Genomic DNA, 72,089 nt, shown 5'->3' on the forward strand with positions numbered 1-72,089 from the left:
CAGTCTTTGGGAGTGGTTTCTTTGCCATTATTCATGTCTTTTATGTGATATCTTTAAATTGAGTAAAAAAAAATATATGGAAGGGTAAGTGACATAGTCCTAGGATTTGAATGTGATGTTTGAACAAAAGCTATCACATTCACAAAACGCAATGGAGCGTGTGTCTACTTATCTGGCTGTGCAAACTTATGAGCCTGATAACAATGGCAATGAGGCTTTTTTTTTGCATGAGTCACTCTGCAGGGCCTCTTCTTGCAGCTGTGTTATCAGGCTTGCACTTGGAGATTCGAATCAAACTGTGTACTTGTATTTCTCTACTGGCCTGAAACTTGACACAAAACCTTCTGGGCATCATTTTGTGCTGGGTTCTGACTATACATTGTTTTGTATCCTTAAAGCCCACAGCTAGGCCTCACCCCATTCACCTGTGCATGATCATATATATTGAACCATTCATCCATCCAATTGATGGCTTTCTGAATGATAAAATATAGTTAACATATCCCCCCTTAATTGAACATTCAATCCCTTAATGCATATTGTCACTTTCTTGCTTCTATTCTTTCTGATGCTTGTTCAGGTGTTCTTTTTTTCATAACATTTCTCCATTTTAATATAGATTTAGGTATATTGTGAGTAAAAGGTTCTCCAATAGTCCTCAGTCAGGCATGCAAAACTAATGTCCAGGGAAGTTGTATATACCTCTTATATGACTCAATGATCCAGGCAGAAAAGCACACCTCTACCTATCGACTCTCTTGTGAGTCTTTGTTTGAACTTCCACTTTTGACAGAAATCTGCTTTTACTCAAACACTGAACTTTTTTTTTTTTTTTTACGATTCAACCCAGCGTAAGGTTTCCTCACTCATTTGCCTGCCTCTACATCCTAGGCATGCTGTATGTTTTTCTCTAACTGGCCTTGGGAGACACTGGCTCATCCAATAAAGCTTCTGGGCTCCGCCAAGTGTCTCCTGCATCAGGGACTGTATTTCCCTTTGTTTTCTCAGGAATATTCAACACAATGCTGAGACCAAGAAGGACAGAAATATGTTTGCAGAATTGAAAAGGTCTGCTCTGTTTTCATTGTGTTGTTGTTATCCTGAACCAAATACAGTGGTATGGTCTCAATCTCTGTCTGTTGTCTTTATTTGGTGGCATCATCTCCCTGGTTTACATAAAAGGAAGTGCAGGGTACATGTTAAAGTGATGGGCTCAGGATGTGCTGCCTAAGTGTACATATGGCTCCGCCTCTCCTTTCTTAAGTAACTTTGGGCTAGTTATTTCACACACACAAATTTTACACATTCCTGACCTACAGAGTGCAGGCAATCCAATCTAACAATTATTGTTCTCTATGTTACAAAATCTTTAGTTACTGAAGTGAAAATAATTATATGGAAGCCTTATACACACAAATACACATATGTATATTTATATTAATGTCTCTTTTGTATTGAAACCTAAATGTTGATATTTTTCCATCTGGCAATGGAAAGCATTTTTAGGAGGAAATTCTATTTATTTCTAAACTCAAAGCATCATGATTTAAATATTTCTAAAAACAGCTACCACTATGATGGGTATCGGTGGCTCATACCCATTATCCTAGCTACTCAGGAGATTGACCTCTGAGGATTGTGGTTCAAAGCCGCACTGGCAGAAAAGTCCATGAGACTTTGAATCTCCAATTTACCAGCAAAAATCTAGAAATAGAGCTGTGGCTCAAGTGTTACAATGCCAGCTGTGAGTGAAAAAGAGCTATAGAATAATGCTCTGGCCCTGAATTCAAGCCCCAGTACTGACACACATATGCACCTACTTGCACTTTCCCTGCCTCCTACACACAAATAAATAAATAAATAAGAAGTTTAGCTTTATTTCTTTTAGAGGGTTTGTAACAAGACTCCTGTCCCTAACCTCCCAAGTCTTTCTGCCTATGTCTTTCACTGTGCTCATCTTCTGCCTTAATAGCATATTTTTTTGTTTGAATTTACTTGTAGTTGCCATCTTAGGAATCATTCCTGGTCCTCACATGTATGAAGTAAGTATTCTACTACAGAGCTACACCCCTAGTTCCAGACCTTTACTGACTAAAAAGATCATAGTAAAATTGAAGAGCTTTAGATTCCATGCTGGAGTCAACCAAAGCATAAAAGGAAAGCAGAGATATTACAAGGTTTAACTCAGGCAAGGATCAATGGTGCTACTCTAGGCAGAAAGACAGAGAGGGAGAACACAGTTCAGGAGCACAGAAGGATCCCTCAAGCCACTCTCATACTTGTCTAAATTCTGTCCACGTTCTTTTTGCTGTACTAGATTTCAAGAGCTGTCATTTTGTCATCTTTCAGTATCTCTTATATGTATCACATCAGAGGAGAGAAACATGTTTTTAATTTGAAAGTACATTGTATATACGGTAATATGATAGGAAGAACCATGACAAATACAAATGTTATCATTTATTTTAAGGTGATCAGAGATAACTACTTCATGTTTCATGTTACTAATCTGCAAAATAGAGAAGACAATATCAGGACTTCCCTTGTTCACTAGAACAGATGAACTCTATAAAGCATTTTAAAAAGTGCTTGTATAGTATGCATTGTTTAGGGCTAATTACCTCATGAGCTCACAGGTCTAGTAAGATAAGGCATGAGAAAGTGAGTAAATATCTTTCCTGTCCTTCAAAATTTAGTTTCAAATGTGACTTCCTTCCTTTAGAATTAAGTTAGAGTCTCACACGAATCTGTCTTGAAGTCTGTCTTTCACATTAATTACATGTCTACTTGATTTTTCTCAATTAAATTTTCTGATTCCCATTCAGGTACCTCTTGACCTTTACTCACTGAGCTATCCATTCAAATGGGAGATAATTAAGCCTGGTTACTCTTGTACACCTACCTCCTTACCTTTCCTCCTAGATCAAGCTATGCTTAGGAAGGCAAGTGGATGCAAATTACAACTGACAAGGAGTACCAAAATGGATGTGCATTGACTCCCAGGAACCATCACACGCATACAGATCATGATCCTTTGAAGCCTACCAGCACAGATGGCCACTTCTTATAGGCGAGCCGATGGGAAGAGGGATTTGGCTTGATGGGAAGGTTTTCCTCTGAAATGTTGTGCTTTCTTGTTCTTCCACACTGCTCATCTTGCACCCATGATGACATTTCTATTATTCTGTGTTAGGCCAATTATGAGGAACCAAGGTTTATTTTCTTACACTTCTGGAGGCTAGGAAGGTTAAGATCAAACTGATGCTATGTTTGGAATTCTGGTGAGGGCCTGGTGTCTACTTTCAAGATGGAGCCGATGGCATTCAAAGAGGGAAGGAATACAGTGTCCTCACATGGTTCAAGATGGAAAAGCAAGAAAAGTCATATGCTGTGTGAAATTTCTTTCATGGAGCCTTGATCTTATTCAAGAGAGAAAAACTCATAGCCCCCTTAACTCTAAAAGCTTTACCTTTGTTTGCCATTGCAGGGGTCAATAGGCTTCAAACACCTACATCTTGGAGAAAATACTGTCAAACAATATCAACACGTGTCAGTTTTTCTAATATAGTTGTAGGTCGACACATTGGTTCAATACATTAAGCAGTGTCCAGCAATTATGTCAGTGTTGAGAATTAACTGATAAATAGGTCCAAAAAGATAGAGTTTGAGTAAGGAGCACAGAATACTACAGGTAGTTTAAGAAAGGTGGGCTGACGACCCAGCTATGATTGATTACCTTAGATTCTAGTTCCTGTCAAGTATAATGGTAAATTTACCCATAGTTAGAAGGAAGGAGGCAAAGACATGGAGGTAGTTCATTCCCTTTCATTTCCCTTCATTTCCTATTTCATCTTTGCGTTCTACAAGTGATTTTCACCACACACATTTTTTTTTACACATTTTAACTTAGGAATAAAACAAGTCAACTTTTCCAACAATGGATCCCATGAGGGTTTTTCTTTTAAATGGATTTGAGTTATTTCTTAATATTCTGTCTTTCAGAACATTCGATCACACCCATGTGTGTGATCGAATGTTATTATAACGGAGTCCCATACTGTGGTTAAAGCTGGCCAGGCTTCTGCTGGGATTGCCTCCTCTCAGACTCGTCACAAGATTTTACATCACCTCTGTGCATGCTAGAATAAAGAACTGAGGGTGATATTGTCCAAAAAGCAATGTACTTATTACCTGACTTATGTGACTGTAACCACTCTGTATATTACCTTTATAAAAACAGTAAACAATTTTTTAAAAAGAAAAAACAAAGAGTTGATATAGTCCTGCACTTGGGCATGCCTGACTTGACAAGAAGGGTACAGTCTTGCTATTAACTTTTTCAGCTATAAGCTTCTGGACACATGGTTCAGCCCATACAAACGAAGTAGACTCTGAGCACTTGGCATTATGCCTCTTGATGTCCTTTTTCCCCAGCACAATGGGAGACAAAATACCTGCTTTAGCACCCTGTATCACTCTGAGTGCAACACACTCCTCTCTCCAGATGGAGAACACTGATCTAGGGAGTGTGAACATGCCTCCATGCTGGGTGACCTGTGTGTAGGAGAGTTGCTTCCATGACGCTGCTCCTAGCAATCTTTAGGTCATTCATCCTTATGGCTGTGCTCCTAACAATCTTTAGCTTGCTGGTATTTACTGGTAAAAAATTTCGTCGAATTGAAAACCCCTCAATACAAAACAAAGTAAACCCTGCATAGTCATTTCTGCCCCAATTTTCAAACATTTCTGCTCTTTATTCTCCTCCATCGCTGGAACTTACCTTTGATTTCTATTGAACAGGTAGGTTGTCTTTACCTCTGTGTCCTTTCAGGTTGATTGTTTCCTGAGCTCAGTGACTTCTTTGGCCAGTAGTTTATACTGTGTTAGATGGAGCCTTATTTCCAAGATTTGCCCCTGTCTTACATAGCAACTGTTATGTGGAATAATAGCTTGAACTAATATTTTGTAACCTATTGTTTGATGGTACCAGGGTTTGAGCTCATAATTCCTCAATTGCAAAGCAAACACCCTACCAATTGATCTATACTTCCCCCTTTGTGTTAATTTTTCTTATCAGTAAAAGAAAATGGGGCAGTGGAAGAATCCAAAGAGATTAGCAATGTGAAAATATCACAAAGCAGAATGAAAACTAAAGACACAATACCAGAAGGGTTAATTTAGCCAGGAGTTGAAGTAGAACAATTTACTCATCCATTTCTCTGTCATTTCTACACGCAGTTTGGACATCTGTTAAGTAGTGAAGAAATATATCATTTTCAACTGTCTGAATCCATACACAGTTGATTTCAAAGCTTAATTGGGTTTGAATGAGGAATCAATACATTATAACTGCATTCACATTACTGTGCTGAAAAAAATCTGTGCCTGTTTTTTATGCTTTCATAATATATTTCAATTTTCCCATTATTTTTGCATTATTATCTCATATTTTTGAAAGGATTCTTTGAGCATTGCAAAGTGGCACAAATCCCAAATGAATGGTAATGATTATTTGTTTCGATCCCAAGCTACATTTGTTAGAGTGTGCCACAGTGACTACTGGTTCCAGGCTATTTCTGTCTCAGAGACAACAAGCAGTTGCTCCCAAAACATCATTTTATTGTGTTCTTTCTGGAGAATGAATTTTCCCCACTCTCCTGCCTTGTATTAACTAGTGACATACATAGGTCTTCAAGATTTGGCTACAATCCATATTGGCCTCTCTGTTTTGGAGTCCATCCTCTTGTGCAAAAAGAGTCTTTCCAGCTGCATCTTTGACCACTTTGACCCTTATCTCTCTTTAGCTACAGCCTATTTTCCAACATGAGATCTGATCAAGGCCTCTAGCATTTCTTCGGCTCTAGTGATCTTCCTGTCTTGACAAACCGTAGTACTTGGAGCTTCTTGCCTTCTAGGATCCTGCTACCTTTAGCAGTTCATGTGGATGACCAGGCCAGTGCAGAGTTCTCCCTCTTTCAACCAGAGAAGGAAAGATACCAATTCTTCATGTGCTGTCTAGTTTTCCTGCACTGTGAAAAGCATCAAGATGGTCAATAAAATGTTGAGGTGGGAGCTGATAACTTGAATGGACTCAAGAACAAGAGAAAAATCAGTACAGTTAAAACAGAGGGCTTTGTGAGGAAAACAGGAAACAACCAATTGCACTATTATGACTCTATGTTGACCAGACTTCTTTTTTTTTGAGGGGGAGAAGATGAAGTTATAAATTTAAAGTCTAATTATATGTACTCTTTATGTTTTCCTGTATTTTATATAACTACATTTTAATAAGAAACTTTAGCTTTAATTAGAACGTATAACCTAGATAAGAGCTCAGAGTAAAAGTTTTGTTCAACTTGGATCTGCTTTCTCCTAGTAATGTCAGAATGTGTTTTGTGTATGTTGAAGATCAAACCCAGGACTATGTACATGCTTGACAAATCTTCTACTACTGAGCTGGATCTCCTGCCGAATGTCAGCTTGGAGATGAGGTAGGTGGGTGAGTCCCCTTTGTTACACATTTGATATGAATGCCTACCCAGCACCATTTCCTTCTAGAAAGTAATCCCTATTGTGTTTGCTCAGTGGTTCATCCTGATTCTATTCATGTTGTCAATAAAATAACTCAAATCCTATCTGCAATAGTGGCCATATGATCCATTTTGATCACTCAGTAGATTCCTGTGTTCAAAATTTAAGGTAAGGAATTGTTCACAGTGGTCCAAAAAAAATTCAACATCAGGAAATGCACTTAAACATCTTAAAGAGAGCCGTTCCACCTTGGCTCAGCTGGCATCTCACCTGAATAAGTCAGTTGGATATCTTCTGTAGGTCTACTGTCTATGAACTGACCATTGTTTATATAAACAAGTGGTATGTCAGCACCATTCTGGGGCTAAGCTCTAACTTACCTATGAAAGAAAGGCAAAGGTGCAAGTGGGTTGGTTAATAACATAACCTTCCTACATCTTGGATCCAGCCATGGTGTTTGAATGACTCCTGATTTAAGAAGTTGTTCGTCTGTTCCACCTACTTGTGGCTATTTGTCTAGGAAAAGGAATGCTCAGAAGAAGAACCAAGACTGCAATTCCTGTGCACACGAGCTCAAGTTCTCGCCCCTCATCAAGGGACCTGCTGATTCTATCTTGTCTCAGGTACCACACAGTTCGACTAAGTTGGACTTGGAAAATTTTGAAGGAAAGACTGTGCATGGTGGTGCACATCTATCACCTCAGCGATTCCAGAAGCAGAAAGATGAGGATCTCAATTTGAGGCCAGCCTAAGCAGAAAGTTAGCAAAACCTCTCTCTTAAACAAGCTGGGTGGAGTAGTACACATCCATAACCCCAACTCCATGGGAGGCTTAAGTAGAAGGATCATTGGCCAAGGTCAGCCCTCTGCAAAAAGCGTGAAACTCTGTAAGAAAAGCAAAGTAAAAAAGGACTGGGCAGGCAGAGAGCACCTGTTCAGTAAGTTTGAATGAAGCCCTGAATTCAAACTCCAGTACTGAAAAGAGAAACAAACCAAAAACCAAGAATGAGTGAAATTTTGAAGGAGAGCTCCAGAGCATCCAGTAAGGGCTTTCCCACATATTACTTTGATGTCTCCATTGTCATTGCTAATGATGGCCAGAGCTAGGCCATATTTGTTTTGCTCTTAATTTTTTTCTATGTTCTGGAATAGTATTTCCATATATGCGAATTGTACAGTTTTGAAAAGCAATCTTCATCTCACATCACCACCTCAACACATGAAACACAGGCACCATGCACATACTCTCTCTCTCATACACACACACACACACACACAGAGTCAAATAGTATTCTTGTTAGTATGACTAAGCTCAGAGAGAGTCAAGAGGATTAAGTATAATGCTCATCCTATATTCTCCTCTTACTGTAATTGATATAACATCAGTGAGCTTTTCCTGGCAAAATTGACTCAAAGCAAACCAGAAAAACTTAGCTTCAAGAACTGGAAATGAACTAAAAGATTGTAAGCAAAGAATAATACTATGTGACAATGTCTTCAAATTATTTGTACTTTAAACTTTATATAATTTGAGGTTGCAAGAATTGTGTTTAACAAGGGTGGATTTAAAAAAAGTGATGTCTTTATTAATGATCAAGAGGCAGTTCTGAAAGCACAATAATACCATTTTTGACAATATTAAATTAGAAGGCGTTGAAAACATTTGGGAAGAAATATAAATAATACAAATATCACTATAGAGGTTATAAATATGGATGGAAGGAAGAACAAAGATATTTTAAAAAATCTACAGACCAGTTCTCTCTGTTGGACAACCTGATTGAAAACAAAACACCCAGGGAAGGAAGGTACTGGTCACTGAAGATCCTCCTTAAACTTGACCCACTATATGCTTGGAGTTGGGTATCCTACAGTATTCCAAATGAATTGTCTGGAACAGTTATGCTAGCATCAAGCAATTAGTAAAATTATACTTATAATTTTTTTCTATTTTCGTAATGTGTCTGTGTGCTAATCTTTATGAAATAAATCTTTCTCATTAGGTTAATATTTTAAGACTGCCACATTTTGCCAACTCCTGGGGCTCCATTCACATAATCCCATCATTGTCTATGCAAATGGTGCCCCCTGGAGATAGGCGGTGACACCCTGCACAACTTTACACCAATGCCTCGATTTAAAATAAAATGGACACATTTTTATTCCAGAAGGCTCCCCAGTGTCCGGTGATATTTGCATAATATTACAATATTTAGAATGTAAAAAGTGTCCATTGGGTTATGTCAAACAATCATTTACTCTGAAGGATATAAATATTCAAATACTTGCCATTAGGCCGACCATAATCTGAACGACTTAATGATTTACTGACTACTTTTCTGGAAGAATTGAGCAGTATGGCTATCTCCTCCCTTACTCTCTGCAGGTTTTATTGGCTTGTAGATTTTTATAAAGTGATTTCTGTCTATATATTTAATTAGGTTTCACATTGTTGTTGGCTTCCAATCAATTTACAGGATAAAATACATCTGCTGAGTCCATGCTTGGAAGGAGGGGGCCTCGTTATAAATTGCATCAAATTAGGGTCTCCCACACGAGTGTCAAAGATGGGTGAAGTCTCTCCTCATGGGGTCTCTGGAGCTTCAAGCTTTGACAAAAGCCCATTTTAAGCAAATGTAAAATATTTATCTCTTGCTCTAAGAATACTTTTATTGGTTGTATGCTTTCACATTGTTTTTAATATGGATCTTCCATTATCATGTCAATGAAAATTCTTGTTTTGCCTGTATTAAGGAAGCATGGATCAAGAAGATGTGGTTTCTATACACAATGGAATTCTACTTGTCCATCAGAAGGAATGAGGTGGTGCTACGCATAAGGAAACGGAAAGACATGTGAAAAATTCTGTTAACCAAAGTAAGCCAGAGCCAAAGAAATACAGATTGCATGTTTTCCCTCATTTATGGTAACTAGAATGTCCCTATAAATCTATGAGGAAGCACACTGAATGATTTAAATAAATATACACGTGCACGCACGCATGCACACACATATACATGCACACACTGGGACATGATAAATTATATAGGACTCTAGACATGCACACACTCAGGCCAAAGGAGGATACTCATGGGAGTGGTTGACAAAGACTCAACAGCATGTGCATATGCTCATCTGAAACAATATGCTATGAAATGAACTCCAAGAACAGGAAACAAGAGATATTTTTAGTTGCCATTGTTGCTGTTTCATATTGTGTGTTAGTTTGTATTTGAGAGGGTAAGGGAAGGCACAGAAAAGGTGGAACTGAGGTGAACAAGCACAACAGCGGTACTCACTAGATGCTGTGTGGAAAATGAACTGAGCGAGGGAAGGGGAGACGTGCTTCAGAAAGAATTGTACTCATTACCTGATTCATGTAACTGTAACCCCTCTACCGTCAACTCTACAATGACAATAAAAATGAATAATAAAATAGAACAGCTATAGAAAAGAAAAGTATTAATTAAACATACATTATTTTTCTAGATACTTTATTTCTCCTTTTGGATAGAGTTCCTGAGTGAGTTGACCATAAATTAGAATTTGGAAAGCCGTTGTGGAGACTTCAATTAGAAAACTCATAATTTGTAGGGTGTTAATTTGAGAGGCAGTGTTATGTCTAGAAGGAGCTGTGTGAACTGACAAGGGCAGACCTGCATGAAGTTTGGAGAATTGATGAAAGGGTCTGGAATTCTTTGCATCACCCTCTCATTATTCCAAGGAGAAGCCATCTACATGATTGTCTAGTTCCAGACAGTTGTATACAAACTCCCAGTGGAGAAGATCCATTATGTATTCATAGGTCAATGCCATTGTCATTGAAATGAAGCTACTTGCTTCTCTTGCCACAGTCGGAGCCTTTCCTGATTTCTCATGTTCTTATTTAGAACAGTAAATATTTATACACAGAGAGGACAATGAGAGCATCCTGACTTGCTTAGCAGTTTTCTGTCTCATTAATTAATGATACACTGTCAGTATTCTAAATCAGTTTATAATGAATTGGAGTCATCTTTAAATCCTAGGATGAAATCAAGTATCAGGATCAAAAGTTGCGGATCAGCTACTGGACTCCAGTACTCTGACAGCTCAATATGTGCTCCACATTTTCCTGGATTGGCCCTCCTCCTTCTTGGAAATGCAGGGCTCTCTCTCAGTTTGGCTTGCTACTGGAAAGGGAGACATGTTGGGGTGGGGGGTGGGGAAGGGTGAGGAGCGGTTGCAGGAAAGAAAGATAATATCTCCCACCGAATTTTCAATCTATTTGAAGTAGGATAGTGTTTGTTATTAAAAACATTATTATTAAAAGTATTTTTTTTCTTTTTGCAGCAAACTTTGTTCCAACATGTTTGTATCTAGGAACTTATTTAACATCTGATCCCAAAATATTTCCATAGCTGTTTAATAAAAAAGGTCTTACTGCACCGGCTGCAACTCCAGACTTCAAAACACTCTCGATGTGATTTTGGAATTACTTTAATTATGAGCTCTTTCAAACCTGATGGATTGCATGTTCCAGAGGAATGACACATGGTATTGGGGAATTATTCTTCTTTTACAGTCACTATATTTATAAAGCCAGGTTCAATACAGTGAAATCTCTTAATATATTCCCTACTCTGTCATCTACACAGATACATGCATAGAAGTATAAACTTTTATTGGAAAAAGGGATACTCGAGGAAGAATGCACCAATAATTCTTACAACTGAGAGAATTTTCATAAAAGAGTACACTCAAGTCACCACTCTCCACATCAGAGAATGAAAATTGGCAATAATCCAGCAGCTATCCTTCTTTCTGCTGCACCCAGTAAACATCCTCTTCAAAGCTGGCCATTCTCCTACCTTGAATGGTCTTTAGGTCACTTCTGACACTCAGAGATATATAGACACCTACTTGCTATCAAGATCACATTTAAATTTTTTTCCATAATAAATACTGCAGTTGTTCATTCTCATTGACTTCATTTCACTGGTACAGATCTATCATGATTCATTTACACATTCTACTGCATAGGAAAATGTGGTCTATTTTCTGCATTTAACTAATAGAGAGAATGCTACTATCTTCTGGCTCCAGTATACCAATGCCCAACTATAGGCATGTTCTTTGATGTATACATCTTGGAATGGAATAGCTGTATAATAAGGAAAATTTATGCTTAGCTTTAGTAAATGTTATGAAATATTTTCCAGTTTGTAAATTCAGTTTCCTACTAGCATTGAATGCATTTCCATATACATGTTAGAATTAGCTTATAAATTTCTCCTATAAACTAAAAATGAAAATTGCTTTAGGAAGATTTTGATTGGCATGGTGTAGAATCAATAGTTGAAACTGAGTAGTATTTCCATCTTGACAATTTTGAGTCTTCTAAGCTGTCAACATGTGATATCTTTTCATTGCTTTATGTATTCTGTAATTAGCTCTGATCAAATTCTTGCCTCCCTTTTCAGATTTGATAATGGCCTTTAGATGAATTACTCTATTGTGTACAATTTTATCATTCCATTAACATATATATTCATGTATAGGATTCAAACTCAGGGCCTCATGCGTGCAAGTTGAATGCTCTACCACCTGAGCCATGTCTCCAGTACTATTTTTGGTTGCTTATTTGGAATGTGTGGAGTCCACAGAGCCTCTCTCCCAAGTATGACCTAAATCCATTGTTTTAACTTAGACCCCTGAGTATCTAGGATTATAGACATGAGTGATTTGCATCAGGCTCTACTTATCGTGTGTGTGTGTGTGTGTGTGTGTGTGTGTGTCTATAAAATCTATATAATTTGTCTTTTCTTTTACTTCATAAGATGAATTGTTGCAATAATGGGTTTTCTCCTTTCTACTTTTCCGATGTATGTACATAAAATGGTAAAATGTCTTTTAGGCTAGTGTTCAGTTGTATTGTCTCTATTCTAAGCCCTGTTTTTTTTTGTTTGTTTGTTTTGTTTTTTGAGAAGTCTTCCCTAAACACCATGTAAGTCTTTCTCCTCTTTGTGAATTTTCTGTACAGAAACTGTTGATTTTCAATATAATGATGCATGCAAATTCACTGTCAGGCCCACCATGCAGTAGAGTTTCCATGTGCTGGGCTATTTTATTTAATATATATATATATTTATTTAATTTCCCTTTTAATTTTTCTTTGGTCCAAACTTCATTTTGAACTGAATTGCTTAATTTCTAAACAGTCCTCATTTCATTATAGATTTTATCTTTAAAACATTGTATTAGAGAGCTGATTTTAAGCCTTTAGAATTTGTTGAAACTATTTTATGTCCTTCATAGGACACTAATATTGGCAAATGCTTCAAGTGTTCTAAATAAGATATATATTCTGAGGTAGTTTCTCTTTCTCTTGAATTGTAGATATTGATTAAGTTACATTGGGAGTGATGTTTAGGTCATTAAGACTTTACTGACTCTTGCTTTACTTTTTAAGCTTCTAAAAGAAGTGATTCATATTCTCCACTATGGCAAGGAACTTTTCTATTTGTCTTCTTAGTTTTGTCCAACTTTTGCTTTTTATATCTGAAGCTAAGTTAAAAATCCGATACTCAGAATTCTTACCCTTTCTTGGTGAATGAATTTTTTAAATTATTAAAACCATTCCATTTTATCCTTGGTGATAGATCTTGCCTTACAGACTACCATAGCAGACATTAGTAGAGATAACCCACTTTTTGTTTATGTCTTTGTGATCCATTCACTTTCAATGTTTATATTTTCTATCTAAGTTTTTATTTATGTAAACATTGCTTAGTTGGGGCTGCTTCATCAACCCATCCCAATAACCTTTGTTTTTTGATTGAACATTTACATAATGAGTTTTCTCATGTTGGTGCAACATGTTTTGATTTTTACCTTCCAAGTATTAAATTCTATTTTGATACAAATGTCATACCATTTGTTTTTCTTCCTTGACTTTCTGATTTTTTTTCTGTGTTAATCAAACTAAATTATTTATATCAACATTTCTCCTATGACCTCAGAAATAGCGTGCCCTTTTATTATTTTTTATATATTTGCATTGCATTTCATCACATATATGCTCTTTCCTTTATTATTATTGCCAAAGGATGTCCATTTGGAAAATAAATGTATTCTTGACTCATTATGATACAGTATGGTAGTACTCTAATTACCATTTAGATAAATTAGTACAAACTTTTTCCCTTGCAAAATTTTCAGAATGATTATAGCAACTATACATGAATAGACATAGTAAAAATCAAAAACTAAAAAAGAATTTATTCAATTTCTTTTCTGAAAAGATTTCTGAGCACCTAGACTACATTATCCATTGTGCTGGTAAAATCAAATGAAGTAATTATCAAGTTAGTTTTGTTCTTTCATGGAATTATCTTGTGGCACTGAGGAGGTAAAGATAAGAAAATAAATAGATGTGTCGCTTCCTTGCACGTAAGATCAGGTCTTCACTGAGAAATAGAAGTAAAACTACATAACTACAGCATGCTATATAAATTCCCTAATAGTACTAAATAATACGAATAATTGTATTCAAATTATGTTTACTGAGATGTATGAACCGAACACTTTAATGAGCACTTTCTATTTATCCATGTGTATAATAACCAAGGAGGGCTCCATTTTACCAATAAGGATACTTAACAGGAAGGAACCACGCATAAAATTAAGTAAGTCTTTGTCCCAGAGTCACATAGCTGAGAAATGGCATAGAAAAAACGTCCAGGGAATGCAAGGGAGGTAAACATGGAGTTACATCTGAAAGTCTTCATGAAGAAGGAGAGATCAACAACAGTTGGCCACTTTGGTTCTTGTGGAATTCAGAGAATGTTTCCTGTGGAATGTGATCTTGCCTGTCCGTGTGTGAGAGTGAGATTGGGGAGGGACATATTTTAGAAGACAAAGGAGTACGAGCCTAATTTACCTGGCCCATAGGGTCTCAACGCAATTTGTAGGAAAAGAACATTTTTGAAAAGGAAACTTGGTAGAATCTGACCTAGCCTCATCAGTGTTTTGTAATCTGTCTTGCTTTTCGAGAAAGAATACGTGGTATTTGGCCTACTATCTCTCCAGTGGTACAGTAAGCACTTATGTATGTTAGTTTCTTTGCATCTCAGCGAAATCCTGTAGGTATATATTAGAAAGGAAAAAGGAAGGAAGCAACATCCCAGGTCCAGAGCAGTTGAGCTGCCCAATAAGGACAAGTTTGCAATGGGTGAAGGGATTTTGACCTGAAGAATGGAAATGGAAATGTCTCAGGAGATCAACGTGAACACCCAACAGGCAGAGACTCATCTCTCTTGTAACTCCATCTTTTCATGGTAATTACAAAGCTAGACCATTATCTAGTTGATAGATGTGGAATACAAATCTGTGTGTGTGTGTGTGTGCGCACGTATGTGCTTCCACCAAGAGTCTTTTTTCACTTACCTAAGTTTTTCAGTAAAAGACAGACCTGCCCTATACCTACTCTGTTTTTTCCAATTCACGTGATCTTTCCGATACTTCAATTCCACCTGTATGGATTATGCAAATAGGAATATTGTTTCTATAAAGTCTAAATGTTTATACTTATCCCTCAGGAAAATTTTCACTTTTTCCATCTGCAATCATTTCAAGTTTATTGTTTTTTAATCAACTACATTTAATGACTTTGTTTCTAGTATCTCTATTTGATCATATGCACATTTGCATGATAATACAATTGAAATATTCCCTTTGTTTTAAGTTAATTGGGGGGGGGGGTCTTGCCAAATAAAGACAATTGCCAAGTAAGTGTTCAGGGTAACTTTTCTCTCTTCCTTTCTCTATTGCCACTTCTGTTCTTCCACACACAGAACTACTGCTCTACCTCCCACAATTTTGTCATAGTCTCTCCACAATCAGACAGAATTCTGAGGATTTACTCTTTGGAGAAGTTAGATCAAAATAAAAGATTGAAGCACCAGACAAATGTGAAGGCTGAATGCCAGAAAGAAAATGAGTTAATTAAGAAAAAAACCTACCCCGAATAATGAGTCCAATGCACATCTTTGAGGGGCCCTTTCGCTGCCAATCACAATCACATTTTGTATTTTGGAGTCTCCATTATTGAAAAGGCCATTTAGTAATACATGATAATATAATTTATTATCAAGGATGACATGCCAGTGACTGAAACTATACTTGAAAATGTACTTATTTTTGTACCAGATTCTACTGTTAAAATATCAGACACACCTACTGTGTAAATTTATTTAACGGTATTTCAAAGGCTGTTTTTAGTTTCGGCCTTAGTAGAAATGATGAAAGTGTATCTTAAGGGAAATCGAGCCAAATTCAGGAAAAGTACTGTAGCCACTTAGGAAATGTGCTGAATTTCTATATGTTGTAAATGGTGTACTCACCATACCATGCACACCATATTTACATATTTGGACTCTAGAAGCAGACTAGCCTAATTCAAGTCCTTTCTCTATTTGTGTGTCATGTGACCTTGAGCGTGCCAATCCCTTTCTCTCTGGTTAATTTTTCTCAGCAAAAATCAAATAATGAGGACAGCATCAGTCTCGTAGTATTACTGTATTAAGGTATAACATAGAAAATAATATAGACAGTATTTAGTGTGCTCCGTTTGGAGTTAATGTCTAATAGACGTTAACTATGTTTACTACCTTCATGTACAAAGAGCTATAAAAATAGAGTCTTAAGTGCCTATGAGGTCATTTTTTTAAAGAATTCATTAGTAGTCAGTACTAACATTTTGGCTCTTAGGATATTTTGTTTTTCATACCTTTCTAGATTCATCTTCCAAGGCCTGGTGCTATCATATTTTCTTCTTGGAGGTCAAGAATGTACTGAAGTATCTGTTTCTTTCTTTTTCCCCCAGGATTCTTTCAATAAACCTTAATTCGCATGTGGATATATGGAAGGCAGAGTAGGAATGCCAGTGCTACCTGAGGATTGCACATGCAATCCACATTCAAGGTATGAATGGGGTCTTAACTTCATAAATTTTGTAGCCATAGGCATATTCCTTAAGCCACTGAACCTTAGTTTTCTGATTTGTGAAATGGGATTTTAGTGCTGAACTCATAACTTTCATGTGACTATTAAATAAAGCCATACATTTAAAGCCTTCTCTGCATATCCCTTGCCAAATAATAAGTGCCCATTGAATGTTCTTTATGCAACCAGTTGAGGGCAGGACCTGTGTCAGTCTTAGACAGTCAGTCATCAAGCATTATCCAGAGATTAATGCTGCTTGAACTGGAGACAGAAATAGTTACAGATCATTTGACATTTAAACTGTTCTTTAGAGGCAAATAACCTTAACAAGGCATAAGAGAAGAAGTTAGAACTCCTCGGAAAAAGCATGCACCAAGAGAGAATAAAATACATGGAATAATGTGACTGGTCTAATGAAGTAGGGGCCTTGGGTTTACTGGCTGAGTTGCAAATGAAGTCTGGGCTCTAGTGAAAAATGGGATGAAAGGAACGTTTCTTCCTATATTAACTTATTACAGAATTTATTCTTCAGATAAAAACAATATTATAATAAGAGAGATAGATACTATTATTTGCTTCAGCTATCTGAGAGATTGTCCAGTCAATAAAACAGGATTATGAAAAGAATGATATTGTGAGCTAACGATTTATTTGGGGGATGGCGGAGTACAGATCCATGATTTTAGCTATTGTCAAGGAATTACCACCAGCTGAGCATGGTGGCATGTGACTATAACCACAGCTACTCCAGAGACAAAGATGGGAGATTTGCAACTTCAAAACCACCCCCAGCAAAGCTATGAAGTTCCTAGCTCAAAAAACACAGTAGGAAAGTTAAAGAGCCTAAAAAAATGAGAAAAAGAAAAAAAGGAAGTTAAAGGGCCTATCTCAAGCTGTAGGGCACTTGTCAAGCTGGTGTGAGGCCTGGGATCAAAACCTAGTAATAGGCATGCACATGCGCGCACACACACACACACACACACACGCACGAACATACAAAGTATTACCATGTTCATATTTGTCGTAAGAAAGAATGGAGGTAAAAATTGGAATGCAGGAGCATTTTTCTATCTGCATCATTTGCCTATGGAATCTGCAACATCAGGATCTCGCTGTCTTGCATGCCTTTCTTTTGGATAACTGTTTGATTTTTTTTTTAACTTTTCCAAATTGTACACAGAGTCATTCAGCTATAAAATCTGATTTTACTGTCATGAGATATAGTCAATAACCTCAGGGCTATAACCCCCCTAGCTTTGTATTTTACCCATAATTCTCATCAGGGATGTTATCAAATGATACCCTGGTATAGAGTTCCCTATTTCTAAGGGAAACTCTCCAGATGATTTATCTGTGCCAACTCCTGCCCTCTTCTGAAGAGCACTACCCTGTGACTCAAACCTGCAGCTGTGAAGGGCTGGACAAAGAGACTGTCATGGACCCTCTGGTTCTCAGAATTTCGAAGATGAAGCATGAAAGGCTGTGTACCTGCTCTCCATTGTCAGAGCTGTAGTTACATTATTTTCTTCAGAAGTGATGTCCAAGAATGCTCAACAGGTAAATATCTGAACTCAGTAGACAATTATCACTCGTCCTGGGCAGAGGTGTCAGTACCAATAACATGAGGAGCTCGTGAGTACCGATGTGGACAGAAAGATACCCAAGGAGCTAATAATGAGCCGAGATGTTCTGAACCTTAAGCAGCCACAATATAAACCAGCTTTCCTAAAAGGTAAATTAAAACACAAATGTATGTGATTCCTTGCCAGTTGCATAAATCATGAGCTCTCTGGCATGATTTCTTCAGAACCATAACTGAATTTTACCATGACAATAGATACCTGCCTCCTTCCTTGAAGACATTTTAATTTTGGCTCCTCTTCACAGGGTATCGATAATTAATTGCATCAAGTCTACTACTTTAATAAAACTGGTCATCCACAAAGCAAATATGTATTGCTTAATTTTCAGTTTGAGAGTTGATAACCACTGAAAATTAATCATCCAGAGAAAGGGAACTTAGCAGCACTTCTAATCTCTGAAAAGATTGCCAGTCTATTAGAGTTATGTGCTATAATCAATTCCCATAAAACTGTATAATTTATAAGTTCCAAATTAGATCAGCTATCTATTAGACATAATAAAAATGGAAATATATTAATCAGATTAGAAAAATAAAGAAGAAAATTAGCAGGAAATGGGATTTGATACCCTTCAAGAAAATCAGAAACCAACTATCAGTGTAGAATACGAATGGGTTAACAAATTTGCACTGCATGAGCTGTAGGGCTAGACTTGATAGCTTCCTATGGCTTAGATATAAAGGTGCAGTGTGTAAAATTTCAAAAGAAGGTCCCTTGTGCAAATGATATTACATTTAACATATTTGAACAAAACTTCTTTATACCATACATTACTAAGAAGAGATAGCATTTATTCAGTACTTAGGCCAGGTGTGAAGCTTAGGCCTGGAGGACATATATTTTTAAACTCAAATACTTGTTTAGTACACTTTCTAAATTATAGAGATTTGTGCCATTTTATACTTTGTAGATATATGTATATACATGTATGATATATATATGCATATATATCTCAAAGAAGCACTATTATTCTTTTTTTTTTTTGGCCAGTCCTGGGCCTTAGACTCAGGGCCTGAGCACTGTCCCTGGCTTCTTCCCGCTCAAGGCTAGCACTCTGCCACTTGAGCCACAGCGCCGCTTCTGGCCATTTTCTGTATATGTGGTGCTGGGGAATCGAACCTAGGGCCTCGTGTATCCGAGGCAGGCACTCTTGCCACTAGGCTATATCCCCAGCCACTATTATTCTTAATATTTCAAAACTAGAAATATTTCCCAGGGTTAAATTGACATTCAGTAGAAGAGTCTTTGGTTTATATTGGCAAAAGCAAGTATCATAGATGGAGCACATAACTTAGCTAGCATAAAGTGAATTTGAATATAACTGAAAGCTATATCACTGGCTTTTATTTTTCAAATTATACTTTTTATTATCTTTAATTAGTCCTACAATGGAATCACCATTCAACAAATCAGTTTATAAATACAAAGCATCTTGAATAGCAAAGAACGAGGGAATATCAGGATTCTGGTTTTCTTTGATTACTGCATCAGTGTGAGACATTTTCAAAACTTTTTGTGGTTATGTTTGTTTTTAAAATTAGTTTTAAACTTTAAGTATTTATATAAAGGAGTTTCACTTGAATATGTCAAGGTATGTGAACAGTCCTTCTTGTCATCCCTTCCATCATTCTCCCTTCACCCATCTATCCCAATGCTACCTGCATTTTCATACATGGAAATTGAGTATTATGACTATATCCCCCCCACTCCCCTCTCCATGCATCTACCTCTTCCTGTAAAGCCCCACTCACTTCTTCAGGCTTCCTTTTTAGCTTCCTGGTTTCATCTTGTCTGCTAACTGTTCAAAGAGGTTACACTATGAAAACCCATTCTTGAGTACACCATATTTAGTTTAACTGTGTATATGCATATGGTTCTGTATATGTCTCCAAATATGATTATATCCTAGGGCTAACTTCCATGAGAAGGAGAAACCATGCCCTTTGTCTCTCTACATCTGACTTTTTCACTCCCTATGTCTTTGTCCAGGTCCATCCATTTCCATGTCAATACCATATTATTTTTACTCATGGCTGAACAAAATTCATATATATTAATATCTTTATATCTGTCTCTCTGCCTCTTTGCTCTTCTATCTATCTATCTATCTATCTATCTATCTATCTACCAGCCATCTGTTTTTATGTATCTATCTATCTATCTGTCTATCACATTTTCTTGATCTATTCATCTATTCATCTGGCCTGTTTCCACAGCTTAACTATGGTAAATTTTGCAGCAATTAACATGGTTGTGTAGATGTCTTTATTATAGTCTGACTTGCAATCTTTTGGATGAATACCCAAGGGCAATATCACTAGATCATAGGGCAGTTCTAATTTAGCTCTTTAAGGAATTGCCATCCTGCCTTCCATAGTGATTGCACTAGTTTATATTTCCACCAACAGTGCAGCAGGGCTCTTCAATCCCCTTCATCTTTGCCAGAGTTTGTTGTTGCTCATTTTTTTATGATGACCAGCTGACTGGAATGAAATGGAATACATTTTTTCTTATAATTTTTATTATTTTAAGTAGTTTATAAAGGAGTTACCATTCAACATGTCAGTCCAATGTTGCATTTTCTTTCTGACTGGGCATGTTGGGCATATTTCTTCATGTGTTTATTAACCACTTTTAGTTTTTCTCTTTCTGAGAATTGTCAATTTAGCTTCTTTGCCTACTTATTAATTGGACTATTGGATTGCTAGTGTTTTCATTTTGAGGTCATTGTAAATTCTGGTTATTAGCTCCTTGTGGATGTATAACTGGCAAACTCTTTCAATTTTTTTATTCATAGTCAAAGCACAAACAACTAAAATGTTCTCTCAATGTTGAATAAACAAACTGTGATACATCCATGTAAATAAATATCATAGTCCCTCCTTATCCATGGAGAGTATTTCCATAATCTTCAATTAGATGATCAAAACTTGAACTAGTACTGGACTAGAAATTTAGCACCTCTTCCATCTGTGGGCATCACATCTTCAGTTTGAGGTACTGTAGCAAAACCAGAACAGATTCCCTTTTTGTTCTTCACTAGTTCATGGGTCCAGTTCACTATTTGTTTTTACTTAAGTCTTAGCACCCTCTGGAAGTGGTATTTTTAAAAATTTCTTTATTGTGTCAAAGACTCTTTACCTTTTCACTTACAAGACTCAAGTCATGGCTTCACTTTACTGTCCCTGAATTATCAGTGTAACTACTCTTTTCAGACTGTGTCCATTATGAAGTAAAATAAGGTTTACTTGGATGCAAGCACAACAATCCCATCACACTCAGTCTCCTAACAGAGACACCATTCACAGAACTAATCAATGGGTTGTGTACACTGCATGAACACATAGCACAAAGTTCCATCTCATGCATGAGTTACAATGGCACCAGGTTTTTCTCCTGTTACTGGGAATCCTATGCAATATGAAAACTATGCATTATTTACTTTTGGAATTTTCCACTTAATACCTTTGGGCTGTAAGGCAATGAAGATATGGGAAGAAAAAGCACAGATTTGGAGGGGCAAGGTAGATTTTGTACCATGAAAGAAACAATATGAATAAATCTCAAGTGAACTATGGTAAGTTAATGTAATACTGTTACATACTCTATGATTTTTAGTCATGTGATGTTATATACTGGCCTCCAGGAGTGAGGAAAGTGATTGATTACCATTTGCAGGAATTTTCTTGGCAAATGAGATTACTCTGTGTCCCAATTAAGTGACCCATCCATGACTAGGCATTCGATTAAACTCAGTTTTGTGCATTTTAATTATGTCTCAATCAATATCATGTGACACAGGACCATTTTCTGTTCTTGACTCTCTGTTGAGCTACCTCTCCCATTTTCCAGTAGCATTGTTGTCAGGTATTTAATTTAATGGATCATTTCAAACTTCATCATTAACTACCTTAATCATTTAGTACTTTTGAACAATGGTTTTTTCATGTTGGAAAAACTCTATTTCACGACTTTTACTGTACCTTCTTCTCATTCTTTTTGTTTGTTTCTCTATTAATTTCTCAATTGTTTATTCTTCTTTGTAGAATAGTAAAATATTGCTGGTTATCTGTTCATACTTTTTTGTGTTTTAATTAAAACTCTCAACTCTGTAGAACAACTCTCTCTCTCAGTTTGTCTCTCTCTATGCCTATCCTTTTTTCTCTTCAGTAGTAAAGTGATGTGGGTATCTTTTCTAGCATGGAAATCACTTCTGATTTAGACAGTTTGGGGTTGAATATCTTGGTATACTTAGATATTAGAATGAAAACACTTTACTTGGGTTTCTCTATTTTTTTTTCGTTTGGGATCTTCACCAACATTCAGTAGAGATTTGAAACAAAACTCATCAGTGTGTTGCAGAAAAAAATAAAGGCATTTGAATATCAAAGATCTATACAATACTTTCACAGATTATTATGTTAATAGCAAAAGAGACTTGTTTGAGGATTGTAATATGCATCTCTGGGTTTTTTAACTGTGTAGAAAAGTAGCAGAATTCAAATATGCAAGAATTTTTGTTTTTGAATTGACAATGTGAGAGAGACAGAAAGGTGAAAATAAGTTAGCTAATCTGGATTCTAGTCTCTCTCTCTCTCTTTCTCTCTCTCTTCTCTCTCCTACCTCCCTCATTCTCTCCTTCTATTCATTCCCTTCATCCTTCTTTCTTCCTTTCTTTAAATATTTTATGCCATTAATTAAATCTGATAAGTTAAAGAATTCTATAACATACATATGAAAATATCAGATATACAAATGCCTGCCCTACAGAATGAAGAAAAGTTAAATAATTTTTTTCTTCCAGATTTAATTTGAATTACATAAGAAATGAAAGACATGTAACAATATAGACGATAGTGAAGTTTCTCTCTCCAATTCCATCATCTCTTCTCTTTTCCTCAGAGATCCGGCTAAACATGGTGTGTTGCCTTTTGAGTCATTTTTTGACTTATTTTTGTCACATACATAAGGAAAGCATTGCTTTGTATTGTTTCCTTAAATATATATTGATGCTGTCACAGCACATGTATTATTCCAGGATTTATTTTTTACTCAGTATTATGTTTTGGTGATGTTTTCATGTTTCCACACATTAATCTAGTTCTTATTGCTGTATGAGTTGCATGAATGCACAGTAATTTATCATTCATTCCCTCAAGTAAGGACACTACTGCAATGGATATTTTCATGCATATCTCCTGTGGTGACTATGCGTAAGTTTCTTCTAGGCATATATTTAAATCCAGCATTGTTGAGTCACAGATTACATATTTCAATATATTCAGATAGTGAGAAGTTGCTCTCTAAAATGCTGTACCAATTTACTCTGCTACCAGTAGTGAATGAGAATGACAAGAAGCTGAATTTTCTTTGTCAAGTCTTGATAATGTCAGGTTTTAGATTCTTCTAATTTAATTGGTATTAAGTATCTACATAAATCTATAGAGAATTGTTCACATTATTAGAGAAGATGAGTGTTTATGTATATGTTTATTGACCTTCGTTATTTACTCTTTGGTTAGAAAGAATGTTTTATGAAGAACATAAAACACACTTTTATGCAAAACACTTATTGAGAACTCTTTTCCAGGTTTAAATAGTCATGCCAGATGGTATACATTTTCCAGGAAATTCTTTCTCTGGAACATTAAGCTATCACACAATAAATATTTTTCTTGTCCAGGAAATTCTTAAATATAATAGGTCTGAGAGAAAAAAGGTGGGGGGGGGGCTGTTCATCTGAACAAATGATCATTTTCCAAGGTATTAGTTTGCTCAGCTAGGTAAATATTCTGTTTGTTAAATCACAGTTTTTCATAATTCACTTCTGTGTGCCCCATAATTTTTGTCACAAACTTTTCTCAACATCAAGATGTTCAGAATCTGCAACAAAAATTGTCTAAGTCACCTCTACGCTCTGAATCCTTTGCTCTCCTGAACATTATATTGTCAGTCACTGCTAAGACTTGATCGAACATTGCTGCTTTCCTGTACTATCCTCAATCTCATACACTTAGTCTTGACGGGTTAAAGGTTCAGTAGTGATCTTTTGAGGGGTCAACAACTTAGTTATTGGTAATACACCTTTTCCATAGACACTTCAGAGTTAATCCGGGACCACTTCAGAAAATCTCACAAAGTTTCCAACATGTTTGTATATCTCACATTCCAAGATTTTTTTTAAATTTCATTTATATTTTATTAGAGCCTTTTTTAATTTTATGCAAGATACTGTTCTATGTTTTTGGCTTCATTTTCTGTATTTTAAGGAAATCAAGAAAATATACTAACATATTTACATCAACTTTCACTTTGTTTGCTCTTCATTTCTTCCCGTTGAGCTAAGTTTGCATCTGGCATCATTATCATTAAGGCTGTAGAAATTGCTTTTGTATTTCTGATGCTGCAGTTTTCTTGGCAATAAATTCAGTTTCTATTTATTTGAAAACATCTTGGTTTCACCTTCATTATTGAAGTATACTTTTTAGACTAACATGCATTTAAAAATACTTTAAAAATGCTATCACATTGTCTTCTGGCCTCCATTTTATTCTTTAAACTTTATTGTCACTAGTGTTTTTGCTCATTTGAAAATAATGTGCTGTTTTTCTCTGACCAAACATTTTAGTTTAACATTTTACTTGATGTTAGTATTTCTGTAACTTTATATATTTCTTACCAAATATAAGGAGGTATTATTTTTTCATGTGCATTTCATATCTTATTTATAACTACTCCATTTCAAGGACATTAATCTCCTGTGTGATTGTTGGATAGTTAATTACAATTCTCTCTCCTTTTCTCCAACATCTTGTCCTTATGTTCATCTGCCTTGAAGTTCACTGAATAATTATTTTCATAAATAAAAATCACTTTTTGGCCAATAGTCTACTCATATTTCCTTCCTTCCTTCCTTCCTTCCTTCCTTCCTTCCTTCCTTCCTTCCTTCTTCCTTCCTTCCTTCCTTCCTTCCTTCTCTTTCCTTTCTTTCTTGTCTTTCTGTGTTTCTTTCCTCTCTTTGTCTTTCTTCTTTTTTTCCTTTTTTCTCTCTTTTTACTTCCTTCCTTTCTCCTTCCTATTATTCCTCCCTCCTTCCCTCTCTCTTTTTTCCTTTCTTTTTTGCTTTATTATCATCTATTTCTATCAACTTACATATATACATATGTACGCCTCTATCTCTTTATGTTCATGCAAAGATATATATATATATATATACTTAGTTCTAACTTTTGTGTTTATATTCATTTTAGAGCATGATTTAAAATCCATTTTCTATTTGTTTTCACATGATGACCATCTTATTCCTTGAACCGGTGAACTGACGTAAAATGGCTGCTTTAAAATTCTTATGCGATATATGTCATATGTGGGTCATTTGTTGTTTGTGTTTTGAATGCCTTTGTCATAGTTCCTTTATTTTTTATGACAGTGTACTTCAGGCTGGATAACTTTTGAAGAAAATAGGCTACTGAGCTGATTATTTTGTAGGCAGCCAAGTTGGAGCTCAGGCAGCCACACCTGACACAGTCCTCATGCTGTCTTGTAATTTGTCCGATTTTAGCATATGGTTTGTCTAACCTTGGTGAGACCGGTAAACTTGGGAAGGGGAGACATGAATGGTAAACTTGTTAAAACAACATTCTCTTGAAGGAAATGATCCAGTCACTGGAAAGTGAGAACTTATTCCTACCAGGTGGCATTCAATTTTCTTAATCATCACTTAAAGGCCCCACACTCCCACAGTTGAGGATGAAGATCCAGGACATGAGTTTTGATGAGCACAAATCTTGCTCATATTATGGCACCTGTTTTGCTATTCTATTTCTGTTCCTGTATATAATTTACAAAATATATTAGTGGATGTTGTAAATTATATATTCTCAAGACTCCAAGTCTACTCTCTCCTGAATTACATTAATTTTCATTTGGCAAGCAATGTTTCAATCCTAAATTCCAAATCTTCCTCCTTCAGCGGGGAACACTTGTAATTATTGGATTATTACAGCCTCTCCTCTACTTTTTTTCCAGATATTTTGAGATTTTGTAACACAGCTATAAGTCATAGATTTGGAAGGTCACTTGTAAATTTGGGGATTTCTTTTTTTTTTTCGTAATAGATTTTCCTTTTAAAAATTTGATCTTAGTTCCCTGGATACTGTATATACATGTATTGGAACTAGGGAAGAGAAAGGGAATACCAAAATCTAGAGGCAAAGGATAAAAACATAAACCATTGCAACAGCAATACTTACAAAACCATTTGGTGTAAAGCAACTGTACAACTCATGGAGGGGGGAAATAGGGAGGGGGAGATGAGGAGGAGGTAACAAGTTGGGTAACAAATGTACTTGCCTTACATATGAAACTGTAACCCCTCTGTACTTCATTTTGACAATAAATAAGAAAAAAATCCTTCACATTTTAGCTACTTTGGAAATTACATACATATACATATATATGATATTTATTTGTGTGTGTGTGTGTGTGTGTGTGTGTGTGTGTGTGTGATGCGTGCGTACCAGTCCTGGGGCTTGACCTAAGGTCCTAGGCATTGTCACTGAGATGATTTTGCTCAAGGCTAGTGCTTTACCACTTAGCAGAGAAATAGCTCCACCTCCGTGATTTGAATAGTTAATTGGAGAGGAATCTCAGCTGGCTTCGAACCAGAATTCTCAGACCTCAGCCTCCTGAGAAGCTAGGATTACAGGAGTGATCCCATGGTGCCGGGGGTAGCCATTCATTCTTGAAATCCTCAGGCTGTGAAATAATAGAAACTATCTATGTTTAATGTTCTTTTTCCTCAAGCTAGAGTTTCAGCAATACCATGCCATTTCAGAGGAACAATTCTCTTAGTAAGAAAGCCTTGTAAATGTGCAAGCTAACACTGCTTGATTCTTTTTTCTTACTTTATTGACTTTTTAGGGCTTTAAAAACATACTTAAATGCCAATAATAGCAGACATCTTTGTCTTATTTCTGAATCCAACACAAATGCTTCTGAAGGATATACTATTTGATATTTTTTTATTTGATTTGAAAATTCTAAGTGAAGTTATTTCTTATATTTAAGAATAAATCATAACATTCATAATTTTAAATGCAGAGCCAAAGTTAGCATAAAATATTTTAAATGGGACGTTTGAATCTGTACTCAAAATTACACATGAACTTATTTCAGTTACTTTGACTGTTTCCACACTTCTCTAGGTGCCAATTTTATACTAGACTTTCTTAATTTAGTAAGAGTATTTTGTTTTTTAAAAAAGATGGGTTATTGCTCTATGTCAAATGTACTTGTGAAATTTGTGTGCATGTTATTATTTTGTATTAAGGCTTCTGATTAGTATATTTTATTTACTAATTTCTTTTTCCATTTTTGTCATAATTTAGTATATTTTATTTCATACAATTTAGAAAATTGATCATTTAATGTTAATAAATTTATGTCATGTTACTCATTTATTTCATATTATATTTAACTTCTCTACTGTTATGTTTATGTATTTTTTTTCTTTTTTTTGATCAACACCTCTAAAAGTTTGGGTATGCTATCAATCATGGCAATGAAGAGGCCATTGTTTTATTGATCATCTCTCGTCTTCTGATATATCTCTTTGCTGATGGATTTTTTTCTCCTTGATATTTTATTCTTCTTGCATTTTGTACATTCCACTGTTGTTCTTCCTGAATTAAATACTTATTTTATTTCTTTTAATTTTTTTATATCTTAATGCTTGTTATTTATCTCTATACATATTTTATTATGTATGGTAGTGATTCTTGCCTAAATAAATATATAAATAAATATCTCATTGTATATAATAAAAGCATATTTCTGATTAATGTTATTGAGTAGTTGGATTTTCATCTTTGATAGGTTAAATTACACACAGCTATACCAAGTCCAAGATCTTTCCAATCTCCTCATCTTATTGACTCATCATCCTCCAGCTCCAGTTCCCCTTATCCTTCTGACAGAAGGAGAGAAGAAAAGATGAAGAAAGTACCTATGATTCAGAACTTAAATAGACTACATCCAATCGCTGGCTAGACTGTCTGATGGCCACATGTAATTACATAGGGGAAAGGGCTAAGGAATTTTGTATACCTTTGGAATACAGAGAGGATGTGAATTTAAGTGAGCAGTGTGCAATCTCTCTCACATGTATTCTGCTAAATTTGATACCCACTTTATTCTTTGCTACTAGTATGTGTATATGTATTGATTTCCATTTTTGTTTAATTTTAGAATGTGAAAAAGTGAATATTTGAAAGTTTTTGGTTACTTTGGTAAGTATTATAGTTTGATTATAATTTTGTTCATGGAAATATTTCCATATTTCCACATCCCTACAGTTGGACTATGCCTCACAACATGCAATTTTTTTTTTCCAGTCCAGGGGCTTGAAAGCTAGCACTCCACCACTTGCGCCACAATAACACTTCAGGCCTTTTCTGGTTATGTGATACTGAAGAATCAAACCCAGGACTTTATGCATGCTGGGCAAGCATTCTATCACTAAGCCACATTCCAGCCCAATATATGACTTTTTATTGATGACATTCTTTTGAGTACCCTATAAAATAATAGAATATTTACCAAAACTTCAGATAAGAAGAAATGTTGTTATGTCTTAGCAAGGTTAAGAATGTTTCATATGCTTGGTGCTGGTGGTGCATGCCTATAATAACCCTAGCTACTCATGCTGCTGAGATGTGAGGATAGCTGATCAAAGCCATCCTGTGAAGGAGAGTCCACAAGAGCCTTAGTGTCAATTAACTACCAAAAACCCAGAAGTGAAGGGGTGACTCAAGTGGTAGATTTCCAGCCGTGAATGCACGAAGGTAAAGGATTACATCTAGCCCTAAATCCAAACCCCATTACCAGCATGAGAGAGAGAGAGAGAGAGAGAGAAAGAGAGAGAGAGAGAGAATGTGTCACATAGCATAAAATAATTTCTATATTGTGAATTTGAAGGTTTAGCTGCATAAAAGTTAAATTGTATAATTAAAACATCTTCCTTTAGCTAATATTCTGAATTTTTAATTTAGCCTTAGAATATTTTTCTTTGTAATTTCTCAAGACTATTAAAGTTCACAGTAATTTTATGGTGAATAAGGTTTTGCCAAATATTGTAGTGCCTTGTTTTGTATTCATAAATACCTTTTGACTTGCATATTTTTAATATTTCTCAACCTAGTTTACTTTTGAGGAACATTGTCTAGCTTTAACTATTCTAACCTCTAAATGGAACTTTCTGTTTTCTATTCCTTGAAATTAAACCCTTGAAATGCTTTGTTTGGATTACATATATTTTATTTTTGTACAAATGAATACGTATGTCTATGTTTCAATTGTATTTATAAAACTGTAATCTATGAACTTTTTTCTGACCTTATTTTTTTGTTTTACATTGTATCATTCCTAATATCAAACCTGCCTCATAATCAATGTTTCTATCTTATTCTGCCCTCTGGGATTGATTTCGTTTTTGTTGCTTTTTTTCCTGCCTTTACTATTGATTAATTTTTATTATAAAATTTCCTTTACTTGTCTAGAAAGCATGGATTTTATTATTGTTATTTCAGGGCCTACCATTTGTCCTATCATTATATTATTTACAGCAGTAAAAGAAGGAGTAACATGGAGAAAAAAACTTGGAATGTAGAAAAACAAATTAAGATCTGAAGAATCTCATGAATAGTGTGAGTCTACATTCTGAATATAAAGAACACAGAATGCAAAGGTAAGTGATTCAACAAAATTAGAAATAAGATAAAAGATACAGGGACAAGTATTGAAATTAAATACAGGGGTAATTTTTCTGTAATATAGAAAACACAACAAATGCAAGTAAAGCAAAAGCATAGTATCATTTCACGAGATGAATAAGTAACTGAATATAGGCATGAGAACATTATTCCTAAGTTTGTAGAATGCATTGTTTGGGAGTAAATGATGATTACACAATGACAATGAATAATTAAGCCCATGATGCTATTAGGATACATTTCCATAAATGAGAAATAGTAATGCCAATTTAATGGAGCAACTCATTCAACATTGATAGTAAGGGAAAAATTTCTTGAGATCTGATGAAGGACTAGATGTCAATCTACTGGGATGAAAGTGGAAAAGCAGCCAAGTTGCAATTGGCTGTGTGAAGACTATCTGCATAGACTGTCTGGGTAACTGAACATAAATATATTTTTATACTAAATCCCTTATCTTTTATACTTCAAATAGATGACTGCATTTGGATATAGGTTTGTTACAGTGGTGATCAAGTTAAAAGCAGGACTACAGCCTGGAAGAATCACGATAAGTGAAGTAAGTCAAGCTTAGAGAGACCAATAATGCATGTTTTCTCTTACATGTGGAAGTTAGATCTAAATTTTTACAGCCAGTCATATAGACAGACAGATAGATGGATGGATGGATAGAGAGACATATACAGGGCCATACTCATATATACACAAATGTATTAAATGTATTCAAAGGAGTTATACCATTGGAATCCTCCCTTTGAACCACTAACTTAACCATTTAACAAAATGAATAGCAGGAATCTGGAATTAGTGGGTCAGGGGTATGAGTGAGATCAGCAAGAAGAGTGTAGACAAAGGGGGAAAAAGGATGTGTTAATGTATCCATAATACTGGATGTGCATACGTGAATATGGAACTAGGAAAAGGGAGGGGGTGAGTTGGGATTGGGAGGGAATGGAGGAAAGTGATGAAAGGAGTGACGTCTATGAAGATGTTTTCTACTCATCAACTGCTGTGTCGAATTGAAACCCTTTGGTACGACTGCTTCAAGAAAATAAATAACAAAAACAGGATTACATGCGTCTGCTCTGACTGACATTCTCAGAAGAGAAATTTTGACACAAAGAAAGATAGATGCACCTGTGCAGAGGAAAGGCCAGGCGAGGACACAGATTAAACAATGTAGCCCTCGGAAGCCATGGAGAGAGGCCTCAGGGACAACCAAAGCAGCTGACATCTTGACATTGAACTTCCAGCCTCCACTACTATGAAAAAAAAATGTTATCTACCCTTCCCACTGAGTCTTCAATGTTTTGTTATGGTAGTTGCAGCAAACTTATATATGAGATAGATAGATGGGCAGAATGAGAAAAGGGGGGGCAGATAGATAAGGAGAGTGAGGATGAGACCAAAGCAAGTTCAGAGTGAACTCCAAAGGACCCTAGATCTTCAAGGCTTTTGTAAGCCACGCAGTGGGCTAGCTTCTCAGTTCTGAGTAGAATAACAAGCAATAGAAGATTTTAAAGCAGTCCTATGACACAATTACCTCCGTAGTTTGCAATGATCAGTGTAGCTGCTTTATAGGAAATGTCTTGGAGGAAGGGTAGAGTGGCAGGATGAACAATGGGAAAGTTTTTGCAATGGTCTTGTACAGGGATGTAGTCCGGGCTGTGTCTTAGCATTCCTGTTCCCATGTTACACATACTTTGTAGCTTATACTTCTCTAAAGTTATGGATGTCTCCCAGTTTTCATTCAGCCTTTGTAATATTGAACAATGGCTGCTACTTTTGTCTCTGTCCTCGTCTGCATGAGATGCTGTGATTTTCTTGGTAGGCATGCTATCTGATTTATGCAGCATTGTGCGGCACATAACAAATGCTGTCAAATAAATGAATGAGTGAATGAATAAGCTATTCTTATTAAAAACCTCTGCAATGTGGCTGCTGCATTTTTATTTTGGACATGCCTCCACTCCATTGTACATCTTTGTAGTTTGCTGTGTGGTGTTGACCTGTGGAAATATGGAAACATCATCCATTCACCTGCTATAGGGAAATCAGATTTGTCATCTTCTTTATTTGATGCTCCAAGAAATTCCCCTACATTTTGCTTTGATTTATCAACTTAATGTGTTTTCTATCTCTCCAAGTGCTATGAATCATGTTTCTGTTGGCTTTGGACTCGGCTGAGAAAATTGTTTAGCATCTCTGTTGATACCTGTGTTTGGGGCTTTATACCAGAGGTCATGATCGATTTGCCACCTTTGAGTATTTGCATTATGTATTCCTCCTTTGATGTGTCTTTGTTTTTCTTTTTGGTGAGGTTTGCTCTAATGCAGGTGGGATTAACATCTTCAAACACTTACATCAGAATTCTCCAAAGGCCTTCCTCATCCTTTTCTAGGAAATGTCTCTAGTAAGGTACATTTGCCTTTCACTCAGGAAGATTTGTTGGATGAAAAATGCTACTGAGTATTAAAGAGACTCTAACTGTAACTCTGGATGCCTTTGTCATTGGATATTCCCAAGAAGGACAGCTGTGAAAGCTTAAGATTTCCTGGTCTGGACCAGTTCACACAAAAGTAAGTCCTGTGAACCATTCAGCTTTGTAGAAAGGCTTCATTGTATGGTGCAGACTGAAAAAGATTCTCTTTCTATATTTTAATATCTGGATGAATTTTGTTTCCCAAAGGGGATTTAGGAAGGAAATCAAGTGAGTAAAGCTTCGATTTTTGCAAATTTCAGCTATTCATTTATATAACACACTGGTTAGATATGTCCTAAAAGTGTAAAAATTGTTCTACTTACTGGTATGAAAGTTTCAGAAAGACATGTTTCTGTCTATAGGAGGAAGGCTCGGGACAGTGAGGAAGATGGAAGTCTAGAAATAATTAATATGCTATGCCACCTCCTCGATTGAGGCATGTACACAGTATATCCACATTCCTCCAAGCTCTGCTCACTTCCTTAACTTGCACTGTCCTGGAACATGTCTTCATTGTCTTTAAAAAAAAAAATCCCTGTTGTCCCTTTGGACTTTGAACTGACTTAGTGTTAAAGCATTTTGCAAGATAAGGAAGTGAAGGTTTGCATATCACACCCCTGCTAATGAACAGCAGTGAAGAAGGAATTAAAACGTAGAAGTGTTTCAGTGTTAATTTTATCACCCGCCTACCCACCCACCCTTCCCTCAGAGAAGTGACTATTTCAAAACTGGAAGACTAGAGCTGTACCCAAAGGTCGTAGTGGGAAACCTCACGATTCTCATTTTAGCATTTAAGACTAACTGGCATATGTTCCTGGCAATCTTAGTGCATAAATTAGGTTTTAAATAAATGAAGTAGGAAACATTTTCAGAAAATGGGGACATTCAAATTTAGAATTTCAAATCTGAGCATCATTTTTGACCCCCTATATACATTGCCATTCTCTTCCTTAATATGTTTCAATGTGTCAGGTTCTAAACTGAGGTGGAAATATAGTTGAAAAATATCTCCAGTTGTATAGTGGTGATGGGAGAAGAAAGAGGAATGTATTTAGAAGAGATGAAATGGCATAAATATGATGTGAGAATTTTGAATTAATGATCTCTTGCTAACTTATAAAATACAAACCCAAAGCAATGCTCTGGGTTACAAATGTAATATGGTCCCAAAATATAAGTAAACATGACTAAAGGATGGTGTTCAGTCTTCAATTGCCTCTTTCCAAAGAGGTATAACCTCTACCATGGAAATTATCAATAAAGCACACTATTGACAGGTAAGTGTTTGAGCTCTTAACATGAGCTAGGTGCTATTGTCAGCTTTAATATGTATTTGGTCTTTTACTCATTCCAAAGAAATGGGTTCTACCTCCAATTTCAAATGAGAAAATAGAATAAATATCCTAAAGCTACACAACTGGAATTGGACCATGCTGGAATTAGTGCAGGGATTCTCAGCTTCAGGCTGCTCTAAAGTTCCTAACCAGTATCTGAACAAAAGAATCTGGTGATGTTGGAACATAAACCAATTTTCATGGAACATAGGATACCATGGAAGGAGCAATAAGATATAAGAACTTGGCTCACTTTTAGGAGACTCTGGCTACATAGGAAACAAGTCCAGTTGCAAGGAATGGATTTATTCCCTCTCAGTTCTAACTCACCCTCAAACACCAGCTCTGTGATAATAGACTTGTTGGTAAACATTCCTTAATAATGGTCACCATGTGAAGTTTTGTTGAGAGACACTGAGCCATGAAAGCCTTCCTTCTAGTTCTAGGTATTGTGTACTCCTATTGCATGATTATAGTTGGTGTATATATTTATGGAGACATCCAGTTGTTTTCTGTTCCAGCCACATAGGCAGATCACAGTGACTTGAAAATTCTCAACCCATCTCTGGTGTGATGAATACATTTTCTGTAGTTCTGACATGAACACCAAGCACTTTATCTTGTATTTTTAACAATACCTGTACCTTTAATAGCACCACCTTTTCTCCTTCAGGTCTTCTCTCTCATAAACATGCTTACTTGACCCTTGGAGATTTGTTTTCCTTACAAGGCAGCTACAGACAAATGTTTGCCTGGTAAGAGAAGCCAACTTCTCCATAGCCTTTCATTCTTAACTTTAGCTATATGGAGGTGTCATATTTCAAATTGAATCTTTCCTGAAGAGTCAACATCAGCCCTAGGGTACTTTTTGAAGCTCTCATTGCATTATTATAGCCACTATCTAATAAGCACTATTGTGCCTTAATAATTATTTATATTAACAATTCTAATATATTACATCCTATAGTCTATATTATATATGATAATTCTATTAATTATTATTATACTACTTTCATTATCATGTCATTTCTATTTCGCATTTGGACCCACGTTGACTGACAAGACAACAGGTTGTGTGCTATGAGATGCTCAAATTCACCTGAAGTCTACACGAAGGAGTACATTGTGTCCTCCATGCAGGGGGTGCTGCAGAAAGCCTTCATGAAACGTGTCTTTCTGTGTAAAGTTTGCATTTGGAATCAGGGATTATATGTATCTATCCTGATGATGAATGTCTGTCCCAGGAGAAGGAACATGAGAAACCGAGTCCCCACAAATTAGACAATATTTCCTCTCTTAATAGCAAATTGAACAACTTGAAGACGTGAAGAAAGTATGAAAGCCTTCTTTGAAAGATTCAAGCCCACAAATCAACGACTGGATTGCACTTTGTGATGCCTTTTGAAATTTACAAGAAAGATAATGTGTGTAGCAGTCTTCAAAAATTGACTAATTCAAGTATAATTCAGAACAATTTACTAATGTGCAGTGATTTATAAAGAGATTTCGTTTTGCTTCTGTGTTTCCAAAGCATAGGAGAGAATGACTGAGTTGAGATGACTTTGCATGTTATGAAAAGGAAGAGATGTATCATGAAAAGAGCTATGATGAGGGCATCCTGAGTTGGCATAAACTGCTCTCTTCCTGTGGAACAATGACCAGCCAGTGATGTCAGCTGGGACTGCACTAAGCTGTCTCTTCCCTGTTGGATCTGATGATTGTCCCTGGGTAGGCATTGTACTGGTGACCTGATAAGCAGAGTAAACCTCACAGTTTCTACATAGTGAGAAGAAACACATGGCAAACAGTGCATCCATGTACAATAGTGATGATCGCTGTGCCCTTACATACTCAATCCATGTCTCCTACTTGGTTATACTGAAGCAAATCGAGCTATTCTGGCTAGATTGGTTTTAGGAAGTGAGTTATTATAAAAGCATTCTTTCCAATTCTACTTATGAGTCTGGGATTTTCTTCGTGGGAAAAATTTTAATTACATATCCTATTTCTTTTTGTTTTCTATGTATTGTCAAAGTGATGTACAGAGAGGTTACAGTTTCCTATGTTAGGCCTTGGGTACATTTCTTGTACTGTTTATTACCTCCTCCCTCATTCCCCCCCTCCCTCCCCCATTCCTTCTCTCCCCATGAGTTGTTCAGTTGGTTTACACCAACTGGTTTTGCAAGTATTGCTTTTGGAGTCGTTTGTCTTTTTATCCTTTGTCTCTCAATTTTGATATTCCCTTTCACTTCCCTAGTTCTGATACCAGTATATACAGTTTCCAATGTACTCAGATAAGATACAGTGATAGTGCGGGTACAACCACAGGAAGGGGATACAAAAGGATCATCAACAATAGAAGCTAAGGCTTCACATGGCATGTTACAAATAATTACAACAATGATATAACAGTTGTTTCCATAACATGGAGTTCATTTCACTTAGCATCATCTTATGCATTCATAAGGGTACAGCTATTAGGCTCTTGTGATCCTCTGCTGTGACTTCCACCTCACCCCAGTAAGAATGTCCTTTATCAAGAAAACTAACAATAATAAATGTTGGAGGGGATGTGGCCGAAAGGGAACCCTATTTCATTGTTGGTGGGAATGTAAACTGGTTCAACCACTCTGGAAAACGGTATGGAGATTCCTCAGAAGGCTAAATACAGAGCTCTCCTATGACCCATCAGCCCCACTTTTGGACATCTACCCAAAAGACCACAAGAACACACAAAAGCCACCAGCACAACAATGTTCATCGCAGCACAATTTGTCATAGCTAAAATATGGAACCAACCCAGATACCCCTCAGTAGACGAATGGATCAGGAAAATGTGGTACATATACACAATGCAATTTTATGCCTCTATCAGAAAGAATGACATTGCCCCATTCATAAGGAAATGGAAGGACTTGGAAAAAATTAGACTAAGTGAAGTGAGCCAGACCCAAAGAACCATGGACTCTATGGTCTCCCTCATAGGGACTAATTATCTTATTTCTCACACCTGTGATACTCGCTACTCCAGAGATAGAGAAATGAAGATCGGCGTTTGAAGTCAGCTGAGTGGGAAAGTTCGTGAGACTCTTAACACCAACTGACTACCAGAAAACCAGGTGTGTGGTGCTATAGCTCAAAGTGGTAGGGTACTAGCCTTGAGTAAAAAAGTTCAGGAATAGCATCCAGGTTCAAGCCATGACCGACAGCCCCCCCCCCCCAAAAAAAAAAAAAGAATCAAGAAATAGTCATAGTTTTTACTTCTACCTGGGGCCAGGTTGGTTGACTGGGCTTTTTGAGGAATATTTCCATATCAGGTAATTGACATTTTGGTACGAAACTATTCATACTCTTAACTTTTTATCCTATGTAGAACTGTAAAATTAGTACTACTTAATGTTGAGTATAATTTAATTCTGTTGTCTGAAAATTACATTCTTGGTGATTTCAATCACTAAAAGTAGTCACACTTGATTTCTGGCACAGTATATAATCAATTCAGAGGAAACTTCCATACCTATGTTGAATGTGTTCAAGATAGTGGTCATACCTAGTATTGCATAAGTAACTATTATGATGACTTTGTGTGTATGTGTGTATGTGTGTGTGTGTGTGTGTGAGAGAGAGAGAGAGAGAGAGAGAGAGAGAGAGAGAGAGAGAATGTGCTGAGGTTTGAACTGAGGGCCTCACTTGCTAGGGTGGTATTTTACTAATCAGCCACACTTCCAGCCCAGTTTTATTTTTCCCAGGTTATTGTAGAGGTAAGGTCTTGCTTCCCACTCCATTGTGCACCTAAAGCATAATCCACCTAGTTGAGGTTTCCTTAGTGGCTGGGATGAAAGGCACGAGCCACTATGTTTGACTTCTGTCTGTGGAGATAGAGCCGGCAGACTTTCTGCCTGGACTTACCTTAAAGACATTATAGTCCTCACCTCTGCCTTCCATGTTGGTTATGGTGACAGACAGAAGCACATCACTGTGATGAGCTGGGGAGTGAGAAAGGACTCTAGCCTCCTTTTCTGCCCAGGGTGGCTTCAAATCTCATGTTTAAGGGAATGTATCATAATTAACTCATTCATTGTATATTAGATATTGTGTATAAAATATAGATACCCTGGATTGTGTCAATGTTGGTTTATTTGAGCAAGTATTAGGTGACTGGGAGGTTATCCAGACAATATAGATACGCCAAGTCCCTTAATGAAGATTGTAGCAGTATTCTATATGTAAGTTCTGTCTTATCCCTGGTCCCTTTTGTAACATATAATTCCTTTCATTTTCTTCCAAAATATTTTTTGTGAACATTGATGGTTTCAAAATGTACAGCCTTAATGAAGAAAACTGTGTTCCCCCACAAATACTTTGAACTATTGTTTATGGAGCTCATGGGGTCTACAACAATAAAATTATTACTAGTTTTACAAAAATAATTTGAATACAGGATTTTTTTTGCCAGTCTTGGGGCATTTGAATTCAGGGCCTGGATGCTATTCCTGAGTCTTTGTGTTAAAGGCTAGCACTTTTTTTTTTTTTTTTTGCCAGTCCTGGGCCTTGGACTCAGGGCCTGAGCACTGTCCTTGGCTTCTTTTTGCTCAAGGCTAGCACTCTGCCACTTGAGCCACAGCGCCACTTCTGGCCATTTTCTATGAATGTGGTGCTGGGGAATCGAACCCAGGGCTTCAGGTATACGAGGCAAGCGCTCTTGCCACGAGGCCATATTCCCAGCCCCAGGGCTAGCACTTTTTTACTTGAACCACAATGCCATGTCTAGCTTTTTCTGAGTAGTTTATTGGTGATAAGAGTCTCATAGATTTTTCTGCCCTGACTGGCTTTGAACTGCAATCCTCAGATTTCAGCCTCCTGAGTAGCTAAAATTATAGGCATGAGCCATGAGCACCCAGCTTGAATATAGGATTTGTTATTTCACTCAAGTCTTGAATACTGAGGTATAGCCCTTAGCTCTGAGATATGTTCTTAATTTTATGACATGGTCCTAGTGAGATTATTTTTGTCCTAAAGCAACTGCTGAAAATCTTCTCAACTCTTTCAGACAAATAGTCTTTCAGGTCCTCACATATGAACCATAGCTTCTACTTCTACCATGCATATGTCTAGATTAGGAATCGATCAACATCCGCATCATATTTACATGCGGAATTTGGGGTTCTTTTCATTGCTGTCTCTTTTTCAGGGCTTCTCCTTTAAAATCCCCATCGCTTTGGGATCTTTAAACTGTACCTTTTCTTTTCTTCAGGCTACCACTTCTTATTTGACATTTCCCAATCAAATGATCTCCCATAAAATATTTCCTAAGCCATTGAGCATCGCTGGCTGTGTCATGTATTTCAGAATGGTGTTCAGTTGACTGCCATGTCCAACAACTTTGCCTCCTGAGGAAAGAGTAAATTTAGTATACCTTTGCTTTCTTGCCTTCCTTAGAATATATGCTCAATAATTGAATGATTTTTTTATAGCAACAAAGGGCCTGGCTTCCTTTTTATTCTTTAAAGTCCTTGAGCACTATTAGCTTTTCATATTACCATCCCATTCCTTTTGACTGGACCTTCACTTCAACCAAGATTGAAAGGAAATTGAAGCTATATTCTTGGTAAATTAGAAATATAATCTGTGGTATCAGATGAACTGTCTAAATCTGAAAAAAGGAATAGATAGAAGCATAATGTAAATTTTAAAATGTTACTGAGAATGTTAGTAATGATATTGACTTAATTCTTCTCACTAGGGAAGGCCCATGACTGAACTCAATGTGTTGAAAAGTTCAGAGACATTAATCTTCTTATCTATGCCCCAGAACTCCCCTGCTAAGACAAATGAGCAAGCATTGATGAATGCCGCTTCATTAGGAGAATTTAAAAATGCAATTTGTCTTCATGAAAAGGAAGTATTTTTACATTTTCCATTTTACAATGAATCAGTGAAAAGAATTCTCTACCATTACCCTTTGACTTAGAATGGCCTTTATGAACAGCATATCAGCACAGTAATAGACTTTCTTTAAGAGAAATCTTAGCAAAAGCACTTCCTGGCAATATTCAAAACAATATCCACAACCTACTGGTCTTTAAGAAGCTCATTTATAATATCTTCAGAATTTTAAATGTACCATTGTACTTACTTTTATAAATGACAAGAAAACTAAAAACCAAGAGTGAACAGTGTGGAAAAATCAACGTAAAATAAGAGAATTCTCAGTATTGTCTTAAATTAAGAAGGTAGTCATCTTAATCTACTTTTCTTGGACCATATAAAGGAAGGTTAACAAAAGAAATCTACTAATTCAGACATGGAAAAGGGAAAGAGCAACTGGCAAAATAACTTTTATCACCTGAGAGATTTCTATCTGTATAATGGGCAACATTTTTTCACCATATATTTCTTCCCATAATTTGTTTCTATCACCTGTCAAGAAGCTCCAAGGCTTTATTCCCTTCTTAGCTCAGAATGCTGTGTAAGCCTTGATCTTCTAGCCACTTCCTTAAGTCTCATGGTTCTGTGAGTTCCTCATGTGAGTGTGGATACATAAATGTGTTTGTCTGTCTGTGAATCATGCGTCTTGTTCCTCTGTCTTTAATCAACTGATTGGCAGGCTAGCCAAAGAACTGATAAGAGGATAGCAATGAACCCCTACTACAAAACAAGACTTCAATACCAGAAAATATTTTCTGTTCAATGATCTATTATGTGAAAAGTGAAAATATTCAGAAACCCCATCATATGATCAACTGTACTAGTAAAAGTATTTTTTGTTATACTATTCTCTCCAACATTTTAAGCTTTTTGTTTTCTTTTTTTGGTATTTTCATGATCTTTGGCTAGTACCAGAGGCCTTCCCTTGTATGTCATTTGCATGTGAATCGGTCTGAATTGTATTTGTCATTTGTAATCTACTTACTGCTTGATGACAGAAAGAATCACTTCCTAAATCAATTTCATAGAGGAAGTTTTTCTTTTTAAATAGGAATCATATCTTGAGGTCTGCAGTTCTTCATTTTGTAGAATTAAAAAACAGGTGGTTGAGGTATCATATTTTTCCTTTTTGTGGTAATGAGGATTAAACTCAGGGTTTCATGCTTTCTAAGAAAGGATTCTATAATTTGCTCTATGGCCTAAATTTTCTTTTTCATTTTTCAAAATGATCTCAATTCTTACCCAGACTAGCCTCAGGACACAGTCCTCTACCTTTGCTTTTAATGGGAGAGACACATGGCTTGTTACTGAGGTATGACCTTGCTAATAACTATTGCTGTGGCCAGTTTCAAACTGCAGTCCTCTACCTTAGCTTACCAAGTTGCTGGGATCATAATAGGGTTGACTATTTTGTTGTTATTGTTGGTCATGGAGCTTGAACTCTGGGTCTGGGTGCTATCCCTGAGGTCTTTTGCTCAAGGCTAGAACTCTCCCACTTTGAGCCACAGCACCACTTACAATTTTCTGGTGGTGAATTGGAGGTAAGAGTCTCACAACTTTCCTACCTGGGCTGGCTTTGAACCGTGATCTTCAGATCTCAGCCTCTAGAGTAGCTAGGATTACAGATGTGAGCTACCAGTGCCAGGCACAGGGATAACATTTTGAGGAATACTGATGATCCTTCTTCCTTTTAGCTATAACTCTGTGTGTAGATTAATTCCTCTTTTGTTGTAGAGCTCACAAAGTTATTTTTCAGATTTGTTAGTGAGTTTTCTGTAAATCTTTTAAGGTTTACATATTTGGAAACAAATTTAGAAACTACTACAGGTCCACACATTGCCCTTTTCTGCTTAGACCTCCCAGTTTTAAGACTCATTTACAACTGAATACTTCATTTCCTCAATCCTGAGAATCAATTCTGAGCAGCCTCAAAATCCCTTTTCCCTAGGTCTTTGGCCTCCACAAATTCAGCATCTCAGCTCAAGTGCCCACCATCTGGAACAAAAATCCTGCTTATATTTCTCCACCTTGCTGCTCTCCATATGTCTTTAAAACTCAAGCAAAACACAGTCTTCTGTGCAAAGGATCTTTAGATTTCTACCACTCCTCGATTCTTTATATAGATACAGATATACATTAGATAGATAGAGGTCTTGATTGATCAATAAATAGATAGGCATCTGCACACACACACACATGCATAAGTACACATATAAATATAAAACTTATTCTTGTTTTAATGTTGGCTAGGCTTGAATGCTGCTTTAAAAAGAATTTAAACATAAGAACAACAATGAAAAACCACTTGTTTCCATATCTTGGAGTTCATTTCACTTAGCATCATCTTCTATGATGTATGTACAGAGTCATTGAGCTATTGTGATACTCTCCTAGGACTATCCTAGCTATATATTAATTATTACCAATGAGGGTACACAGAATCTATGTTTCTTTGGGTCACTTCACTTAATATGAGGTTTTTCCAAGTCTTTCCATTTCCCTATAAATGGGGCAATGTCATTCTTTCTGATAGAAGCATGGAATCCCATTGTGTATATATACCACATTTTCTTATTCCATTCATCTATTGAGGGGCATCTGGGTGGGTCCCATATACATTTATCTGAATTAAGAAAAGGAAGGGAAAAATCAAAATGGTGAGACAAATACTAAAAGGTAAACCAATGCACCAGCAATACTTACAAGACAATATGGTGGAAATTAACTATACAACTCAACTCAAGGGGTGAGGAATTGGTGAAGAGGGAAGGTGATGGAGGGGGTAACAAGGTTGACAAGAAATGTACTCACTACCTTATGTATATGATGGTTACCCCTCTGTATGTCACCTTGACAATAAAATTAAATTTAAAAAAATTTAATTGTTGGTTGATACTATAGGTCGTATGGTTGATTGTAAAGGTCAAATGCTAATGAGGTTTGGAAAAGACAAATTCTCTATTTTTTCCTCTATTTTCTATTTTATTGTGCTAGTACTGGGACTTGAACTCAGGGTCTCATGTTTTCACTTGGCTCTGTTGCTTAAGGCTGTTTTTCTATCACTTCCTCTTTTCTATTTTAACTACCTTTCTATCTTCTCTTCTCTCTTTCCTTTTTCCTTTCTTACTTCCTTTTTACCTTTTTTTCCTTCTTCCTTCTTTCTTTCTTCTGTATCTATAAAGCCTTGCTTGTCTTTGTCAATGAACAAAAGTTTACACATTTTATTTTTGGTGTATAACAACCACTCGACTCATCCTAGAGCTTACAAAACCATATACCAGGGTGACATACCTGATATTCTTCTTTACATTCTTCTTGCAGGCAAATCTTCTAGAGGAACATCTTCCTTAAGGACATAAAGCATGGTGTGGTATTGTATGAAAAGTAAAAAGCCATAAAATATGGATTAGAAATTGATAGAAAGTACAGGAGACAAATATCTATTTATCTATCTACCTATCAACTATGTATCTATGTATCCATCTATGTATCTGTGCACATATCCATAAAAACCATAAAGCAATGTGTGAAATGTCTGAGACTACAGAGAAAATGCCTGCCATGACCAGAAGTAGTAAATTGAACAATATAGCATTATCTGGGAGGGAGCAGGCCTTGAGAAAATAAGGCAATAAAGGAAATGGAAGTTATTGCGTGTCTGAGAAGCTGTTTAATATATTCAGCTGAGTGATACCCCCACCCCCACAAAAAAATCCCAAAATTTAAGTGAAAATACACTGTTATTATGGGCTAACATGACCCTCAGGGGAAGAAGGCTGGTGGAATTACTTACACAGACATTTTCTCTCTGAGTATTAACTTTTGTTCACCAAGATATTGATCAAGAGCCCCTAAGGATGTGAACTAAAGCCTATGGTATAAAAACCATTGGAAGAGTGCATATTCCCTGGATCACTGCTATTGGAATATTTACTGTGGATTGTTATGATTAAGGGCTCAGGGGTAAAGGAAAGAGCCCTTGGGGGTGGTCCCTCTGAAGCAGGTAGGAAGGAGATAGTGAATTTGGAGGAAACTTGCCTTCACGGTGAAATCCTATTGTGACAGGCTGCCTGAAGCCTTTCATTTCAGAGGAGTTTTGCCACTGTGGCTGCTGCTTTCAAGTTTCTCAGTGCTGGGAAGCTCTGCCTTCTTGTCTTTGCTGTAACAGATGCAGGTACATGGTTGGAAGCAGAGCAACCTCACCCACTGAGGTACATGTGTGACTCCAACATATTATGCAGTCCTCTCCCTCCTACCCCTTACCCTGCCAGCCGTATTTTGAGGGCTTCCCATACATTGTGTCATCTCCCATCGTGAATTCAATTGTCTCAGCTTCTTGTCAAGGACAGAATGAAGAGTGGCATCAAGGATCCCAAGCAAGGTCAGAGCCCTCTCAGCTGTGAAGAGGGAGGATCTTGAGGCCCTCCCTAAGCCCCTGTCATCCCAACTTGTTTCCTATAGAACCTGCATTCATTTCCCAGGTTGGCCAGCTGCCTAAACACATCCACAGTAGTGTTCTGATTTGGCAAACTTGAATTCTTTGACCTGTGGCTCTTGTTAATTTTTTTTTTCCTATTTCATTTAAATCAAAACTGACAGGAAAAGGAACCAGCTAAAAAGAGTTATTTCCCTTTGCTGCTTAATGGGATATGAAGCCATAGCTTATGACTGAAAATAAAACTTTCCACTTGGGTAAACATAATTCTCTCCTCTCTTTTTTTCCCTCTAGAAATAATCCCATTCATTTACAAGGATATAGTAATTTAGTATAAAATAATTCCCCTTCAGTGTGCTCTGTTGTAATTACTTGGCTATCTCCTTACTTCCCTTCTTCTGTGAATTTTGGACCATTCAGAGTGTGAGTTGGCAATATAAACGCTATGTGTGAGTCTGAAAGAATGGCACAGATCCCTGCATTGCCCAGTAGGGCCACAGATCCTGAACACTTCTCCTTAAACATCCCTTTAGGGATGGTTGTCTGACCCGCAGATGAAAAGGCTCTTGGATGGCCCTTCCAAAGCCACTGGATTTTATGCTATTTCTTGTGGAAGGCTGGCAGTGCGTCTCTGATGTTCAGAGACTGTGATGTTCATATTGAGGTGGATATATCGGCTGGACCAGCAAGGAACAAATCAAATCAATACTGCTATAAGAGAGCTTTCTGTGCAAACAACCTTTTGGAAATGTTTGATCTTAGTCTCATTGTCTCCCCCCCTTATGCCCCAGCAATCCCCTTAAGTGCACCAGCTTTTCCTCTAATAATGAGAATAATAAGGAGAGGAGACAGAGGATTTATCATTTGAAATAATCTGTAAGTCCCTTATGGGGTTCAATTAGTCTTGTACTTTGTCATTCTTAACACTCATTAAGCCATAGTGCTTTTCTTTGAAGAACTTACTTTGCATTGACGAATGTGCATTAACAGATAATAAACAAGACAGCAGCTGGGAAACATGGTGCATTCAAGGGTAGATCAGGATTTCATGTCTCTTCTGTGAAAGAAACTTGCAGGTTTACTACAGCTTGTTTCATATGGAAACATAATAAGTCTATTACTGCGAAGGTAATGGCAGGCTCTTCCAGGGAAAGTTCTAGACCCCAGGGCTCTGGAAAGAGAGCAGCTAACCAGACTTTAATATAGAAAAATAGATAAATACAGTGATAATTCAATTGGAAGGCAATGCACCTCTCGTGCACCAGGAAGATGTACAGCTGGAGAATTTGAAAGTGATTTGGAAGCAAAAGTTTTCATTGAATTAGAGGCCACGGATTAAGTTAGGGTTTGTAGTAGAGTAAGGCCTAGTTGTGGGGTTATGGAAAAGAGCTAAGGGCTAATTCTGTTGTAAACAAGACTTTCCCAGAGAGTCAAGCTCACCTCAGAAATTTGCTTCAAGTCAAATCCAAGCCAGCATTCTCCAAAACCACTGAGACATAAAAATAATTTTTAAAAAATGTTCCTCATTTGCTTGGTAGCCATACTTCTGAGCACTGGCTCTGAGACTGTCACTGCAATCAATGGAGTTCATAGATACTGTCCGATTTTGATATAATACAATAAGCATGTTATGTCACAGAATAGCCAGGAAGTCACTTTCAAAGTATACATTATAGTGCAGGTTTCATTCATATTGGCACAGGCTAATAAAGGGGAAAATGTGATCGAGCAATTTTGGCCTTTGTCTGCAGGCCAAGTTAGATTCTGTGACAGAAATCCTTGATTTTGCTTTATGTGTGTAGCACCAAGTGATTCTTTGGTCTTAATTCCACATTTTAGGTCAAACATGCATTTATTCTGGACCTATGTTTAAGGGAGGTGGACCTAGGTTTCTCTCCCTCCAGGAGCACACAGAGGAGGTGGATGGAAAGAGCCCTGGGAGATACAATCAGTTCAGTAGGACAAGGATCTGTGTCATAGATGGACAGAGACAATTGCTCTGAGAATTTGAAGGAGGTAAAAGTCACATGTTCAGTGCTAAGAAAAGACCAGACTCCTTTGTGGCCTTGCCTGTTTTGTATAATTGTAGGAATTCAAGCAAAGCTCTATCAGCAATTTTTTTTTTTTTGTACTAGCGCTTGAACTCAGGGCTTGGATGCTATACCTTAGCTTTTGCGTGCAAAGCTCTATCACTTGAGCTATACCCGTACTTCTGGAGTTTTTTGGTAGTTAGTTGGAGATAAGAGTTTCATGGGCATTGCTGCTTCAGCTGGATTTGAACTATAATCCTTAGATTTCAGCCTCCTTAGTGGATAGGATTGCAGGCATGAGCTACTGGTGCATGACCAGCTGTTGTCTTTTGTTTTGTTGTTTTGCCAATCCTGGGGCTTAGAATCAGGGTCTGAGCACTGTCCCTAGCTTCTTTTTGCTCAAGGCTAGCACTCTACCACTTGAGCCACAGCACCACTTCTGGCTTTTTCTGTCTATATGGTACTGAGGAATCGAACCCAGGGCTTCATGCATGCAAAGCAAGCACTCTACCGCTAAGCCATATTCCCAGCCACAGCTGTTGTCTTTTGAAGGAAGCTAAAGAAGTTTTCTATTTTCTACTTGTTCCATTTCTCTAAGTATCTTGGAAATAATTTAATTCTGTGTTTACGTCACTAGGTCATCATGCTTGCCCACGGCCTTACCATTGCAAGATTATCTTTGTGAACATAAGCAGTCCTTCTTCTGTACTGAGTTGAAAAAAAACAAACCTACTGTCTGCCTTGAGGCTGGCTGAGGTGCTGCACACTAAAGACTTGCTCTATGTAAGAATGAATGCTTTGGCAATATTAGAAAGTGATTCATGGTTTAAGTCCATGTTTAGTCAGCAGTGTGGCAGCCTTGGAAATAATGCACATCTAGGTGCTTTACTCCTAAGAGCAAAATCAGACTAACTTCACTAAATACATAGACATTTTGATAGTCATATTTCTATTTTTTATGTTTCTCTTTGATAGACCTTTTTGTGCATACGTTCTCTGAATTGTTAGCTCCTTGGGACTTGACGTAAGTTCAAAGTATCTTTTTATAATTCCAGAAATAAGTAAAGGGACCAATTATTTTCTGAAACAAATGAGTGGACAATGAGTGGATGTAGCATTTTATATGGGTATATATAGTCTATATGGGTATATATATATATATAGTATTTATATATGGGTATATATGGGTAACTCAATCCATGTGATATGGGGCTGAGCATGGCAGCTCATGTTTTTAATTCTACTTGGGAGGCAAAGATAAGAAGATTGAAGGTTGAGACCAGACTCCACAGAAAGATTGCTAATGATAATATCTATTTCAAAACACATTAGGCAGGGTAGCACTTTTACACAATCTCAGGTACATGATACACATAGAAGAATGGCTAGCCCTGGCAAAACACATAAGACTTTGTTTAACACTATCACTCAAGTAGCTGCTTAGAAACTATGACCCTGAGTTCAAACACAAGTATTACAAAAGAAACAAAACACAAAGTTAAGAAGCCTATTATTTCAATTATTGGAGGCTTACTTTTCTTATTTGCAAAATGGATGGATGATGATGTTACATGTGATGATATTTTTCCAGTGCACAAAGCTGACATTTTGGGACCTTCTCAAGTTTATATGAAGGTCTTTGTAAATTCTGAACTATATATGACGTTTCCCATACTAAAAATTTGTAACAGGCATTTATTTTATAACGTGTGTGTTGATTTAAATACGCACAGCAAGTGTCCTGAGATCTGTGGGGGTGTGTTCTCTAAAGAAGTCAATTGTCAGATTCATACATACTCTTTCCTGAAACTGATCCTTGCACGAGTTCACAGGGAACTTCCATTCTTCCTCCTCATCTGCTTCTCCCAGTTTTCCCAGTTCTTCTTAATAAAGACCAGCTTCTCACTTATTATGACTCACATACTGGTTCATTGCCCTGGGAGGCAAACCTATTTGAAGCCATGTCGAAATGCCGTGCTTCAGAGAGAAGTCCTGTAAAAGCTAAGTAAGCACTTGGGACTCTTCTTCCTTCCTCCAGGTGACAACTGTTTGACAATCTTCCCGAATTTTTTTCCCTACCTGTCAATCTATATTTCACTCAGAATTAGAAAAAGAGATGCTTGTCATGAAATCATTTATTAGTGAGTTTATTTGCACTCAAAAAAACTGAGGTAGGCTTTTTCTGACAAAAAATAACAATTCTTATTTGACTGAGTAGATGCCAAAAAAATGTTTTTGTCCATTAATGTGTACAGGAGTGTGCAAGTAAATTACTGAGAAGATTCTTTGGCTCCAAAGATTTGACATGAACATATATTTACAGCACATTTCCCTTATGTTAAAGACTAGAAATTTTAAATTTTGCAACTGTGCATTCTGATGTTGGAGACACTTTGTTGCCTTATACTTAATATTGTGGAGGGGAGTACATATGTTCTCTCAAACTCCAGTAAGGATTACAGACAGCATCCCAAACTTGAACATCACTGAAGGAACATACACCTAGCATTGGCTTTGTTTCTTTTTGTAGGTAATCATAAACAGATGGCAAAATTATAGCCCATATGGATTTATCCAGCCACCCTTATTAGAGCAGGCTTCACTTGGAATCCTCTAGAAATTAGATTATACCAAAACCTGGTCTAGTGACAGCTACACTTGCAGCTGCGAATTCCTTAAGGAAAATCACTCAATAGACTATATTGGTTCCGCTGTCAATCTCAAGATGGCCATCTATACGTCCTCAAAATCCTGCAACGTTTTTCCTTAGCTCCTTTCTCTACCCTAACATGTTATGTGATTTCTATCACTTTTCAACCTGCACTTTTACTTCTTTCTTTCTTCACTCGACACCAATGTCTTTTCCTTTTTCTTTTTTTTTTTTTGCCAGTCCTGGGCCTTGCACTCAGGGCCTGAGCACTGTCCCTGGCTTCTTTTTGCTCAAGGCTAGCACTCTGCCACTTGAGCCACAGCGCCACTTCTGGCCGTTTTCTATATATGTGGTGCTGTGGAATCAAGCTCAGGGCTTCATGTGTGTGAGGCAAGCACTCTTGCCACTAGGCCATATTCCCAGCCCCCTTTTTCATTTTTTTAAATCATAAAGAACAGTGCGTTTGCTAAGGCAATAAACTTGTATTTGTTGCTTGCTCTATGTGCACATACACGCCTCTAGTAGTTTTGTCCTTTATTCTTTTTCCCCCCTCTGATGTTAAGTAGAGAAAGAATCTTTCTCCCGTGGAGGTTAGATCTGTGCTTGTGGGTGGATTTCCATCCCCTTATGACTTTGTTATATCCTTTACCTCCATCTTACTCCACTCCACTCTTTCCCTCTCTTTTTCTTTGTGCTAGTTGTGCTAGGGCTTGAACTCTGGGCCTGTGCACTGTCCCTACACTTCTGTGCTCAAGGTTAGTGTGCTCTACCACTTGAGCTAACGCTGTACTTCTGGCTTTTTTTTTTTTTTTGGTAGATAATAAGAGATAAGAATCTCATAGAGATAGAATCTCATAAGAATCTTCCTGACCAGACTGGCTTCCAACTATGATACTTAAATCTAGACCTCCTGAGTACCGAGGATAGCAGGCATGATCATACCAACAGGAGCTGGCTTCTTTCCTTTCCTTTTGCAACATTTCCTCTCCTCTAATTTTAGCAAAGGGGCAGCAGACATTTCTGCACAATAACTTTTCTCTCAAATGATAATTTTTCTCCCAAACACCACCTTTACTTTCCAGATTACATTTTCTTTCTTTTCCTCACAGTGAATCCTCTAAAGATTAAGTCCCATCTTTCTGTCTGTAACTCATGCCCACACTCATTTATTTGCATGTTCTAACCTGAATCCTACCTCTATCTTTTTGAAGAGAAAATATTGTTATATCACCATTGACCTATATGGTACTAAATTTGCTGTGAATGTTTTCATTCTTCACTGTTAAATAGCTCAGTAATATTCATTCTATCCGAAATGACTTTTGCTCTATTAAAATTTTCCCATTGATGTCTGTACTGCTCTGCTAAACAGAATTTATCATATCTCCCTCATTTGCTTGTCTACTCTTCTCTTATCCCAGAATTCCAAAATACTCCATACCTGATCCCTGGGCTTAGTGGTTTAACTGATCCAGGACTGGATCATCTTTTCATTAGATTCTATGCTATCTTAAGAAAGTCATCTTCCAGGGCAAAAGCCAAAATTAAGTATTATGTTTGTTTGTGTTTTCCTTTCATGCTTCAGACAAGTGTTTGAATTACAAATGTTGAGCTACTTAATTATTTCTTGCATGCTTCTTTGATTTTGATTTTCATCATTCCAGCCAAAGTAATCATCAGAGTATCCCCTACTATTTTCTTCATGTGCACAATACTTGACCATTCTCCATTACAGCCAATGTGACCTTAAAAAACAAAAGAAATTCACACTTGTAATCTTAGCTTATCCAGATGCTGATATCTGGGGAACATGGTTTATGGCTCACTTAAGCAGAAAAATTTGTGGGACTCTATCTCCAAAATAACCAGCCAAAATAGGGGCTGGAGATAAGACTTGAGTGATATAATTCCAACCCAGCAAGCAAGAGGTCCTGAGTTCAAAACCTAGCACCACCCGAAAGAAAACAAAAGGGAAAAAAAATGCTCTTTTAATGAAGCTAGAGGTACTTCTCAAATGGTAGAGCACCTGCTTAGCAAACATAAGCTCCTGAGTTCAATCTCCAGTATGATTAAAAGAAAAAATAAAGTCTAATACCATTTCAAATTTCTCTAGACTTATAAAATTGTTTTTTTTTTCCAGCCCAAACATGTCTTATGTACTCATCTTCAGACCACTAGGTCAAACAGAGCTCACTGTCAGAAATGGTCCATGGGAATAGACAATTCTACTGAAATGGCAAGGCAATGTAAGTTCTTATCAAAACAAACTTCTTGCAGTTAAAACCATAAACTCTGGTTGAAACCCAAACAATAGCTATTTATAGGAACTGGAAAGAACAGATATGCTTTAGAGAGAAGGTGGTATTGAAATAAGAAAGTGATACAGAGAGAATTTTCCATTTTTTTCAATCTTTTAAACCAAACTGTTTTTCACCTTGTAAAACTCTGGCTAAAGTCCAATGATAAATTTAAATCTTTTGGGCCTGGAGAGCTAGAGATCAGATTTGGGACACTCATGATCACTGGAAAATAGAGAAAAAAGCTAGTGACCAGAGAACAGAAATACCAAACTTCATATGCTCTGCTCTTATATCTGCCCACTCCTCAAGCCATGGAAATATAGAACAGAGACATTACAGCCTGGCCACAAAATAAAAGAAGTGAATTTTCTGAGATACAACCTAAGATAAATAGCTTGTGTTCTGAATCCATTCAGCTCTGCTCAGAAGAAAAGAAACAATACTTCTCAAGTGAATATAGCAGTGGGACATTATAACCCAATGTCTAGGATGCATGAAAATGTTACTCCACTTACAGAGAATCAGAAAAAATATGACTCTTTCTTAGGAACAATAATGACACTAGAGATGATGCTATTAGAAGATACAGACTTCAAAGCAGAATCTATCACTTTGCCCAATGATTTAAAGAAAATATACTTACAAGGAAAAAATGAATAACATATATATCATCAGAGAATGAGACTGGTTAAAAAAAAAGAAGAAGCCTATAAAAATTCTAGGACCAGAAATGTAATACCTGAAATAAAAATACTCTCTAGATAGTTTTAATAGTAGACTGGAAGCAGCAGAGACAGCAACAGTGAATGTAAAAAATAAGTAATAACAATTCTCAAATATGAATGGATAGAAAATGGGTTAAAAATTAGAAATTAAAGAAAAATTTACTGAAGCCTCAGAAACCTTTGAGTGACACCTGGGATTGGCAATTGTGTAAAATAGGAGGAAAAAAAAAAAGGCATTGGATTTATTTTTCTTTATGGAAGAAATAATGCCCACATATACATGGTTGCTAGAAGCTCAGCAAACTTAAGCAGAATAATCCCCTCAAAAATAAGATTGAAACAGTTGGAAAATAATTTGAGAGGAAGCAGAGAAAAGCAACATGTTATGCAGTGGTGAGCCACGGCCCAAAGTGTTCACTAATTTCAACATTGCTACGGGGAAGTTTTGAAAGAAAATAAAATCTGCCAACAAAGAATTCTGCATCCAGCAAAAATATTTTTCAAGAATGAAGGCCAAAAATAATCTTCCAAAAGAAAGAAAACTAATGGAATCCATTATTAGCAGATGTACATTTTAAGAAATCATAAAGAAAGTTCTTTGGGGTGGGGGGAGATTTTAACAGAGCCAAGCATGGAGGTGCAGGCCTTTAATCCCAGCTGCTTGGGTGGTGGAGGTGGGAGGATTATGGTCCAAGGATTCTCCCTAATAAATTGAAAAGTCAAAAGGATTGAGTATATGTAGCGCAGGATAAGGTATGTGTGTGCTTGCCTAACCATTGTGGTATCTTGAGGACAACCCCCGTTACTAGAAAAATCCAACAAATAAACAAACAGAAAAAGAAAGATTAAAACCAGAGCGAGACTCAGACATTCAAGAAAGAATGAAAACATTGGAAGAAGTAAATATGTATGGAAATATAAACAAATATTTTCTTAATTTTCTATAAAATAATGCGAGCTGTTCAATGTAACAGCAAGAGTATAGTATTGATGATTTTACAAAGTACACGCATATCAAGTACATGCACATCAAGTGTAATGACCATATTCACCTACTGTCTTTCTACCCATCCCTTTGCCCCCTTCAGCCTCCATCCCCTCCAGTCAAGACGTGTTCCAGTAGAATTTTGTGAAAATGTCAGTGAGTACCAAATTGTCCCTTCTATGGTAAAACTAAGAAGAGTTCATTTTAACCTAGGGATATTGTTTTGGTGAAGGTTTTCTTCCAGAAAAAAAATGACCAGTTCCTTACTATTAAACCTATGTTAATATCAATTTGTGTGTCCTGTCTAAATGTAATAGGCTCTATCAATATAAATAATCTTAATCAGATTCTATCAATATGAATAATCTTAATCAGGCAACTTGATGTACACAAGTATTATTTATTTGTATATGAACTGGGATCTATTATTTTATTTTGGTTTCTATTGCTCTTACCTGGTAAATTCAGAATTTAAATAGTTTCAACCTGGAATCTAAGCTCTTAAACTATTTCCTGCAAAAAATGGGATATATCCATTTTAAATATATATATATATTTTTTTTTGGCCAGTCCTGGGCCTTGGACTCAGGGCCTGAGCACTGTCCCTGGCTTCTTCCCGCTCAAGGCTAGCACTCTGCCACTTGAGCCACAGCACCGCTTCTGGCCGTTTTCTGTATATGTGGTGCTGGGGAATCGAACCTAGGGCCTCGTGTATATGAGGCAGGCACTCTTGCCACTAGGCTATATCCCCAGCCCTCCATTTTAAATATTACAAAATGTATTTTAAATGAACCCTGCCAACCACTGTTTGAAAAAGCAGGATGGAAGAGAAGAGGAATGGAAATATAGTGAAGGGGATAAATTTATTCCATGCACACTGTGTGCGTGTATGGAAATATTCTAATACAACATGTTATAATATAAATGTATTTTAATCTTAAAAAGAACTTGAAAAATTTTAAGATCTCCCCCAAATTTGATCAAATTTTAAAACTTTTAAAAATGAAATGGTCTTTTCTGAGAGACTATAATAAGATTGTAAATAGAAAAATCAATGCAAATATTTCTAGTCACTTCTGAAATAGAATTAAAGGAAATATATGGAAATAAGAACTTTCTGGAAATACAGAAGAAATGTCGATATTCAGTTAGGTAGTAACTGAGCAACTCAATATTTAAAGGTAGAATTATTACTATATTTCTCTCAGAAACTTTTAGTCATACTCAGCTTTGAAATTTAAAAGAAAATTCCTATGCTTGGTGCCATTTCTTGAGCTTGAAGTTGCTTTTCCTATTTTATGGGAAATAAGTGTCTACAAACACATTTCACAAAGTGAAAAACTCTTTATTTTCTAATAATTATGACATGTTGCAAATAAAAACATTTCAGTCCTTAGTGAGCAATTTCTATGTGTGAATTACTCTGTCCAGTATTCTATAGTCATTGTCGAGTTTGAAATTTCTGAGTTCTCATCAGGCACTGGTGGCTCGCTCTTACCTGCAATCCTAGCTACTCAGGAGGTTGAGATCTGAGGATTGGATTTCAAAGCCAGCCTGACAGGAAAGCCCATGAGATTCTTATCTCCAATGAACCACCAGAAAACTAGAAGTGGCTCTGTGGCTCAAGTGATAGATTGCTAGCTTTAAGCTGAAGAGCTCAAGGACAGAGCCCTGTCCCAGAGTTCAAGCTTCCTGGCCAGCAACAACAACAAAATTCTAAGTTCTCAATGAGAAAGTACCTCTGTTAACTGCATTCTGACCATGATTTTGGTAAATCATTTCTTGTAGTACGTATGTGCTGATCTGCAGAATGGGTATAATAATGTCTCCTTATGAAGAAATTATTATAATTCAGATAATTTATCTAAAGTGACAGACTTAAGATGAATGAGCAAATGTTTGGTAATGGGGAGTAGATTGTTAGTTTTACCCAGTTTTCCTTTCATATTTCTTCCTGAGAATGGTGCTTGCTGGAAGTAGGAAATAGTAACTGATGTTGTCATGGTCTTTTCAAAGTCATATTTCTGGTCTTTGGTTCATAATTGGCACAAAATTCAGGGTTTTGAGGCATGGTGAGGAGAGAATTCTGAGAATGGTACATTGAATGCAGCAGTACATCATGCAGATGGGTCCAAAATCAGCTATTTATTTTGCTGGAATACAAAAGTGGCTACTTTTTAGGACAATAAAATGTTTGATATTGGAAGTGGAGCCATGGTTCAAAGTGGTAGAGTGCTAGCCTTGAGCAAAAGAACTCAGGGACAATGCTCAGGTGCAGAGTTCAAGTCCCATGACCAACAAAAAAATGTTTAAATTTTAGGGAACTAACTGCTTTGTGGAAAGATTTCTTTTTAAAGTGAAGCATTCTAAGTGGCTAGCAGAAAGCAACCAAGTTCCTCTGCTCCTTGGTTAAGTTTGTCTTCATAGATTTGCCTTGAGCCTGAGAAGATCAGAGTTGGTGATACAAATAATTATTAGTAGTATTTTGGCTTTATTGGTAAAAAAATAATTATTATTAGTATGTCAGCTTTACTGTCAACAAAATGAGTTGGTATAATATGTGTGCATATGTATAATATATATAAAATGTATATATCATATATATACATTATCTATAAACATATATAACAAAATACTTGTATTATATCCCACTTGAAAAGTCAGGGATTCTCTTTCTGTGGTGACAACCATGTCCACTTCAGAATGATCATATTTGTTTCTTTTGTGGCTTCAGGGTTTGGAAAAGCCAGGATTTCTTGCTTTATAACAGACTTTCAAAGACTATTAACCCAGGCTCAAAGACAGGCTGCAACGGAATAGAAGAGGAAAGAGAAAGGGGCACTTGAACAAAGACCAGGAGTAAGCAGTGGCCTTGCTATCTCTACATAGCACTTATTTGGCCTCAGAGGCATTTGAAACTCCAGGGAGCCTGGGAGCCTTCAATACCAGTCACCTCTGCAGAGTGTAATGAGGACAAACTATTGATTTGCTCAATTAGTACTTCCTAAATGGAGGGATGCAAGTCCAGTCATGTGGAGGGTCTTCTCCCAGTTAGAAGGCAACATCGTTAGAAGGGGCTAACTTTAAAATAGCTAGCTTCCTGTCATAGCAAACATTTAGGCAGGGGCTGGAAAATTACACTTCAAAATGTGTGCCATGGATAGGTGATTATGATAGGTTAGTCACCCTCCTTGCCTTTAGCATACTATAATTCTTCTACAAGACAAAAGGACTTACTACTTTGGGCTTTTAAAAATGTAATGAGGGCTGGGGGGTATAGCTAGTGGTCAACTACTTGCCTAGAATACATATGTTTTGTTCAATGCAGGATCTTTTCCCTTTGTAAGGTTGAACAATAGTCCTTTTTACACTACATGTAGTGAGATGTACATCACATTTCCTTTATCCGCTCAGCCAATGATATGTGTTTATTCTGTCTCTGTTTCTAAATTCCTGTGGATAATACTGCAGTGGATATGGAAGTGAAGATGTCCTTATGAAAGGATGGTATGTGCTCAGAAGAACTAGGGATTTCTGTGTCATAGTATAGTGTCACTTACAATGTCCATCTACTTTTGATTTTTGTGAAAACCTTCATTATTTTTTTCACAAGGACTACCCCAGGCTACATGCACCCCTGTCAACAGAATACATGGATTTCTTTTCCTCCACATCCATTCTGATATATCTTACAAAGTGTCTTTCTGGTAACAGCCATCTTTTATAAACATAGGTAATATTACATAGTGATTTTAATGTTCATTTCTTCAATTGATGATATTGAGCATCTTTTTTATAAACATATTGAACACCTTTCTCTCTTCTTTGGGGAAATAACTGTTGAGGTCCTTTGTCCATTTTTGGTAGGTTCTTTTGTTTTTCTGAAATTGGGTTATAATCATTATTTATACATTTCCTAAAAATGTATACATGTCTAACTACTTAAGATAATAGTGTGCTTTCCAGAGGATGACACATTCAATGAAACACACTCAGTGATAATGAGGTAGGATCCCACGTACTGAAATGGAATAGAGTCCAGGCAGTGTAACGAATGCTGTGAGATCTGAGAAGATGCACCTCAGCCAAACTCCAAGAGAGTGCTGTTATTTCCATTTTGCTGATAAGGAAACCAAGGCTTATTATGGTAAAATTTCATTGCTACTCTCTGAAGAAATTATAACAAGAGTCATATCCACACAGAGTTACTGAAGAACTTACAGAGTGCCTGGTCACAAAGCAGATGAAAACTGCTCTAAGACACTTGAAGTGATGCACACACAAAACATGCAACAGTCATGGACACGGCTGGAGGCTAAGAAGCTTTATGGTAAAGGTGGGAACGTATAACTTAACAGGATGGCCTATTTAGTCAAGTGATTGGAAGGTTTATGTATACCTTAAAATAAAATTTTGGAGCAAAACAAAAAGGCAAATGTGCTAGGTGGAATTTTACTGTGGTATCAATAACTTGCCATGTTATAGTGATCAGGTCGCTTTGTGCTCTAGATAAGTAGATACCAGCCATTTTAATTGGCTTTAAACCTGCAGTACAGGAGACACAAACCAGTGTAAGTAAGAACACCTAAATTAAATGAGAGTTCAGGTTTGAGTCTGCTTCCTTCAGTGTTTGTAAACCACATGTTTAAAAAAATTCTTTAGAACACATTGGTAGAATTCAGGGTAAAGCTTCATGAAGAAAAATTGAGATCTGGTACTTTTTTGAGCTCTTAATGCCATTCCACTTTTCTGAGTAAGTGGATAGCGATTTAACCTTGGAATCAACTGAATTGTGTGTGTGTGTGTGTGTGTGTGTGTGTGTGTGTGTGTACACATGCACATGTGCACTGTGTTATGAGAGAAGCTTCTGATGGGTGTACGGGTAAAATAATGTGAATTATGAATTGGAAGATAGGGATTTGAATGGAGGTGTTGGTGGTGGAAACTCCCTAAAAATAATGTTCTCATCTGTGAAATGAGGCCTGTGACCAAGATATTATAATAGACCCATCCTCACAAGAAACCTTTGATTACTGTTTTCTTTAACAGAAAAAAAGAATAGGAGAAACTGAATATTATCTTTGAGTACAATCCATTTTCTCCATTATTTTATGGTCCAATTTTGGAGGTCATGTCAAGTATGTACTGAAAGAAGGAATGAATTTAATGCAAATTAAAGGAAATAAGAGTCACTGGCATCCTCAAGGAGAAGTAAGTTTAGATAACCTCAATTAAAAACAAATACCACCATAAATTAGTTTCTCTGCTTCTTGAATTTCATATAAATGCATTGCACTCAACGTGCTCTTCAGAGCCCACTTTATTTTCTTAACACAAAATCCTTGAGGTTTATCCATGTCGGTGCATGGATCAGCAATAAGGATTTTGCATTACTCCATAGAAGCTATGCCATAGTAAAAATAGGATAGAAATACTTTAGAAGAGAATCAAAACAATCATCTCTTGGATTTGGGGAGAGGCTAAGGTTAGGTTCTAATGTATTATGAGGGAGGAAAAATTGGCTGGAGAAAATCTTTTCTGCATCCATCCATAGATCATCTAATTCTGTATTAGGTACTCCCTTTCATTTAAGCCATATTGAAAGAAAAACTTTTTTGGTTTTTTAATGTATTAGTCTTCCCCCATCTCAGTCAGAAATAATACCCAGGCTTTATGCAATCAAAAGGTGGCCCTTGGTACCACACACAAACCCAAAACTTAAGTGTGGATCCATATTTCTAGCATGAGTTGGGCAAGCTAGACCCGCCATGCCTAGTGATTGAGGTCTAAATACAAAGCCTGGCAGGTGTTAAGAGGCAAGCCTTGATTAGAATTCTGATTCTGGGTAGAACTGATAGCTTATCATTGTGGCACCCTATAGCTAAATTCAAGGTAGTAGATTTTTCCAGACTAGAAGTAATTAGTTCAAATCAGCTGATATTTATAAAGCTCTTACTACATGGCCGTCTTCAGGTAGAAATGAATCATGGTAGTTATCAAATCTTTAGTCTCTGCTTGTATGTTCCCTATCATGACTACTGATGTGAACATGGTGTGATATCTCATAAATTTGGAGACACTAATCTTCTCTCTGTAAGGTGACACTATCTTCTAATGTACACTCTATTCCTTTTTTGTGATTTTTGGTCTGGCCTGGGAGATATTCCTGCCTTTGCACTCAAGACTAGCCCTCTACCACTTGAGTCACAGGTCTACTGTATATTTTTGGTGGGTTATTGCAGGTAAGAGTCTCATGGACTTTCCTGCCTTTGAACCTCGATCCTCAGATCTCAGCCTTCTGAGTAGCTAGGATTACAGGTGTGAGCCATTGGTGTCCAGCATCACCTTATTCTTGATGTTCTATTTCTCTGGAATATCTTCACTCATTCACACATTTGTTTACTCATTCATTCAAAAAATGTCCTCTCTTTGTGGTAAAGGATATATCAGAAAACAAAGTTGCTGTATTTCTTTCCCTAATTCCACAAGTATGCCTGTTATGTATTGTTCAACCCTCTGCTTAATGCCAATTTTGTCCAGAAACCTTTTTTCAATTTTGATTTTCTTTAGTTCTTATTGTCTTCATTAACTTTGGATACTGCTTGCTTGCTAGTTCTGCTTAACTCTTTTCTGTAAAAGGTGAGATTATTTTCTGAATCTTGGCATGTTGATACTTCAATTTCTCAACAGGAATCATAAATGCCAAATAATGTCATGTTATATACTGTAATAAATATACATTATACCCATTTAAATCCTGACTAGACACAGCATCATTGTACAAAATGGGTGTCAATTAGACAAGAGAATCGACCATATCTCTCCAGTAACTTTATGAACTAGTGACCTCGGCTGTATAGATTATACCATAAATTCAAGAGAATGACAGGATCTCTTGAAACATGGAGATCACCCTAGTGTAATCTCATTTATGACAGCTCATTAATTTGAACCTGAAGAAAACTTAGCATCTACCTGAAGGCTTGTCATATTTCTGGCATTAAAGAAATATTCTGGTTTTTTTTTCTGACTTTTTCCTGATGATCTCAGGGGTATGGTGCATCTAGACACTGGGAGTATAGCAAAGGTCTCAGAAGCACTTGCGAGCTCCAAGTTGTACGTTCCAGTGGGATTCTTTATTGAAAGGGCAACATTCTGACAGACAAGCTAGTGGTCCTGCCTAGAGAGAACCCCCTACTTCAGATCTTATTCCTGACCTCACAGCCTTTCTCCCTGAATATAATAACCTCTAAAGGAAGAGGATGGTTTGATAGAACTTGTACACATGACTACACTTTGAGTGCTATATGTAGTATTGGAGAGACAAAGAGTGTGCATGAACTATGGAAATTGCCTTGTCTTCCCCTAGTCAACAAGCCCTGAATGGATTCTGTGTCTTCTCCCTTCTCCACAGAATTCCAATGTGGGAAGAGACTATTCCAGAGTGGAAGCTTCAGGAAAACACAAGTATTGAAGGAGGCCATAGACACATTTCTTGTGGGGGTATGCTACAGAAAGGCGAGTTAGAGCAGACAACCCTCCCTCCCTTCATTTTAGGATTTATCAATGTACCAAATTTTTTTTTTTCTTCTGGATATTGTGCAAGGAGAACTCTTGCATGGAGGATGAGCAGGAAGGAAGCAGTGAAGGGTTCAGGGTGGTCTTCTCAAGTTGATCTCTGTACAGGGGAAGGGGGCGGGCCCAAGTGCAGCATTCATTTGCAGCCTGGAGTCATTCTGCTTAACACTTTCAACTCCAGTCTTGTTTCTCACAATGATTTCCAACTACTTGCCACCTACATCTCCCACAGGCTTCTGTGAGACTGAGTGTGTTAATGGTGCTAAAGTGCTATGACCTTCGCTCATGAGAAGTACTGTAGAGTACAAAATATTATTATTATCATTTCATGGACATTTTGCAGTTCCCACTGGTTAGTTTCATTCTCCCCTTTAATCTTGAATGCATTAAAATGGCTAAATAAAAAGTATTTTGAGTAAATAAAGACACCCGTGATTTTTAAAAGTTCTTTATTATATATTTTGATATGCATCATCACCTTCTTCTGACTTTGCACATAAACTGCTTTGGCTAAACAGCTCTGTAATGATATTGCTACTTGGCTATAATTTAAAATGCTATAAAGGTTATTTAGTACAAAGAAGTATTTCCAGTTAAAATTTAGCAACTCCTTTCAAATAGATTTACATTAAATCTCAGACTGAATTTTAGCAGAGCAAAAATAAAATGCAATACATATTTCTACAAAATATCTGCTTTCCACTGGCTTTCTACTCTTTATTTTTCTTTATGGCAGATTATTTCTGTAGTTGGATTCAATGTATTTGTCTTTCCCTTCCCTCTCCTTCCCATCCTTTTCCTCCCCTCTCCTTCCCTTCCTTCCCCTTTTCTTCTCTCCCCTCCCCCTTTCCTTCCCTCCTCTCCTTTCCTTTCCCTTCCCCTCTTCTCCAAGTCTCTTACCTTCTCTTCCCAGTCCTTCCTCCTTCAAATGAACAAAACAAATAATTAATAAACCACTATACTGAACAGAACATTTCCCCTGTAACCTGCATACTGTTGATCATAGATGAAGATTCAGTCATTGTTGTATACCAAAGACATTATAAGTTCATGGAAAGGTAAGTGAGAGCAAATCCTCACTGTTAAGATTTATGTAGTCTTTATTACTGCACACAGACTCTCTCTCTCTCTTTCTCTCTCTTTTTCGCCCCCTGACACTCAGATATACACACATATACAAGCATAAACATATATATGTATGTTCATGCATCAAAATACACTACTATACTTTATACATGAGTTTTACTTTTATTAAAAATAATTTAAAGCTCGATGTTAGTGGCTCCTATCTGTAATCTTAGCTACTTAAGAGGCTGAGGTCTGAGGATCCACTTCAAAACCAGTAAAGAGCCAAATCTGAGAGACTCTATCTCCAGTTCACCAACAAAAAGTCAGAAGTGAAGCTGGGGCTCAGTTGGCAGAGCTAGCTTTGACAGAAAAAGCTGAGCAGGGGTACTCTGGCCCTGAGTTCAAGACCAGTACAGGTATACAAAACAACAACACAATAACAATTATTATTATTTAATAGAAAAAAAATCAATGCAAAAGAAATCACATATCTAACAGCATAGACCACAATATACTATCGCAGTACTAAAGTACAGAATATAAAAATTATTTATGATCATAACAATTTCTCAAGGAAATGAACTACACCAGATAATTACCACTAACTTACGACAAATAATCTTGAGATTTTTTCCCATTTATATCCTATGTGATTTTTGACAAAAGTGACAATCTTTCTGTGCTTCAGTTTCTTTCCTATAAGATGTGGATTCCACCTCACCCCAGTAAGAATGTCCTTTATCAAGAAAACTAACAATAATAAATGTTGGAGGGGATGTGGCCAAAAGGGAACCCTACTTCATTGTTGGTGGGAATGAAAACTGGTTGTCACTCTGGCAAGCGGTATGGAGATTCCTCAGAAGGCTATACATAGAGCTCTCCTATGACCCAGCAGCCCCACTTTTGGGCATCTACCCAAAAGACCACAAACAAGAACACACAAAAGCCACCACCAGCACAACAATGTTCATCAGAGCACAATTAGTCATAGCTAAAATATGGAACCAACCCAGATGCCCCTCAGTAGATGAATGGATCAGGAAAATGTGGTACATATACACAATGGAATTTTTTGCCTCTATCAGAAAGAATGTCACTGCCCCTTTCATAAGGAAATGGAAGGACTTGGAAAAAATATTACTAAGTGAAGTGAGCCAGACCCAAAGAAACATGGACTCTATGGTCTCCCTCATAGGGAATAATTAGCACAGGTTTAGTCTAGTCACAGCCGAGAATCACAAGAGCCTAATAGCTATGCCCTTATGAATGCATAAGATAATGCTAAGTGAAATGAACTCCATGTTATAGAAACGAGTGTTATATCACTGTTGTAATTACTTGTAACATGCCATGTGAAACCGTAGCTTCTATTGTTGATGATCCTTTTGTATCCCCTTCCTGTGGTTGTACCTGCACTATCACTGTATCTTATCTGAGTACATTGGAAACTATATATACTGGTATTAGAACTAGGGAAGTGAAAGGGAATACCAAAATCAAGAGACAAAGGATAAAAAGACAAACGACTCCAAAAAGCAATACTTGCAAAACCATTTGGTGTAAACCAACTGAACAACTCATGGGGGGAGAGGGTAAGGGGGAGGGGGGATGGGGGAATGAGGGAGGAGGTAACAAACAGCACAAGAAATGTACCCAAGGCCTAACATATGGAACTGTAACCTCTCTGTACATCACTTTGACAATAAATAGAAAAAAAAAGATGTGGATAATAATACCTATCTCATATGTTATTAATATACTACGTAAAGTTTGAAAGTGTTCAGTGAATATATACATGCATATAATATGTCTATACAGTGTACTTCATTTAAACCTTTCTTTTCAAAGAATCATCCCCTTTTCCTTGCCCTTCAAAGTTAAATTCTTCAATAGGTTTTTAATATCTCTTTATTTTCAGTCCTTCCTTTAAGCCCTTAACTCCTGTTTTCAGTTCTTGTCATTGTTCATGGGATTAATCGCAGTATATCTTACTTCAATCCAGTAGTCTTACTGAATTCCACAGGTTTCAAGCATGTTTAAGCAAAAGTGACTGAAGATGGATGAAACATTTCCTGTTGCTCACCATCTCCAAGTATACCTTTTCTCCACAGAAAGGGATGTCCCATCCTCCCTCAACCCTTTCCATATGGGCCTTAATCCCACCACTGTTCTTAACAATGCCATCAACCACCTTCATCAGGACAAATTTCATATCCAATTTCCACCCTCTGTCTTCAGTCATCTTCACAGGCCAAGGCTTAGGTAGATGGAAAGGTTTCTGTTAATACTTGTAACTTCCCCATAACCTGTCCTTCTAAGGGTTTACCTTAAACCTTTCACCAGCAGCTATTCCCCTCCCATTACTGGTATGCTTACCATATACTTCCAATTACTGGGTTATAAACCATTTATTTTTTTAAAAAATATTTTTGTTTTCTTTAAGTAGTTGTACAAAGGAGTGACCATGTAACAAAGCAGTTTATGAACACAGTGCATTTTGATCAATGTTACCTTCCAACATTCTTACCCATTCCTCCCGACCTACCCCTTCCGTCATTTTTCTTAATCTTTTAGGATATGTATTGGGTGGATTTTTTTTACATTTTTTTTTTTGCCATTTAACCAAGGAGTTTATGTAGGCAGTGCATCTTGATCTGTGTCACTTCTGTCAACATTTTTACCCCCATTCATGCTGATTTAGTTTACTAACATTTCCTGGGACCAATGAGATAAAAAAAAAAAAAAGCAATCCAGAGAGCTAATCTGCAACAAAAGAAACACATTTTACAATGTTCAAACCCCAGGCTCCCTGTTACACAACACAAGTGTCTCAGCATGGAGGTTTCTTGTATTCATCAAACTAGAAACAGTGGAAATCCTTCCTACTTTACTCTGAGTAGACTTATTTTTCTTTGAGACAGGTAACAGATAGCTAGAAAATGCCATGCATAAGGGATGAAGGGGAAGAGCAGAGACTATTGCCTGTTCCTACATTCCAACATTTCTTTCTGACCTTTCATAGTTCTCTCCCTTCAGGATGGATCAATAGACAACCTGCTTTCAGTTAATTGTTGTTAATCTAAGAAAATATTGTGATGATTACAGATTTTGAAGTGAGCAAAGTCTTACCATAAACTTAACTATCTATAATAAGCAACCAACTTTTAAGGGAATTTATACACGAGATTTCTAATAACATGTTTTTAAAATATCATAGCTATACTAATACATCACAGTGGATCACATTAAAGTTTCATAACTTGATGTGTAAGATGTATGTGTATATCACTGTGAGGCAAAGTGTTCTGGGAAGTTTGTACTAATATTCACCATGGGTTCAGTGGGTGATATATGCAACTCTCAGATGCCATCTATGGTTGGAAATAACCAAAGTTCACTGCCTATCCGTTGTGACATAGTTAAAACAAGCATTTTAGATTTGGGCATATTCTGAAAAGAAAATTATGGTGACCTGGTGCTACTGTCAATTATCTGAATAGGCCTGACAGTCAAAGCAACCAAGTAGAAAGCCAGGCTTGTGATTTTCCTTAACGTTGGTTTCTCAGCTCTAGGGGTGTGAGTTCCTAATCAGATTGTTTATTTTTCATTTTTATTTTTTTGATTCCCAGGTTCAGCTTGGGTAAAATTGTATTTTTTCCCTTACCTTAAATTTCTCACTATATGGACAACATGCTGTTGTTGTTGTTGTTGTTGTTTTTTGGCCAGTCCTGTGGCTTGGACTCAGGGCCTGAGCACTGTCCCTGGCTTCTTCCCGCTCAAGGCACTCTGCCACTTGAGCCACAGCGCCACCTCTTGCCGTTTTCTGTATATGTGGTGCTGAGGAATTGAACCCAGGGCCTCATGTATACGAGGCAGGCACTCTTGCCACTAGGCCATATTCCCATCCCCAACATGCTGTTTTTACCTTTCCTCAGAGCCAGCTTTACTTTTAAGACTGGGCAACTTCAAGGAGATGGAGAATATTGATGAAAGATCTAATACAAAGCTATAAAGAGCTGCTGTGTAAGGAGGCTAAGGTTGACACCTCTAGTGTATGTTCCTTTGTTTACATCCAGCTCCATATCTCCATTATCCTTTGGACTCAAGGGATATGAAAATCACATTTGCTGGGATCATTTAGATTTTTAGTACCCTCAGCTACAAATTCATCACATGAATCATGTAGGGAGAGAACGTCACTCTTCAGGAAGTCCTATCTACACATCAGCAAATCCTGCAAATTACACACATAGCCTTATCACATTTTCTCACCTGTATAACAATCATTTAGGTCCAAACCAGCCCCATGTCTTATTTGGCATGTGTCAATGGCTCCATAAATGGATGTTCTTCTTTATATGCTCACTTGTTTGAAATCCTTTCTCTGTGACACACCAGAAAGATCTTCCTAACATTAGGGTAGAATCTATTCCTAATCTACAAAAAGTCTTTTGATCATTTCCTCCTACTTGACTCAGATATAAAGCCCAAGGTAGTATCATCTACAAACTGTTAGATACGCAGGTTTACCTGTATGGTTTGCTTTTGCTTACCTTCACCCTACCCTCAGATTTCTTTCTCCACCTCCCTAACCAATTCTAGGTTTAGGGTTTACATAATTGTACTGTCTGTTTCTCCAGACTGAAATAATTGTCTCTGAGTTGTCCACCTGGCTGCTTCTCCATTTCCAGCAGGTCTGTGTTCAAATATCTCCTCCTCAGAAAGACCTGTGAGAACAGCCCCTCTCTGGCACTGTCTCCCAGGCCCGCACCATCTCTGCCTCTAACCTGTCGAATTTCTCTTCTCAGCATGTACCACTGCCAAGTGAATTGTTTATATTTGTTTACTGTCTTCCCTCACTGGCATTGGGCTACATACAGGGACGTTTTCTGGTTTGTTTATTATCACATCCCCTCCCCTAGAATGGTGTCAACACAGAATAGACACTGGACAAATGAAAGATGGAGTTAATATGGATGACTTTGAGTCCCAGAGCTGCAAGAGGCAGGGGCACGCGGACTTCCTCATTTTCTTGACAGCTGTTTGTTTGGCCATCTTAGGCCTTTCCTCTGCCAAGTAAGCTGCTGCTTCAAGCTTTCCAATTGAACCTTCATCCTCCCTGGAGCCCAAGTTGGATAACTGTGTAATTCAGCCTTGATCATTGTGTTATTCCAGCTTTCAAAAATATTCACCTGTAAACCAACTTTCCTGTCCGATGAGTTTTAAAGTTAACAGTAAGAAATTGTGAAGCAAAATAACCCGAAGTTTTATCATATGTAAGCCACTTATTTCAAAAATGTTTATTTTGCAGGTGAGGCTGTGATCTAGGGGAAGATGACTCTGCTGTTGTCATGATGTTCATACTGAGTCGTTGAAGTCAAATATTATGCTTCTTTTACAGAGAGTCAATTCTTGACTAGGCATGAGGTGCAACCTCTAATCCCAGCATTTGAAAGGCAGAGGCTGGAGCCTCAGAATGTGGCTTAGCTGTCAAGTGCTTGCCTAGCATGCATGAGGCCCTGGGTTCCATTCCTCAGCACCACATAAACAGAAAAAGCTGGAAATGGCACTGTGACTCAAGGGGTAGAGTGCTAGCCTTGGGCAAAAACAACCTAGGGCAGTCCTCAGGCCCTGAGTCCAAGCCCCAGGACTGACAAACAACAACAACAACAACAACTAAAACAACAACAACAAAACCCCCCAAAACCAGAGGCTCTAAAAATAACAAGTCTAAACCTAATATGAACTACATGGTAAGTTTTGGGCCACATAGGGAATATAGCCAGACCCTATCCCAAAAAAGAAGAAGAGAAAGAAAGAAAGATAAAGGGAGGGGTTGAGAGAGGGGGGGGGGCTGTGGGGGGGCGGAAGAAAGCAGGAGAGGGAGAGGAAGAGGGAGCAAACAGCAGCAACAACACAAGTCAAATCTTGAAACCATGTGCCTGTAGTCACAGCCATTGTTCTTTTAAGAGACAAAAACGAATGGTAATGAATGGACCTAGAAAAAACGCTAAATGAAGTAAGTTAGGCTCAGAGAGACAAAGAATATATGTTTTCTCTCAAAGATGAAAAGTTAGCTGTACACAGCAATATAACTCCTTTGAACAATTAACTTAAGAATTTCCTGGATACCAGGTATCCAGGACTCTGAAAATGGTGTTGCTGGGAAGGGATGACATCGAGTAGAAGAAAGGCAGACCGATGGAGAAAGCAAGGATGAGTGAAAACAGTTGTCCTATGCAAGGTACCAATGTGAAAATGGACTGGGGCAAGTTGAAGGGATGGATGGAGTTGGGAGAGATAGGGGAGGATGGGGGAAGGACGGTGGGAGGGGCAACATTGATCAAGATGCATTGTATTCATAAGTTGACTTGTTGAATTGAAACTTCTTTGTGCAGCTACTTAAAGGTATTAATACTACTAATAAAAAGAAACAGGATGATGTCCATGTTCTTTTCCATGGATCATTTTTCTATAAGTTCTAGTTTTTTCATTTTCCACTTCATCCCGGAATTTAAAATTTTTTATCTTTAGTATAATTAGGTATTTTTTGGGTAAGTATTTCTGTTGCATTGGTTCGCCTTTTACCCTTTGTCTTTCCATGTTCATGTTCCCCTTCCCTTCCTTACTTCTGATAAATGGATATATAATGCCCAGGGTACCAAAATCAGTTACAGTGACATCAGGGCTCTTGGGGAGGAAAGACAAAAGAAAATGGCATAATTTCACATGGTACATTGAACATAACAACAACAGTGGTGAAAGGAGTTGCCAGTAAACATTTGCAGTACATCTCCATCGATGTCACCCCTTTCAACATTCTCACACATTCCTCCCCTGACCACCCCTCCCTCATTCTTCTTCCTTTTGTAGGACAAACATTACACTGCATTCTCCCTCCCTTCTCTTCATTTGTCTGTCATTTCCTCCTTGGCCACACCCTACCCCTTTCAAGTACTCAGTTCCTGGTGTTTTATTTTACTGAACTTTGACTTTGCCTTTCCAAGGAATTACACTATTTGAGATCTCACTTGGATCTACCATATTGTTCATTCTTACCTCTCTTACATTGTTCTGGGTACCATTTCATTCATTTAGTATTTGTTCACATGACTCATAATTTTGACCATTTTATTCACGAAGTTGAATGTAACAGTGTAACTAAATACCTACTATGTGCTAGACATGCTCATTCCCTTTATGAGCAGCGGATACACCTTCTCTTTAATTGCCTAGGCAGAATTTGAATTAACAATTGCTTTCATGGGGACATATTTCTATATTGAAACACTTTCTTCCTGCCAAAGCCAAATGTTAAATGCATTTATTCTCAGCTGAAGTTTTAGAAAGCAAAATTGCATGGTTTGAGAGTGAAAAATCAAAGTATCATTTTAGGATATGTCAGGTAAAATTCTAAATCTGTGTGCAAGAGCTGGAGATTTGCTAAGTGCAGGCTCAGGCTGCTTCTAAAATTAGCATTCCCATATACTACAGAGGCTCAAGCAAGGCGGCTCCAAACTTCTGAGGCCTGCAGACACATGCTGGCTCACTGACTTTGGTGTTTATCTGGACCTTTAGCCAGGCTTTGCCATTGCTGGGTGGTCTAATATCTTAGCTTCCTCGGTCCATTCAAAAACACATATGAGCATGAATGTGTTAGATACTTCTCACTTCCTGTTCTAGTACAGCTGTTTTGATTCTGATAATATACACAAAATGCCTCAGTCACATTCTATTTTTGTAAATCGCCTCCACATTAACCTGTGAATGACACAGAATTCCCTTCCCACATTTTCTATTTGATCATCACTTCACCCTGTGATTATTTACCTTTGCACTGAGATTTTGTTTCAAGACCTCCTTAATTGTCATGGGAGGCCGGTACCTCAATTCCTGCTAAGACTGTTAACAGCATCTTCACAAACATTAATGCCTTTTGCAAAAGCAACAAAATAAGCACCAAAAGAAATATCTTATTATAGTTTCAAAGGAGTAGGTTTTCAGTATCTAAGAAACATATGGAATAGAAATAGATGAAAGGAACACAATCAGAAAGGAAATATCCTCATGATTAATCAAAGGCAAGTAATTTTGTCATTGAAAAATGACTTAGCGTTTAAGGTTTTATTCTGTTCCTTAACACCAAAATTCTGCAGGACTTTGAACTTTCAATATTGGAAATGAAAGGATAAAAAAATCCTCACTCCAGATTTTTTTTTTTCTAGCAAAGCAGGATCTTATACTTAAAAGCATATAATAATCGGTCCTTATTGCCTCCTAGATGAAAGACAGACTCCTGGGCCTGACTACGGAGTGCTGCTTGGCTGAGTTCCCTTCTCCCACCACCTTAAATTCTCCACCCTGATCATGTGCTTGTGAACATCCTCATCTCAAGCTTCTCCCTGGACCTTCAGTGCTTTCTTTACACTTCCAACATATCTTAATCTTTAGGAAACAATTGAATCCCATAAACTGCCATCACTACTTCTTGTTGCTCAAAAACATGAATGGATGTTACACTGGAGTTTAGTGACTTTCTTCAATAAACTTTCATTTCTGGCCCCAGATGTTTTCTCTCCCTCTTCCTGAGCCACACCATCCCATTTCCTGTCTTCTAGCCAGCCCACTGTAGCTTTTCAAGGCCTTTTAGACACAGCCAAAGGCCTATTTCCAGGAGCTCCACACAGGTCTTGTCCTTTTGTTCTCCTCAGAGTGCCTGAGAAGGTGTGAAGTGCATGGCTTGGACATCGTTTATGATGATTTGGTAATTTAAAAAAGAAATCCATGTTGTTTATGAAAAGGACCTTTTCCTATCTGAGATATTGACAGAGAGCAGCCTATTAATTATTGTTGGCAATTCTTAGTGGAAACTTTGTATTCAGTGTCTCTTAAGTGGCTTTTCTCATGCCCAATTAGCAATTATATCTTGGGTTCTTCTTTAACACTTGTAAAATATTTTCTCTATAGAGTGTTCCTAACTGGCTGCAATGAGAATAATGTAATAATCTTCAATCTCAGTGTGTGAGAGAACCAAGTAGACCACTTGCCAGAGAAAAAACACCAAAATCAAGGCACTTAAAATTGATCTTTCTCAGTACCATCAGTACAAAATAATACTTTTGTTGTTTGCAGTATTTTGTGTACTTCATATTCTTACCTTCTAGCTTGTCTCATTTTTTTCACTTATTCCTTATATTTAGACTTCTATTGACTATCTAAGATGAAGAAGTTGAGGATTAAAAGCTAAAGTATTGGTGATTCATCTATGATGGCTATAAATATCAGTGGGAAAAATTAATTAAGATTGCTTGTTCTTTGTCTTTGCCATTCTACTTTCCACTAATTCCATGTGAACCTTGGTGGACACTGTTAATTGTAGGGGAGTACCAAGCTGAGAATTTTGCTTTAGAACAACTTTCCTCAGCTGTTCCAGAACTACATGAGATAAGCATTTGCAGACTCTGTTTTAGAATATGGTTCCCTTTAAGTATGTATGTGCTGCATGTACCGTATGCCTATACATAGATGAGCAAGGAATTTGTGCTGACTGGAGACATGAGAGTAACCAAGCAAGTATGATAACAGGCAAGCAATAAAAGTAAAACAAAAGCTTCTAGCAACATACTGGCCATGCATGTAAGGCCATCTGAACAGCAGTCTTCTCTACTCCTACCCATGTTCTGTGATAACCAAGTGGAAGAAAGAGGAGCATGAAATGTTCAAGACAGAGAGAACATGATGCCACTCAGACAGCAGAACTTTATGATAATGAATAAAATCATGGTTACAGATCCATTTAGTATTAGGGGTAATTTGTATATAATCCAAATGACAAGTTACCAGGAAATTGAGAATCATCTGAAGAAGTGAAATAGAGAACTCTACTAGGAAAATAAAAGATAGGTGAAGAAAGAATCAAAGTAGTTGTATTAGATTCCTGGATTATATTATGCCAGATTGTTCTATCAGTCTAACCCTATAAGCCTCTTCTTGCCACCTCTCCTATATTCCCTTCTCTGACTGGCCAATAAAGTTTAATAGAACCTCTCTTGCCACATAGAATAAGACACATACTATACACACACACACACACACACACACACACACACACACACTATACTACACTACAAAGGACTCAAGCAACAGCAACAAAATACTTGTGAAAAGTTTGTGTGTACTAATGGAGAAGAAGGAAAAAATTTCAATTAATCCCATTAATTGTTGCCACTATTTCAGAAGATGTCTTTTTCTTTTATTGACTGTTTGTGTCATTCTCCTAATTAGCCTTATCCGAAGCCACCATATTTTAAATGAAACTCATTTGATCTGTATTTACTATCTATACCAGCAATGGTTTTAGTTCTTTAGTTCATATTCTTGAAAGGATTTTGAAGTCTGTATTAATTAATGCAGTTGGCACCCAGAGCTACAAAGCATGGCATTTGTTACTTTTGTGTGCAACAGTCGATTTTGCTTTCTATTTTTTTCTCAGCTATTAAACAAACTTTCTGGCTTCAGAATGGCTTTCAAGTTTTTTTTTTTTTCTGTAAAAACCTCATTACCATGAACTTTAACCTAGTAGCTTGCAGTTCACAGATTTATAGCAAAGTGCGCCAGAACATTACAAGATCATATGGAAGTAATGT

Source organism: Perognathus longimembris, chromosome 8 (genome assembly GCF_023159225.1).
Source record: "Perognathus longimembris pacificus isolate PPM17 chromosome 8, ASM2315922v1, whole genome shotgun sequence".
Lineage (NCBI taxonomy): Eukaryota > Metazoa > Chordata > Mammalia > Rodentia > Heteromyidae > Perognathus > Perognathus longimembris.